The sequence below is a fragment of the Miscanthus floridulus genome, chromosome 8 (assembly GCF_019320115.1).
Source record: "Miscanthus floridulus cultivar M001 chromosome 8, ASM1932011v1, whole genome shotgun sequence".
NCBI lineage: Eukaryota > Viridiplantae > Streptophyta > Magnoliopsida > Poales > Poaceae > Miscanthus > Miscanthus floridulus.
Window position 1 is genome coordinate 99639481 of NC_089587.1, and position 72089 is coordinate 99711569.

Below are 72089 nucleotides of genomic sequence, written 5' to 3' on the forward strand. Positions count from 1 at the left end.
ACATCCTAAACCCTCACCCTTGTAAAAGCTAGCCCCTTCCTCTATAAAAGGGGATGCGCTTCCTCCATCAAGGAGGATAGACTTTGAACCGAACAGGAAGACACACATACACACAATCAAGTTGCTACGAAGCTCTTGACCTCCTTTCAACCCTTCCATCAGAGACTTGGGACCAGTCCCTCTCTCGATCATTTGTACCCCTTACTATAGACCATTCCCGGTGCTAATAATACTAGCAGCAACAAACTGGACGTAGGGACATTTGGCCCGAACTAGTATAAATCTTGTGTCCTTTAGCGCATCATCTGAGCCTAACACGCATTACTATAAATTTACTTGCCGGTGCTCGTATGAAACACCGATACAAAGGAATCTGACGATGAGGAGGGTGCAGAAGATGACGCATCGGAGGGCTCACTGGCCCTAGGAAGGGGACGAAGTCTATCATTCACAACAAACCTATAGGCGAGTCAGAACATTTTGTCATCATAAATAGGAAATGTCAACCTCACCTCATGCGTCAAATACGCTGGTTCATCGACATGTTCTCCTCTAGGATCTTCTCCATCGCATGCTTGCCTCGATTGTCCTCGCTGACCATGAAGGATGATTGTATCTATAGAAGGGAGAAAGAAAACCGCTACAGGGTTTCAGCAGGCGGAGGAGAGTAAAGGAATAGTTGTGAATGGAGATGTGTTTGAGGCCGAAGCCCTTGGCTGGTATTTGAAGACATGAAGCGAAGAGGTGGACACCTCGGGATGCACAAAAGGCAACCACAATTAATAGAAGGTGAAGCGCCACTTCACTAATGCCGATGAGAATACGGCGTTGGGCAGCTGAAGGTAGAAAATCAAAGGGTTCTCTTAATAAAAGCCATGTTTTCAGACTTAATTGGATTAAGATTGGGAGGATGGAATCGACTATTTTCAAATCGGCACTTTAGCCGAAACAAAAAAAATACAAAGTGGCAATGAAAATATGGTTATCACTGATTCCATACAAGATGCATGTCAACATATAGATTACAAGTCTAGAACATCCTAGATGGTTTTCGATACTTCTAGCTAGGAAGTATCAGCCTCTGCAATCTATTGCTTATCTTCTTCGGCTGTTCTAGGAATATTCTCAAGGCTACTTTGGATGTCTCTGCCCTCTCTAACTTTGGCCAGCAATTCCTGCTTCTTCTGTTTGATGACATCAGATATTTAGGCCAGAGTGGACTTGCGATGACCAATGGTAGCCTTCACATTTTCTAGCTCCTTCTCAAGCTTTGCACGCTAGATTTCTAGTTGAGACAACTCTAGATTAGGCCTGAGGGAGTTCTTCAAGTTATCAATTAGCTATGTCAGCTCTTTAGCCTCTTGCCTATTGGAATTCCCCTTGGCTGGTAAGGTTTCATGATTGGACAAGTTCCTCTGGGTATTCTTCACCTTTAGGGCCTGATCTTCAAAAATGGACAAAGATGACAAGACTCTAGAGAGAACTAGGGATGGATTACCCTTAATGGCCAGGTTGACTCTCTGCGTTAAGTCAGTATCTTGGACCAAATTGGTTATATTCATCTCAAACATTAGCAGTATATCTCTAGCTGATTTCTAGTCTCTTCTAACAAAGCTTCCTTAGAGGAAGTGGCTGACAAGCTGACCTCATCCTCATCAATATTTTCCCCAAGGTCAAAAGAATAGCTCAGAGCTAGAAGATTGGGTGCCTACATATGTGAGGAAATCTTGATTAGAAGCATCAGATCAATTTATTATAGAATGAACAAGTAAAATGAGATATAATACCTTTTCTGTGGTAGCTTCTATCTGAAGGGAAGGAACAACTGACGATACACCAGTAATATCTGGTTGAATCAGCTCGAAAATCTCAACATCAGCATTTATAAACATCGGAAGATTTTTAGTTCATGTTTGCTGTAGAGAGATAAATTGAGCAAATAACTCCCTTACAATCAGTTGTTTGTCGGACTGGGGAATCAATAGTCTAAGTGTTGACAACAACAAGACCACCTTCAATGTCGACAGGATCGTTAAGTGGACTTTCAGGCTCCTGATCTTGCACAGGTGTTTCCTTAGGAAGGCACAGCAAGAAGTCAGATGAAGGGTAAAAGACTGAATGAAAGAAGTTAAAGAAAATACCCCAATAAGCATCAAAGATAAAAACTCACATTTTCTGCTGTTGTGGAAGTATTGGTTATTTCAACTGAAATTGGCTCCTTTCATGGATCTGTCGATGGAGGTTCAGTTGATGCTGAGTCAAACACCTAGGATAGCAGTTCCGCACCCAGGGCAGGTTGGGACACAATGCTTGATAACTGTGAAGGAACAAAATCAGCATTGGGATATCATTTTGAGAAGAAGATGAATTGTTTACCTAAGCAGCTGATGGCCTTGTTCTATGGAGTCTCTTCTCAGTAGTGGTTTTCTAGGTTGTCCCTTGAGCTGCCTTGCGCTTTGAAGATTGATACGTCTTGATAGTAGAGGTAGCCTGAGTTTTCATCAATATTTTCAGGGAAGGCACAGCCGATCCCATTCTTGAAACCGGGCATGGTGGCTGGTAATCTATAGGACGCCCCTTCCTATCCAAGCTCGGAGGATCAAATTCAACACCCTAAAAAGGTCAATTAGGACGGTTGGTAGAGCAATTCATCAAGCATTTTTCTTGAAAAGAAATAGCAAATTACTGTTTCGTCAGAAGCAAATTCTCCATCCAGGGATATACACAAAAGGGTGGACCGATCCATAGAAAAGATGGGAACACCATTCTTGCCACTAGGAGTCGAAGAGAGTAGAAGAGAGACTGACTCTAATCCAATCATGCAAACAGAGGGAAGGAAGATCTGATCCTAGCTAAAAAACTCTTCTGGCTTCTAGTACTTCATTGATATCTTCCCGTGGCTTCAGTATGTTCTTGAAGAATAGCTGAGGAGACAATTGGCCAAAACCAAACTGACGAGCTATAAAGGATGGGTTGTAAAATTCATATGTTGGGAGGTTGCCTGGAATGAAAGAGCCTGTAGCCATTTTTCCACGGCCATGATGAAACTTAGTTGGAAGAACACAGGTCTTGATGAAAGAATTGAAGATTGCAGCCGCCACGTCGTCCGAACAACCTAACTCAAATCAAAACTTGAATGGGAAGGCTAGCTCATCATTCTCACCATCATATGGTAGCTAAGTCAGGATGTCTACACCAAACCCTCCATAGAACTTCTTGAAGAGATGGCCAATATCGAAATCAATTCTTATGGCCGATGCAGCCCCACCATTGCTCATGCACTGCCGAGTTCTTCCTTCTTCACCTCTATATTCCTCATCAAAATTGGAAGAAGGGAAACTCGGACTTTTGAGATCATGCCTCACAAACTTGTGCATATACAGGTTAAGCCACAATTGTATTAACCACGAAGGGACACTGACAGTATGCACTAGTTCATTCTTTAGTAATTGGGCAGCCACCTAGTACATCAGATGATAAGCAGCTCCTAGCAGATACTTTCCGAGAGGGATATCCTTGCCTAATGCTAGGTACTCCACGATGAGCTTGTGATTGTAGGTTGGACCACAAGATGACCCATAGAAAATGAATCTTTCTAGCCACATGTTCAGAAAGGCCATGTATTCTCTTTCATTGACAGCTGATCCATCTTCAACGTGGTTCAGAATATAACTGGCCCATCCCATATAGTCTGCTATTTTGGCTAATTTCTTGGAGCCAGCACTCAAGTACTCGTAAGACTGCATTGATCTAGTAATCCTGAGGCCGATCAACATGTAAACATCGGCCAGAGTGATGGTCATTGGACCATGTCCAAATACAAAGGCATTCAGGGTATTGGACAAGAAATAAGATATAGAAATTAGGAGTGAATCATTCCTCTCCATCCCAGACAATGAGAGGGTCAGGCATTGATTCGGATCATAAAGCTCCCAATCTCCACCCTTTTTCTCAGACACCCTATGGAACCAATTTCTCCAACACTTAGGCATCTTTGGCCAATTTCTGAAGAGAGTTTTGGTATTCCAAGAGGACAAATCATTGTAGATTGTTTGAAAGGGATTTGGTTGATTTCTTGGCAAATGAAATCAGATGGAATCAAGATAGCGGCCGATAATTGGACAAATCACAGCTGATGGAATCAAGATTTCGTTTCTCGTTTCCTAAGAAATCGGACGAAATAAGTTTGAGAAGAAAAGAAATACAAGGTAGCGGCTGATAATTGGAGAGTGGAAACTTGGAAACATACCTCAGGGATGTGGTCGATGGTCGCCATTATAGCCGAAAATTTGGTTTGAATCTAGCGAGGATCGCTTGGATGACGGCTTGTTGGAACAGATGGTTTGCTAGGGTTTGGGGCCTTGGCGATGACGGCGTGAACTGTTAAAGTTGACTCAAGAAAGAAGGAGAAAGCAAATAGGCTGAGTGGGTTGGAAAAGATAGTGTTGGGATGTTATATAAAACTCGGACCGAGAAGTCAGGAGTCATGCGTATATCTCGGGATAGAATAGTTGCGGCGTGGTAAACCAATGAACTGGAATTTTGGGATAAAATCATTTTATCCCAAAATTAGGGGGCATGTGTTTACACCAAAATTTGGGAGAAGAGCGCGAGAACTCATAGGCTTCTAAGATTGTGCCAATCAAGGAGTCGATTGCGTAAAGATTGATATCTACTGGTTTGGATGCGACACTAGGATCGGTTCTCTTTAAATGACGTCAGCAGATAATGATGATGAGATATGATTGGCATCGAGAAGATACATATCGGACTCTACAAAAGGGGAAAGATTAGAGCCCAAGTTATCTTAAAATAGGAATGTTTTCTTCGTACCAAAGATTGTACTGAGTCGTACTCGAGTAGGATTCATTTTTAGGCTCTGGGTATAAATATCAAACCCCTTCTATTGTAAAACACACACAATCAATCAAATACAAGTTACTTACTTTTTTAGCTCTAGCCACCCTTTAGGAGTAGGAGTAGAGTAGATCTCGGTGAGTTCTTCAACAAGTATGGCTGCATCGACCTTGTCGACCTCCACTGCTTGTCTGTAAGTACCGTCATGGCTTATACCTCTGTTCGTACGGCTGCATCGATCTGGTCGACCTCCACTATGACTCTAGTATAAGTTAGTTATTGACTCTTGTCTAGTTCAAGTAAGGCTGCATTGATCCGGTCGACCTCCACTGCTCGAACTAGATTAAGGTCAAGTTATCGGCTCTCTCTAAGGGTGGCGTTCCTTCAGATAGATTCATTAAGTTACCAATATTGCTTATTGCTTCTATTATTTATTTAATTATAGCAATATCACTTCGCTCGATTGGGATTGATTTAGATCGGCCTTATATCTTATTTAACCCATCATTTGTTAATCTAAATTTGATCTAATCTGCACTTTAAACGATGAGTTATGTTTTATCGGCTATTTTATATCAATCTGAATCATGCATAGCGTGTGGTTAAGACATGTCTGCTCTTGAGTAGATCTATTAGCTAGCGAAAACCATTCTATGGCCTGTAATCATGACCTATGTGATTCTGCCTCACACCCCACTGTTAGCACCGTGGAGTGGGGATCGTTATTTGGTCGATCTATTTCTGAGATAACCCCATGATCTTATTATTGTATTACGACATGCATGATTGCTCACCGAAACCTACGTGATTACTCACCAAAACCTTCATGATTACTCTACAAAACACACGTTAGTCATAGTAACCTCGTGTCATCATTAATCATCGAAACCTACGTGATTACTGTGACTAACGTGTGTTTTGTAGAGGCAATTAAGTTAGGTCACTGTAATGGAGATTGATTGGGCTATCATGGTGGTCATGCCCCTATGATGGAATTCGTTTTGGTTTTCAAAGGATGGACGACAAGGTTAAGGATGGACTAGTTCTAAGTGTCGATTGGAGTTGAAAAGACACTAGAGTAGTTTAGGACTTTGTTTTTCCTTTGGCCGTATATTAAGGGGGGTATGGACGGGTAGCTTGATCTAGGTGAGTCTAGTGAGTTAGGTGTGGTGCACACTTACTAAATCTAGCACTAGGTAGCTCCTAAAAAGCCCTTAGATTCATTGGAGCAAACTTCATTCACGTATGATTGAGAGTTGAAAGTGAATGGAGGGTCAAATACTGACTGAACGCTGGTTCCGTTGTGACCAGACGCTAGCGCAGAGTCCGGTCAGTTCATTTGATCAAGGTGATTTCGTCTGGTGCAATTGGAAGCTGAGAAGTGAGCGAACGCTGGGTGCCAGTGTCCAATCGACTCCAGTAAGGTTCCAGAAAGAGAAAATCATGACTAGACACGTCCGGTCAGTGTTGATCGGACGTTGTCCAGCGTTCGGTCACAACTTAAACCTTGGAGTTCAGGGAGAACTAACCAGAGTGTCCGGTCAACATGACCGGAGCGTCCGGTCACCCCATAGAGGCACATAACGGTTCATTTTGAACACGGGTATATAAATACTTCCTCTATTCATGTGTGGGGGTACTTTTGCTCATTCCAACAGTTGAGAAACACCCTTGAGGGTGCTAAGAAGAGCAAGGTCCTAGTGAGGTGATTGAGATTTGAGAATCCCTAGGAGAGCCCTCATTAGTGAAAGCAAGAGTAGCAAAGTGGGCATCCACCCTTCTCATTAGGCTTGTCATGGTCAAGTGAGAGTTCGTGCTTCTTACTCTTGGTGATCGCCATCACGTAGATGGCTCGGTGGTGATTGGGAGTTTGGTGATCATCCAGCGGAGCTTGTGGATGACCCAACTTGAGTTGTGAGCGGTTGTGGGTGATTCACCACGATGGGGTGTCAAAGAATCAACCCATAGAGAGCACTTGATCCTTGTGTGGATCAAGGGGGAGCTACAGCCTTGTGCGGGTGCTCCAACAAGGACTAGTGGGGAGTGGCGACTCTCCGATACCTCGGCAAAACATCGCCATGTTCCTCCTTCTCTATTTACTTTGAGCAATTCAATTCTTGTCATTTACATTCATAGAATTGCCATGCTAGAGTAGGATTAGAACATAGGTTGCTAAACTTTTATGCAGTAGATCAATAGAAATACTTTCTAGGCACAAGGGGTTAATTGGGCTAACCATAGGGTTTAATTATTGCAAAGAATTTTAGAATTAGCCCAATTCACCCCCCCCCTCTTGGGCATCTTGATCCTTTCACCAACTTGGGGCCTAGATGCTTTCAATCTCCCCCTTTTTGGTGATTGATGATAGCACAACCTCGAGTATGTAGAAGAGATTAGTGAGGTTTTCAACATGCTTGGTTCATATAAGCTTTCGACAATAAGAACAAAGGGGTTAGACATGCTTATATGACCAAAGCCAACATGGTGTACTCAATAGATATGAATTTAGCATGAGTACATGAAGTAAAGCTCATTTGAATCAGAGTAAAACATGGAAGCAAAGCAAATGAGCATAACCAAGTGACATGACATATATAAAGATACCAATGTAGAGAGCACACATGTCACATAAGTCTCACCATCACAAGTATGTAATGCAATGCATGAAAGAAAACGTAAATGCACAAAGTATCACACATAAAGAACCAAAAGTAACAAATCACATGCTCCCCCTAGATCTAACATACTCGCTCCCTCTCCACCTTTGGCATCAAGCACCAAAACCTAAGGGTCAGGCGATGGGACAAGAGCAGGCGAGTCGAGCGCTAAGGTGCGGTGAGAGATCTAGAACTGAGCAGCAGCATCCTCTGACACTGAACTCTGAGCGGTCTAACCCTCTATCACTAGAAATGAAGATGAAGTGGTCTAGGTGTGCTTAGTGACTGGCATGGCCTATGACTCTGGAAGTATCATTGTAGGAAGTGGAGCCACATCTGCCGCTATCGCTGTGACTATCTGAGGTGGCTTGGATGATGCAATAGACGACGGAATCATCTTTGTAGTCTCGATAACTAGAGCAACTATGGTAGGGATAGGAACTCGTAACTCTAGAGGTGTAGGCTACCCTGTAAGCTCACTAAAAGTAGCATCGAGACTCCTAGAGACTACGGTGTCCATCACTAACTCTGAAGAAGTCAGAGTCAGAGTGAAACCCATAACAATAGGAGTAAAGTGCGGACCCTAAGCTATCCCTAGGGAAGCAAACCACTGGGACACCTGCTCTGTAGGTGAAGCAAACTGAGTAGCTAGTGGTCCCTGACTCTAAAGCCCACTAGGCTATATAGCTAGAGTACTAAAGTGGTGGTGGCAGGCTGGCCGATCTGAGGTGTAGACCGCTGAGGAGCAACCCAAATAGCAGTGAATACATGCTACATGAAGCCAAGTAACTATTGTTGGATCATAAGCTATTGTTGCTACATGGCCTACTGCTGCCTCTGAAACTCATCCTGTCGAGCCTGAAGCTGAGCAAGTGCAGCTGCTGTCTCCTATGCCTGGCATGCCTGATTCTACCTCATTCGCTCAAGTATAGCTAGTGGAGCTGGGTCTGTCTACGGTGGCTATGGTGGAGCAAAGCTGGAGACACTGAGCTCTCTATCATGTGGTTGAGGAGCCATCTAAGGAATTGACTGATAGTCATCATCAGAGCTATCACTCGGGACACTCTCGACCACATCCTCCTACTGAGCACCAAGCTGCTCCTCCTCTATCGCTATAATACCCCTAATGATCTCATCCAGCTGGGCGGCTATCTCTGGTACCTCTAGGCGATGGCTTGGCTAGCGAGGGGTCCTAGCTTGACTGTGACGTAGCATCTGGGTCATGTCATATGGTGGAAACTCAATAGTAGCGCCTGTGTACTCTGCCATTGTCTTATGAGACTTCTGTGTAACTGCCTTTCTAATTAGGAAAATGATCTAATGAGCATAAGGCAACTGACGGTGACCTCTGAAGCCCTCTGCTAGTGTATCCTACATCTCTAAAAGTATCACATCCCAAATATCAAAGACAAACTGAGATACCTGGTGATACACTAGCCACAACTAAATACGAGTGAGACCCTCGTGGTAGCCCATACTCTTAAGCAGAGTCCTCCTCAAATAGCACCAAGGAGTCGAGCTGTAGGTGTAAGACCATGTGGTGTCCTGTTCGACCCCTCACCAAATGGCTCTGTGAAGCATGGTCTAACAATATCTGTGGGTGGCACAAGTCCACCATGAGGTCATCTCGGAGGCTCTGTCTGTCCATAGCATACCTCATTAAGGTGAATGGGTGACTCTAGAATCCTTAGTATCTCTCATCCTCAAGCTCTGGAGCCTATAGTCACGACCTCTGAATGCAAAGTGAATGAATCTATGCCTCGGGTCAATCCAAAGTGAGGAGTAGAACTCATGGACCCATGATGGAACATAGCGGCCAGTCCATCCAAGAAGATCTATCAAGCCTAGCAGATAGGAAAGGTGAGGATGGATCTACTCGCCAACAGCTGTAACTAAAGACTCTATGGAACAGACGTGCTGAGATCTAAAGGCAACACCATTGTTAAGATATGCATTATAGAAATCCTCCTATAGTATGGTGTAGAAGTGCTCTGACGCACGCTCATCCCGCCTCGGTGGAAACCAATCCTCAAAATGAACAAACCGTAGTTGCTGCACCTGTCTAGCTGTGGTTGCCCTTAGGTCAAGGAGAACCACCAGAGGTAGACCCTATGGTCTGGGAGGTGGACGAGAACCCCACCTCTATGTCTTAGGCCTCTGTGACACCTGAGTACGTGTACGACTAGAGCATCAAAGCTGTGGCTATGCTGTCTGCTCTACCTGCTCACCTGCTCTCCTTGCTGAGCATCCTCTATCTACTCTACCATCTCTTTTTGCTGCTTAGTCTCCCGTTGAGTCCAACTCTCCTCTAAAGAGACATGTTGTCCTCCAAGCATGATAGTCCTAGGTGGACTGCCAAGACTGGCCTCAATCCTCTTGACGGTGGCCCTCTGAGTGAGTGAAAATGGTCACCTATGCGCACACCACTGCCAGCTCCACCTCTCTTTGCACACTCTACGGTGGCAGCCACTTCTGCTGCCCTCTCTATCTCCACATCAGTGAACTTGCGCTTCTTCTTTGTAATCATGTGTTTTGCCTTTCCTTTTTTCTAAGCAGATAGGCGAGGCAGAGGCCTTGGATCCTCATCACCAGGATCACCACCGGCATTCTTGCAACGTGCCATCACTGAAGCTAATGAGAATTGCTGCCACTGATAGGAAACAACTATCGACTGACACTCATGAGGCTTGGCCTCAATCCATACTCACGAGCTTGGCCCAAAGTTTACTGATAACTACCAAATCAACCACAAGTGCACTGACTCGCTGCACAATAGAATAGATAGGAAATACAAAAAGTGGCTATAATCATTTAGAGATGCAAAACCCTAAGAAGCAAGTGGTAGATAAGAAATTGAAAGTGATGGCTTGCTACCTAATGAAATCCGATGAACCGGCGACCGATGAGCAAAGGAGAGGATCATGGGGCACCACCGGAATCAACAAGATACACCTAGGGTTAGGGTTTGGTGTCATGAAGCGATGCGGCGGCCAAGAGGGCATGGCAGTGCAATGCAGGCATGGCTAGGGCAAGCAGCGGCATAGGCATGAGCTAGGTGCGGGCATGGCGGCGCTAGGCTATCATAGGTGCGAGTGTTGCTAGGTGGAGGCATAGGCATGGCACAGATAGGTGTGAGCGCGTGCGCGACAGTGACGCAGGTGGAGCAGGCGTGGCGGCGCGATGGTGAAGGTAGGTGGTGCGGTTAGGGCATGACGATGTGATGCGGGTAGAGTAGCACGGTGGCGTGATTAGGTTTGCCCTGGTTGTGTGGCGTACGGAGGAAGGGAAATATATGGTGGCCCACCATAGCAGACAATGAAAGAAAAGGAATATGAGATCTACTCGGATTCAACTGACCAGATGCACCAGTGGCAATGACCGGATGCTGGCACCTGGAGTCCGGTCAACAACAAAAAGGTCCAAAACCCCTCAAATTATGACCGGACACAGACCAGAGTCCGGTCGATTCTGACAGCTTCTTCTTCGTTTGACCGGACGTAGGGCCATCTTCACACCGAACACTAGAAAACACTGTGCAACGTTCGATCACTTCTGAGCTGCATCTGTTCACCTCCTATAAACTGACTAGACGCTGGAAGCAGAGCCTAGTGCAATGTCCGGTCACCATTTTTCAGTAAATCTTCAAAGTTCCTTCGCGCTTCCTTTTCCCAATCAAGTCCTAACTTTAATAAGACTCAAATACACCAATTGGGACTTATATGAGAGACCTTTCTCAAACCCTCAAGTTTTTCAAAGTATTTTGCCTCAGGCTATAATTCTTTTTAAGAAAATAGGTAATAAAAAGGGTGAGGAGCAACATGTGCTCAAAAGATAACAAAAAAGAAACAACAAAGCAACATATGTGCACATGCAATGCAATACTTGAAAGTAGTTCTAGTTGCTTGTCAAGTTTGATCCAAGGTTAAGCTTCTTCACACGCTTTTTCCTAGTTATCTTAACCATGTTAGACAAGTGCAAAGTGCCTTAATAAAAATTAAACATGTTTTATATTACAATGCAGTGCAAGGGACAACACAAGCTCATTATTTAGTGAAGTTACTAAAATCAAGCACATTGAGCTCATTCCTCAACCAACAAAAAGTAGCCCCATCTAGCAGTTTAGTGAAGATATCCACCAATTGATCCTCGGTCCTTACACCTTATAGTGATATATCATTTTTAGCAACATGATCTCTAAGAAAGTGATGGCGGATATCTATGTGCTTGGTGCAAGAATGTTGAATCAGATTATTAGCAAGTTTTACCGCACTCTCATTGTCACACAAAAGAGATACCTTTTCTAGAACTACATCATAGTCTAGCAAAGTTTGCTTTATGTAAATAATTTGTGCACAACAAGCACCCACGGCAATATATTCAGCTTCGGTGGTGGACAAAGCCACACTATTTTGCTTCTTGGAGGTCTAAGACACTAGTGATCTACCAAGCAAATGGCACCCTTCGTATGTGCTCGTTCTATCAATTTTGCAACCGGCATAATCCAAATTGGAATAGCCAACTAGTTGGAATCTAGCTCCTTTGGGATACCAAAGACCAATGCTTGGTGTGTGCTTAAGGTACCTAAGGATTATTTTAACGGCAACCATGTGAGCCTCCTTAGGACTAGCTTGAAATCTCGCACACATACATACACTAAACATGATGTTAGGCCTAGATGTGGTCAAATATAATAAACTACCAATCATAGAGCGGTAGAGAGTTTGATCAATCGTTTTACCTCTCTCATCTAGGTCGAGATGTCTATTTGATGGCATAGGTGTCTTGATTGGCTTATATTCATCCATGTTGAACCTCTTGAGAAGGTCCTTGGTATACTTTTCTTGAGAGATGAAAATCCCTTCTCTCAATTGCTTGACTTGAAAACCAAGAAAGAATGTAAACTCTCCAATCATTTACATCTCAAACTCCTTCGACATTAATTCACCAGACTCTTTGCAATAATCTAGATTTGATGAACCAAATATGATATCATCAACATATATTTGACAAATGAAGATCTCTTCATCAAGCTTCTTGGTGAATAGTGTGGTGTCGACCTTCCTAATGGTGAAGCCCTTCTCAATGAGGAAGTCCCGAAGGCGCTCATACCAAGCTCTTGGGGCTTGTTTAAGCCCATATAGCGCCTTGGACAACCTATAAACATGATTAGGATATCTAGGGTCTTCAAACCCGGGAGGTTGATTAACATAGACTAGTTCATTTATGAAGCCATTTAAAAATGCACTTTTAACATCCATTTGATATAATTTCATTTCATGATGCAATGCATATGTAAGGAGGATACGAATGGCTTCAAGTCTTACAACAAGTGTAAAGGTCTCTCCAAAATCCAACCCTTTAGCTTGAGATAACCCCTTTGCAACTAGCCTTGCCTTGTTCCTCACAACTATGCCTTGATCATCTTGCTTGTTGCGGAACACCCACTTTGTTCCAATGACTCTTGCACCTTATGGTCGCTCTTCAAGAGTCCAAACTTCATTGCAGGTGAAGTTGTTCAACTCTTCATGCATAGCATTTATCCAATCCGAATCTTGAAGAGCTTCTTCTATATTTGTAGGCTCAATGCAAGAAACAAACGAGTGATATTCAATAAATGAAGCAAGTTTTTGAGAACAAGTCATTACACCCTTTGAAGGACTCCCTATGATGAGATCTTATGAATGTGCTTGTAGTAGAGGTGAATTTCTTCTATCAACCACTTGAGGGGGGGGTTGTGGAGCATCAACATCATGTGCTTGTGCCACCATTTGATCATGAGAGACATATGTATCTTCATTTTCTACTCTCCTATCTTTATCATCATCTTGTGGCACATTTGATGAGGAAGGTGGATCAATCACTTGTACATCATCTTCATCATCTTTGGGCTTGATGTCTCCAACTAGAATGTTCTTCATGGTCTCCCTCAATGGTTCATCACCTACATCATCAAGATTCTCATGTGCTCCTTGGGAGCCGTTAGATTCATCGAATTCCACATCATATGTTTCTTCAACTAAGCCAGGGGCAAGATTAAATCCTCATTATGCTTTGGACTTTGATGATTAACCAACAAGAAAACCAATATCACAATATCTTTGGAACTTCCCTAGGTGTTGCTGCTTCTTATAGATGTAGCATTTGCAACCAAACACCCGGAAGAGTCTGGCTTCTTCCCATTGAGCAACTCATAAGGGGTCTTGCCAAGAAACTTTTGAAGAAATAGGCAGTTGGATGCATAACATGCGGTGTTGATAGCTTCCGCCCATAGAGCTTTGGGTGTGTTGTACTCATCAAGCATTGTTCTTGCAAGTGTGATAAGTGTCCGGTTCTTTGTCTCTACTACACCATTTTGTTGAGGAGTGTATGTTGCAGAGACCTCATGCTTGATCCCTACTTCATCACAATATGCTTCAATATTTATGTTGTTAAATTCTTTTCCATTGTCACTTCTTATCTTCTTGAGCTTCACTTCAAATTCAATTTGTGCTCTCTTGGTAAACTTCTTGAAACATGATGCCACTTTGGTCTTGTTATGAAGGAAGAACACCCAAGTATATCTAGAGTAGTCATCAACTATCACAAGACAATAGAGGTTTCCTCCCAAACTCTTGTAAGTTGTTGGTCCAAATAGATCCATGTGGAGAAGCTCTAGCACTCTTGTTGTTGACATATAAGCTTTTGTTGGATGAGTGTTTGCAACTTGCTTGTCGGCTTGACATGCACTACAAAGCTTATCCTTCTCAAATCTCACATCCTTCAAACCTCTCACTAATTCATTCTTTATTAGCTTCTTGAGTGAGCTCATCCCAACATGTGCAAGTCTTCTATGCCATAGCCACCCAAGTGATGTTTTGGTGAATAGGCATGTCTTCAAGTTTGCATCTTCAAAGGTGAAATCCACTAGATATAGGTTATTATATCTAAAGCCCTTGAATATAACTTGATCTTCATCTTTCTTTGATACAACCACTTCCTTCTCGGTAAACAAGCATTGAAAGCCAAGATCACACAATTGACCAACGGATAGCAAGTTAAAGCTCAAAGAAGTAACATATAACACATTTGATATTGAATGATCATTTGATATTGCAACTTTGCCCAATCCTCGAACTTTGCCCTTTGAATTGTCACCAAATGTAATCATTTCTTGACCATCTACTTCTTCATCTAGTGAGGTGAACATACGACGATCACCGGTCATATGTACCACTATCAATAACCCAATGACTTCCACTGGTCTTGTAGTTCACCACTGGGGCCCTTGACTTTCTCAACTAGTGACTTTGCAACCCAAATTTTCTTAGGTCTATTCTTGTTGGGTGGACCTAAGAACATAACTTTCATTTTTCCACTAGAATCCTTTCTAAGCATGTAATGAGCATTGAAGGCAAAGGGTCTAGCATGCTTGGGCAAGGGTTGTGGTGGTGGAGCTTGATATTCATGGGCAATGTGACCTTCTTTTTCACACTCAACACATCTCTTTGTCTTACGCTTTGACTTGTGTTGTTGTTGATGTTGAGCTTGAGCCTTCTTCTCTTGATTTGCCAAGTACCCAATACCACTTCTATCCATCTTCATCATGGTGTTGATGAGAAGCTCACTTTGGATATATTGGCCTCTTGTGAACTTGCTCAAACTAGTCTTGAGATATTCTTTTTCCATTGAGCTTCTTGTTGTATTCTTTAAGTTTATCATGATTTTTCTCAGTCCCTTGTTCTCTTCTTTAAGCTTCTCATTCTCAAGAGCTATATCACAATCATGGTCAAGGTTCTCTATCACAATTGTGTTGGTGGTTGATAGCTTTTCAAGATCTTTCTTGAGCTTTTTATTCTCATTCTTGAGCTTGACATACTCATCAAAGTTATCGGACTCAACCACTTTCTTGCCTTTGCTACTAGAACCTTGTTCAATGCACTCATCAATCAAGTCATCACATGATGTAGCTATATCAATCTTAACAACATCGTTAGTAGCATCATGTGGCTCATTGGATAATAACTCATGAGAAACAACAAGATTATCATGATTAACCTTGAGATTTGTGTACTCTTCTTTCAGCAAATTGTAGCTAGTGGTGAGCTCATTATGTATCCCCTAAAGTTTATCATGTTTTTCTTTAAGCTCCTTTTTAGAGGATTTGAGCTCCTTGAGTTTGGATGACATAGTTTTATTTTCTTCTCTAAGCTCGACACTAGCTTTTTCGGCTATGTCATATTTAGCTAAGAGTGAGTCATTCTCTAGTTCTAGCTTTTCATTTTTAGCTCTTGTCTTTCTAATGATCTTAGTGTATTGATTTAGCAACTTGACAAGATCATCATAAGAAGGTGATTCAAATTCTTTATCACTATCATTATCATCATTACTAGCATTATCATCACCACTACTATCACCATCATTTGGTACCTTTCGTTCACCCTTGGCCATAAGGCATAGGTGTGTAGAGGATGATGGCGACAGTGTCGGTGAAGATAGTGAAGAATCAATTACAATTGTGGTCACCTTCTCATTCTCATTCTCACTTTCATCATCGGATGAGCCACTTGATGAATCAATATCCGTGAGCCAATCACCAATAATGTATGCCTTGCCATTCTTCTTCTTCTTGTGGAATTCCTTCTTTTTGCCATCCTTCTTCTTGTATGACTTGTTCTTTTTCTTCTCATCATCATCTTCATCACTTGAGTCATCTTTCTTTCCCTTGTACTTCTTCTTGTACTTGTCTTTCTTGGGTTTGGAGCATTGATGAGCTAGATGACCAAGTTCTCCACAATTATAGCAATCCATCTCGGAGATGGGCTTCCTTCTATTGATAGTGAAGAATTTCTTCTTCTTGCCATCAAACATAACACCATTCTTGTTAAGCTTCTTAAGCATCTTGGCGGTTCTTCTCACCATGAGAGCAAGACTTGCATCATCAATTTCATCATCAGTTGAGCTCTTGCTTTGCCCTTCCTCTCTTGGCTAGCCTTGAATGCCAAGTCTTTCTTCTTGGTGGAAGAAGAGCCATCTTGTGGTGTGATGTGCATGTATATCTCATGTGCATTGATCTTTTCCAATATTTGAGTTGGTGTAGCGGTGGAAAGATCGCCTTGATGAAGCACTGTCACAACATGCTCATATTTGTTAACGGGGAGGACACTCAAGATCTTTCTTACAACGTCGAAGGGTTGCATTTGTGTGAGTCCAAGCCCATTGACTTCCTCTACAAGAACATTCAAGCATGAATGCATCTTATTAGCACTTTCTCTAGGAAGCATCTCAAATGAATTAAGTTTTTTCATAACAAGGTGGTAGCGTTCCTCATGCTCACTCTTAGTTCCCTCATGGAGCGCACAAATGTCCAACCATAGTGCATGGGCGTCCTTGTGGTTCCGCACACGGTTAAAAACATCTTTGCAAAGGCCTCTAAAGAGGGTGTTTCTAGCCTTTGCATTCCATTTCCCATAGTTAACCTCATCGCCTTGAAGGTTTATGGGATTCTTAGGTTTTGGAAAGCCTTGTGAAGTGGCTCTAAGTACTCCAACATCTAAAGCTTCTAGATAAGCCTCCATGCGAATTTTCTAATAAGGAAAATCATCTCCCACAAAGATAGGAGAAGGTCCATCCCCATGGGACATCTTGCTCTAGGCGGTTAAGCCTAATTTAGAAAGCACGAGGTTCTGATACCAATTGAAAGGATCAAGATGCCCAAGAGGAGGACTGAATTGGGCTAATGCTAAAATTCTTTGCAATAATTAAGCCCTACACTTAGCCCACTTCACCCCTTGTACCTAGAATGTGTTTCTATTATTTTATCACACAGAAGTTTTGCATCCTAGGTTCTAATCCTTCTCTAGCATGGTAATTCTAGGAATGTAAAGACATAAAATGAATTGCATAAATATAAATGCTCAAAGTAAAGAGAGTGAAAGAAACGCGGTGATGTTTTCCTGAGGTATCGGAGAGTCACCACTCCCCACTAGTCCTCGTGGGAGCACCCGCGCAAGGGTGTAGCTCTCTCTTGATCCACACAAGGATCAAGTGCTCTCTATGGGCTGATTCTTTGACACTCTATCACGGTGAATCAGCCACAATCACTCACAACTTGAGTTGGGTCATCCACAAGCTCTGTCGGATGATCACCAAACTCCCAATCACCACCGAGCTGTCTAGGTGATGGCGATCACCAAGAGTAACAAGCACAAACTCTCACTTGACCATGACAAACCTAATGAGAAGGGTGGATGCACACTTGCTCCTCTCCTTGCTCTAATGAGGACCTTAACCTTGGATTCTCAAATCTTAATCACCTCACTAGGCTCTTGCTCTCCCTTGCACTCTCAAGGTGTTTCTTAGCTAAACAAATGGGCAAGAGTACTCCCTTGGATGACTGGAGTAAGTATTCATACCCCCTCATTCAAAATATAATGTTTGGAGATTGAGTCAGCATTCTGTGGGGTGACCGGATACTCCAGTCAGGGTGACCAGAAGCTCTGGTCAGCTATACCCGCAAAGAGCCATTAAGCTTTGACTAAACTTTGACCTGCATCCGGTCAGCACTGACTGGACGCGTCCGGTCATGAAAATCGGTCTCTGGAACCTTACTGATGTTGACCGGACACTGGCACCCAGAGTCTGGTCAATTCACTGTTTAGTGTCTGGTCAGTTACCAGATCCTAACCAGCGTCCGATCAAGAAAATCCTTCTCTAGAACCTCTCTGGATTTGACCAGATGCAGGCACCCAGCATCTGGTCCGCTTTCACTCAGCGTCCGGTCTGTACCAGATGACTTTAGTTGATCAGATGAACTAACCAGACTCACCCTCCAGCGTCCGATCACAGCTAGACCAGTGTTCGATCAATCATTTGACCCTTCGTTCCCTTACAACTTGAAATCCTATGTGAATGAAGTTTGCTCCAATTAATCTTAGGGCTATTTCTAAGCTACCTAGTGGTAGGTTTGATAAGTGTGCACCACACCTAACCCACTAGACTTACCTAGGTCAAGCTACTAGTCCATACCCCCCTTAATAGTATGGCCAAAGGAAAAACAAAGTCCTAAACTTCTCTAGGCGTCTCTCCAACACCAAACGACACTTAGAACTAGTCCATCCTTAACCTTATCATCCATCCTTTGGAAACCAAAACGATTTGCATCGACAGGGACATGACAACCATGATTGCCCAATCAATTCCATTACCATGACCTAACTCAAATTGCCTCTACAAAACACATGTTAGTCATAGTAATCTCGTGTTGTTATTAATCACCGAAACCCAACTAGGGGCCTAGATGCTTTCAGGTATCCCAAAGGAGCTAGATTCCAACTAGTTGGCTATTCCGATTTGGATTGTGCCAGTTGCAAAATTGATAGAAAAAACACATCCGAAAGGTGCCATTTGCTTGGTAGATCACTAGTGTCTTGGACCTCTAAGAAGCAAAATAGTATGGCATTGTCCACCGCCGAGGTGGAGTACATTGCCATGGGTGCTTGTTGTGAACAAACTCTTTACATGAAGCAAACTATTCTAGACTATGGTATAGTTCTAGAAAAGGTACATCTCTTATGTGACAATGAGAGCACGGTAAAGCTTGCTAATAACCTGATTCAACACTCTCGCACCAAGCACATAGATATCTGTCACCACTTTCTTGGAGATCATGTTGCTAAAAATGATATATCACTAGAAGGTGTAATGACTGAGGATCATTTGGTGGATATCTTCACTAAACCGCTAGATGAGGCTATATTATGTCGGTTGAGGAATGATCTCACTATGCTTGACTTTAGTAACTTCACTAAAAAATGAGCTTGTGTTGTCCCTTGCATTGCATTGTAATATAAAACATGTTTAATTTTTAGTAATGCACTTAGGGCTTGTCTAACATGGTTAAGATAACCACCGAAAAGCATGTGAAGAATCTTAACCTTGGATCAAACTTGACAAGCAACTAGACTTACTTTCAAGTATTGCATTGCATGTGCATGTGTGTTGTTTGGTTGTTTCTTTTTGGTTATCTTTTGAGCACCTGCTATGTTTATCAACAAATAGGGAGAACATTTGAAGCTCATATTGGTCGTAAAACCCTTTTGTGTGGTTACATGGTGCTCCTCGCCCCTTTTGTTGCCTATTTTCTTAAAAAAATATAACCTAAGGCAAACCATTTAGAAAAACTTGAGGGTTTGAGAGAGGTCTATCATATCAGTCCTAATTGGTGTTTATTTGGATCTTATTGAAGTTTGGGACTTGATTGGGCGAAAGCGTCATGAAGAAAGGAGGAGTAACTGCAGCTGAACGGGGACTGGACTCACCTGTTGCAACATCTGGTCAGTACATCAGGAGGAGATATAGTTTCTGAAGAAAGACCAGAAGATGAACAGTATTTCACGCTCGTCAGGTGTGAAGTTGAATCTGCCTCCGGTTAGCGTAGGATGGATCTTAGGGAAGGACCGGACTCTGTGCTGCGTCCGGTCAAGAGTCATCAGACATGTCCGGTCATGATTTGAGGGTCTCTAGACCTCTCTGTTGTTGACCAAACTCTAGAGGTCTATGTCCGGTCATCTTTGATGGTGCGTCAGATCACTGAAGTGCAAGCAGAAAAGTTTTTTTTCTTTCCTTGTCTATCATGGGGGGCCACCATATATATCATTCTATCTTGTGTTCCTTGTTCTTCCTCCATACACCACGATGCTATAGCCCTAACCACTGCCGCCTCGCTCTCTTCTAGTTGCTGTGGTCTCGCCGTCGCATAGCCCGCGCACCCACACCGCCTGCATCGCGCCGCCACGTCCCGCCGTCGCGCAGCCCGCACACCTACACCGATTGCATCGCACTGCCATGCCACTGCATGTGTCCTACCATCGCACAGCCCATGCACCCGCGCCAAACACATCTCGCATGCATAGCCATCCATGCCCGCCACCACAAGCTCACGCTCCACTGCGCCACCGCTTGCTCGTGCACCACTGCACCGCCGTGTTGCCATCTTCTCATGCCAATAGTTTCCCAGCGCCATGCCTCCTCAGCCATCGTAAACCCTAACCCTATGGTGCTATTGTCATTCTCATATGGTGTCCCTATGATCAACAACTTATCCTTTCACACATCTTGGGATTGATCTAAGGTAGCAAGCCATATTCACTCATTACTTTCCTACTGCTTGCTTTCCATTAGGTCATTCACATCCCTAGTATATAAAGTAGCTTATGTATACCTCCTATTCTATCATGCAGTTAGTTCAAGTAGTGAGTCTGCTTGGCAGTTGGGCAGTTGATAAATTTACTTAGGGCCAAGCCTACGAGAACGGATTGAGGCCAAGCCTCATGAGTGTCAGTTGGTAGGTGTTCCTTATCAGTGGCAGTGATTCTTGTCAGCTTTAGAGATGTCACGTTGCAAGAATGCTGGAGGTGATCCCGGTGATGAGGATCCAAGGCGTCCACCTCTCCTGACTACTCAATAAAAAGGAAAGGCAAAAAAGACTACAAAGAAGAAGCGCAAGTTCAATGATGTTGAGGCAGAGAGAGCAGCAGCAGTGGCAGCTGCCGCAAAGCAAGCCGAGAGAGGTGGATCTAGGAGTGGCATTCGCATAGGCAATCGGTTGTCACCAACTCAGAGGGACATCATCGAGAGGATTAAGACTAGTCTTGGTAGTCCACCCAGGACTATCACGCTTGGAGGACGACGTGTCTCTTTAGAGGACACTCCAGAGGTCTCTTGTCTAGACAAGAGTCAGACTTAGAGGTTGACTAAGCAGTAGACATAGTCGACAGAGCAGACAGAGGATGCTCAGTAGGGACAGTAGGTTGAGGAGGCAGAGCAGGTAGCACAGCCATAGCTTCTACGCTCTAGTTGCACATGCACTCAGGTGTCACTGAGGCCTCCGACATAGAGGCGGGGCTCTCGTCCACCTCCTAGACCATAGGGTCTGCCTCCAGTGGTTCACCTTGACCTGAGGGCAGCCACAACTAGATAGGTGAAACAGCTATGGTTCGTATAGTTTGAGGATTGGTTTCCACCAAGGCAGGATGAGCGTGCCTCAGAGCACTTCTACACTATGTTGCAGGAGGACTTCTATAGTGCATACTCAACAGTAGTGTTTCCTTTAGATCTCAGCGGGTCTGCTCCTTAGAGTCTCTAGTTACAGCTATAGGTGAGCAGATCTGTCGTCACCTCACTTATCTACTAGGCTTGTCAGATCTTGGACGAACTTGTTAGTATGTTCCATCTTGGGTCCATGAGTTCTACTCCTCCTTATGGGTGGACCCAAGACACAGGTTTATTCATTTTGCTTTCTGAGGGCATGACTACAGGCTCTAGAGCTTGAGGGTCAGAGAGATACTGAGGATTCTAGAGTCACCTATTCATCTTCACGAGTATGCTATGTACAGATAGAGCCTCCAAGGTGCCCTCATGGTAGACTTGTGCCACCTACAGATCTTTGTCAGACCGTGCTTCATAGAGCCATTTGGCGAGGGGTTGAGCAGCACACCACATGACCTTACACCTATAGCTCGGCTCCTTGATGCTATTGTGAGGACTCTGCTTCCGAGGATGGGCTACCATGAGGGCCTAACTCAAATTCAGCTATGTCTATTGCATTACCTGGTGTCTTAGACTATCTTTGATATTTGGGATGTGATGCTTTTAGAGATGGTGGACTCACTAGCTGAGGGCTTTAGAGGTCACCATCAGTTGTCTTATGCTCATTGGATCACTTTCCTACTCCGAAAGGATGTTACACATAAGTCCCTAGAGACAATGGTAGAGTGGACAGGTGCTACTACTGAGTTTCCATAGTATGACATGAGCCAGATGCTACGTCATAGTCGTGCGAGGACACCTCGCTAGCCGAGCCATCACCCAGAGGTACCAGAGACAGTAGCTCAGTAGGATAAGATCATCAGGGGCATTGCAGAGATAGAGGAGGAGGAGCTTGATGCCCAACAGGAAGATGTGCTCGAGGATGACCCTACTAACAGCTTAGATGATGACTATCAATCGATTTCACAGATGGCACCTCGTCCACACAATAGAGAGGCTAGTGGCTCTAGCTTAGCTCCACCATAGCCACCGTAGACTGACCCAACACTTCTAGCTGTACTTGAGCGGATGAGGTAGGACTAGGCACGCCAGGCATAGGACACCACAGCTGATGAGTTTCAGTGGCAGCAATAGGCCATGCAGCTACAACAGCAACTTATGATTCAGCAGTAGTTACTCAGCTTCATGCAGCATGTATTCACTACTATTAGGGTTGCTCCTCAGCAATTTACATTTTCGATAGGCTAGTCTGTCACCACCACTCCAATGACTCTAGCTGTACAGCCTAGTGGGCTTCTGAGTTAGAGACAGCTAGCTCCTTAGTTTGCCTCACCCACCGAGTAGGTGTCTCAGTGGTTTGCTTCACCAGGGACAGCTCAGGGTCCTCACTTTACTCCAATTATTATTGGCTTCACTCCATCTCAGAGTTCTTTAGTGTTAGTGATAGACACCCCAGTCTCCAAGAGTCTTGGCGCAACCTTCAATGAGCTTATAGGGTAGCCTACACCTCTAGAGTTCTGAGTCCCTATCCTTACCATAGCTACTCCAATTACTAGGACTACCGAGACAATTCCATCATCTGTTGCATCGTTTGAGCCACCTCAGACAGTCACTCCTACACTTGAGGCTTAAGCGACAACAATAGCAATAGATGTGGCTCCACTTTCTACAGTGACACCTCCAGAGTCATAGGTCGCGGCAGTTACTGAATAGACCTAGACCGCTTAACCTTCACTTCCAGCTATAGAGGGTCAGACCACTTAGAGTTTAGGGTTAGAGGATGATGCAGCTCAGTTCTAGGTCTCTCACCGCACCTCAGTGCCCGACTCGACTGCTCCTGTCTCACCATCTGACCCTTTGGTTTTGGTGCTTGATGTCAAAGGGGAGAGGAAGCGAGTATGTTAGATCTAGGGGGAGCGTGTGAGATGGTCTCGATTCATTTCTTTTGGTCTTTTCTGTGTGATACTTCGTGCATTCACGTTTATTTTCATGCATTGAATTATATACATGTGATGGTGAGACTTATGTGACATGGTGAGACTTATGTGACATGTGTGCTCTCTGCATTCACTTGGTTATGCTCATTTGCTTTGCTTCTGTAGTTTACTCTGATTCAAATGAGTTTTACTTCATGTACTCATGCATAATTCATATCTTTTTTGTACACCATGTTGGCTTGGGTTATATAAGCATGCCTAACCCCTTTGTTCTTATTGTCAAAAGCTTATATGAACCAAGCATGATGAAAACCTCACTCATCTCTTTTACATACTGGAGGTTAGTTGTCATCAATCACCAAAAATGAGGAGATTAAAAGCATCTAAGCCTTTAGTTGGGTTTCGAAGATTAATGATGGCACAAGATTACTATGACTAATGTGTGTTTTGTGGAGGCAATTTGAGTTAGGTCATGGTAATAGAAATTGATTGGACAATCATGGTTGTCATGCCCCTCTCGATGGAAATTGTTTTGGTTTTCAAAGGATGTATGACAAGGTTAAGGACGGACTAGTTCTAAGTGTTGTTTGGTGTTAGAGAGACACTTAGAGTAGTTTAGGACTTTGTTTTTCCTTTGGTCGTACTATTAAGGGGGGTATGGACTAGTAGCTTGACCAAAGTGAGTCTAATGGATTAGGTGTGGTGCACACTTATCAAACTTAGCACTAGGTAGCTTAGGAACAACCCTAAGATCGATATAAGTCAACTTCATTCACAAAGAATTTTAAATTGAAAGTGAATGGAGGGTCAAATGATTGATTGGATGTTGGTTTGGTTGTGACTGGACGTAGCTTGGAGAGTCCGGTAGTTAACTTGATCGGCAGCAGCAGTCAGAGTGTGACCGGACGTTGGACATCAGTGCTCATTGGATGCGACGCTTGCTGTATCCGTAGCAGCGTGGATAGGCTGTTGATCATGGATCGGACGCTAAATAGAGAAATGACCGGACTCTAGGTGCCAGCGTCTGGTCAACTTCAATAAGGTTCCAGAGAGGGTTTTTGATGACCAGACGCGTTCGGTGGGTGCTGACCGGGCGTAGGCCAGAGTCTAGTCAGAGCAAATGGCTCTTTCTGACACGCTGACGTATTACACTAACTGATGCTTCCGGTCACCTTGACCGGAGCGTCCGGTCATCCCGATACTTGCTGAGTTGGACCTCAACCGTTATGTTTTGAAAGGGGGGGGGTATAAATCAGCCCATAGAGAGCACTTGATCCTTGCGTGGATCAAGAGGGAGCTACACCCTTGTATGGGTACTCCAATGAGGACTAGTGGGGAGCGGCGACTCTCCGATACCTCAAAAAAACATCACCGTATTTCTTTCCCTTTCTTTACTTTGAGCATTTACATTTGAGCAATTCTTTTCATGTCTTTATATTCATAGAATTGCCATGCTAGAGTAGGATTAGAACCTAGGGTGTAAAACTTTTGTGGGGGAGAACAATAGAAACATATTCTAGGCACAAGGGGTAAAATGGGCTAAGTGTAGGGCTTAATTATTACAAAAATTTAGAATTAGCCTAATTCACCACCCTCTCTTGGCATCTTGATCCTTTCAAGCTAAACTTAAAATTCAGTTACAAGAACTGTTGGACAAAGGTGTCATTCGACCTAGTTCATCTCCATGGGGATGTCCATCTTTATTTGTAAAGAAGAAGGACAAATACTTGAGAATGTGTGTGGATTATAAGTCGCTTAATGCTGTGACCATTAAGAATAAGTATCCTTTGTCTCGCATCAATATCATGTTCGATCAACTGGCAAAAGCAAAGGTATTCTCTAAGATTGACTTGAGGTCAGGTTATCATCAGATTAAGATCAGGCTAGAGGATGTACCTAAAACATCTTTCTTCACTAGGTACGACTTGTACGAGTATTTGGTCATGTCTTTTGGACTTACAAATGCTCCTGCCTACTTCATGTACTTGATGAATTTGGTATTTATGCCCGAGCTCGACAAGTTTGTGGTTGTGTTTATCGATGATATCTTAATTTACTCGGAGAATGAGGCAGATCAAGCAGAGCATCTGAGGATTGTCTTATCTAGATTGAGGGAGCATAAATTATATGCCAAATTTAGCAAATGTGAATTCTGGTCGAAGAAAGTACCTACTTGGGTCACATCTTATCAGAAGATGGAATTTCTGTATACCCATCAAATGTACAAGAGGTCATAGATTGGAAGGCTCTGACTTCGGTTTATGAAGTTCAAAGTTTTCTAGGGTTAGCAGGCTACTATCGTCGTTTCATTCCGGATTTTTCCAAGATAGCTAAGCCCATGACCAGACTACTCTAGAAGAATGAAAAGTTCAATAGACGTCAGAGTGTGAAGCTGCTTTTCACACCTTAAGAATATTGCTAACTACAGCTCCTGTTTTAGCACAACCTGACTTGAAAAGCCTTTCGATGTGTTTTGTGATGCATCGGGTACATGTTTGGGGGTGTGTGCTCATGCAAGAAGGCCAAGTTATTGCCTATGCACCTCGGCAATTGAGAAACCATGAAGTCATTTATCCTACACATGATTTAGAGCTCGCAGCAGTTGTTCATGCCTTGAAGATATGGAGACATTACTTGTTAGAAAACGTATGTCACATATACATTGACCACAAAAATCTCAAATACATCTTCACTCAACCTTAGTTGAGGCACGATCTTTTGGCACGACATGAAACACGGCACGGCATGAAATATTTTGGGCCGTGCCAGCACCGCACGAACACGAGGGCCGTGACGTGCCCAGGGTCTTGGCACGGCGGCTATATGGCCCGGCCCGCATTTTGGGCTATGCTTGGGACGGCACGACACGAAAATGGCACGTAGACACTTTTACAACTCTGTAATGCAAATTTCTAGCATTTACTGTACTACCTCTCATCTAATTCTTGATTAGATTATGAAAATCATTAAAACTTTTATTAAAATAGTACACACAAGATATATATATATATATATATATATATTTCATTTCACGAGCAAAAAAACAAAATTAGCAGAGATATTTTGAGGGTCGTGCTTGGGTCGGCATGACACGAAGACGTGCCGGCGTGTCACAGGCCATGCTTGTGCTGAAGAAAAGATGTACCGTGCCATATCGGCGCTGCGCGACATGCCTTTTGTGATTAGAGGGCACGACCCGAACAGGCACGAAGCACGAGAGGGTCATGCCATGCCAGCCCTGCCCGGGCCAAGTCCCACCTCTACTTATAAGTATGACATATGGGGTCTAGTATATGTCATTTTTTCTTCATAAAATATAGTCACGTGGGATCTTATTTTGTAGATAAAATCACAAAAAATACTATAGAGAAAATAAATTACAAATCAGATATATGGTTAAATAGATATTAGCATCATTTGTAGCTTGACTATTCAAAAATTTCAAACTAGTTCATGAAAGGACGGACCAACACTCTTTGTGGTTTTAGTACAAATAAAGTGATCCACGTAAACTAGAAAATATTGATATTACTATTCACACAATCCAAACTATCACTACATGTGGTTTGTAAGGAATTTTTTTCCTTTAATCATGCCTTACCTTTATTTTTTTCCCTCTTATTTTTTAACATGGATCGTCTTCTCTCTCCCTAAGTATATATAGTTTTTGTAAATTACTATAACAAGTATAGAGCACGTATTTTTCTTATGAGTTAAATGCATCATTGATCCGTTAACTTCTGTCCATGTTTCACTTAGGTCCATCAACTGTGAAAGTGGTTTTTCGGGTCCATAAACTTTTGAAGTGATGTATCTCTAGTCCATACCCCTTCGTTTCTTTTTTAATCCGACGTGGCGGTCCGTAGTGGCGCTGACATGGCCTCGAAGGCAGTTGTGGCTCACGTGAGCAGTAGACGAGGCTGGTTGCCTAGCACTGGTGGCGCTCGCCTGCACCGTCCACGGTAGGCTGCCACGCTGACGCCCGACAGTGGCGTGCGGCAACAGCTCCACGACGGGGCCGCGCTGGAACACGCGCTCGTCGACGCGCCCGCCCGTCCAGCACCTCCACGACGGGGCCCGGGCGCACGCACCGGGGCGCCTTGTACTGGTTGATGGACGCGCCGCGGGCGAGCGCATAGTCCATGAGCTTGTCGAACGTGCCGTCCGACACCACCCGGATCTCCAGCGGCCCGATGGAGCGGTTGGCGGCGTGGCCCTGGCGGTACACGCTGTTGAGCGCCTCCTCCACTGCCAGGCAGCAGTCCTCGAACACCAACGCCGGCACGGGCGTCGTCGTCGCGGCCCCACCCGCGGCGGCGGCGCGGAGGCGGAGCTCCCAGAAGAGCACGTAGTGGCCCGGGATAGTAATGGCCGTACGTGGCATGCTGGCAGCTCCGGCACGTCGGGAGGGGAGCGCAAACTGATGCCGGCGATCGCCGACGAGATGGACCGGCGGTCGCTGCTGTACAGCCTGCTGATGCCTGTGATGAGCCACGCCGTGCCTGGGCTGGACAAGGGCAAGTGCATGTACCTCTACTTCGTCAAGGCGGAGTCGCGCATGCCGAGGGGGCACCGGGCGCGCCCGGTCCTGACCAGCTTCTACCGGAGCCGCCACTTCCTGGAGCGCCCCCACGACCCCTACACCGTGTACACCAACCCCGACGAGGCCATCCTCTGCGTGGACGCGTACTAGAGCATGTACGCGCAGCTGCTGTGCGGGCTCGTGCACCGCGCCGACGTGCTCCGCGTGGGCGCCGTCTTCGCCTCGGGCTTCCTCCGCGCCATCCGCTTCCTGGAGCAGCCCAGGCAGCGCCTGTGCCGGGACATCCGCAGCGGCACGCTGGACGCCGAGGCGGTCACGGACCGCGCCGTGCGCGCCGCCGTGGAGCAGCGGGTGCTCCTCCACGCCGACGCCGTCGAGGCCGAGTGCGCCAGGCCGTCGTGGCAGGGGATCATCCGAAGGGTGTGGCCCAACACCAAGTACATCGACGTCATCGTCACCGGCGCCATGGCGCAGTACATCCCGCAGCTGGAGTTCTACGACGGCGGGCTGCCGCTCACGTGCACCATGTACGCGTCCTCCGAGAGCTACTTCGGCATCAACCTCAACCCCATGTGCAAGCCCAGCGAGGTCGCCTACACCCTCATCCCCACAATGTGCTACTTCGAGTTCCTCCCCATGCCACACCCCGACGCCGCCGCCGGCGAGCCCGACCAGTGCGACCTCGTGGACCTCGTCGATGTCAAGCTCGGGCACGAGTACGAGCTCGTGGTCAACACCTAATCAGGTTGTACGCACTGTGTGCCTACTGATAGATGACAAGTTCAGTGCTGTGCAGTGACACTAACAACGCTAGCTGTGCAACCGTGTGACCCTCAGGGCTGTATCGCTATCGCGTGGGCGACGTGCTGCGCGTGGCCGGGTTCAAGAACCAGGCGCCCATGTTCAACTTCCTGCGCCGCAAGAATGTGGTGCTGAGCATCGACTCCAACAAGACCGACGAGGCGGAGATGCACGCGGCGGTGAGCGGCGCGGTGCAGCACCTGGCCCCGTTCGGCGCGTCGCTGGTGGAGTACACGAGCTACGCGGACGCCGGGACCATCCCGGGCCACTACGTGCTCTTCTGGGAGCTCTGCTTCCGCGCCGCGGGCGGGGCCGCGACGACGACGCCCGTGCCGGCGTCGGTGTTCGAGGACTGTTGCCTGGCAGTGGAGGAGGCGCTCAACAGCGTGTACCGCTAGGGCCGCGCCGCCGACTGCAGGAGATCCGGGTGGTGTCGGACGGCACGTTCGACAAGCTCATGGACTACGCGCTCGCCCGCGGCGCGTCCATCAACCAGTACAAGGTGCCCCGGTGCGTGCGCCCGGGCCCCGTCGTGGAGCTGCTGGACGGGCGGGCTCGTCGACGAGCGCATGTTCCAGCGCGGCCCCGTCGTGGAGCTGTTGCCGCACGCCACTGCCGGGCACCGGCGTGGCAGCCTGCCGTGGTCGAGCGCCACCAGTGCCAGGAGGTCATCAACCAGCCCTCGTCTACCGCTCACGTGAGCCACAACTACCTCCAAGGCCATGTCAGCGCCACTATGGACCGCCACGTCGGATTAAAAAAAAGAAACGAAGGGATATGGACTAGAGATACATCACTTCAAAAGTTTATGGACCCGAAAAACCACTTTCACAGTTGATGGACCCAAATGAAACATGGACAAAAGTTAACGAATCAATAATGCATTTAACTCTTTTCTTATCTACTAGTAAAAAGTTAGCTTTCGAAAAGACCCGAAATAAAAGAGATGAAAGGACAAGTTGTCAGTCAAACCAAACAAAAAAACACGTCATTTATTATAATCAATCACCAGGACTTTTCCTGCTTTCCTTTTTACCCCCACCCTTTCTAGGTTATTCTCTCTCCTATTCTTTTTCATTTTTCTTCTAATAAGCCCCAGAGTCATTTCGCTTGTTTGTATTTGACTTATAAATCATGGCTTATTAATCAATGAATAATATTTTTTCTCACATTAAATCAGTCAACAATACTTTCAACCATCATTTATAAGCCAAAGCAGCCCAAATAAACAGGGCAATTAGCAGACGGCATGACAAAAAGGAATCACACGATTGCGCCGTTGAGGACAAGAAAAGCGATGGTGGATGTCGGCAAAAAGAAGTGCAAACTTATGTCGATACATATCACGAATGATTCAATAAAGCTTTTTAAAAGTAGTATTTAAAATCATTTATTTTTCTGGAGGTGAAAGAACTTTTACGGTCGTCGCTGATCTAATCTAATCAAAGCAAGCCACGAAACGAAGAGAGAAAAACCTGCAAAGATCATTGGCAGCTTAAAAGAGTCAACTGATCATGAAAACCACATTAATCTAGACTGCAAGTATACTAATAGGCTGGGCTTATTGCCTCGTAAACGATCGTAAATTTTCAACCGAAATAGTATTTTTCTCTCACACCAAACTAACCAGCAATATTTCTTTACGATCCAGCAACGAACAAGCCCAGCCAAACGAACAGGTTGTAAATACCTGAAGCTAGAAGAAGACAGAGTAGAAGAAACGGAAGAGGGCACTAATCAACTCCATTTCTGGTATGAACAGCGGAGAAAGCTAGGGGCCCGTTTGGCTGGCCTCCCGCTGGCTCTGTCTCCTATACTGTAGTGCACTATAGCGTGAGAGAAAAATGGATTCGATGATCAATTCCGCTACATGCCCCTAAAGGAGAAGAAGACATAGCGCACTGTAGCGTACAGGAGCTGGAGCCGTGGGAGAAAAAAATACTAGCTTCTGGCTCTGCTTAGTGAGAGGGAAATAAAGGTGAGAGAAAAACGGATTCGATATACAGTTCTGCTACACGCCCCTAAAGGAGAAGAAGACATTGGAATCGAAAAGCAATAATACTCGAAAAGAAGTGGATAGCAAGCTTTTCAATCACCAAATCCAATCAACAAGCATGGAAAAGAAAGGTTTGCACCAGCACCACCGCCACAACAACCAGTCACCCGTGGTCACCAGAGCAAGAGGCCAGGGTTCCGTAGTACAGTGGCATTGCCCCACCATTAGCCGCGGCAGCCGCCACATCTATGGTGGTGGAGGCGGACGAGAAGCTGAGCATCTGCTCCCCGCCGTGGCCGGGGCTGCACCAGCCCAGCAGGAACGGCGCCGCCGCCTTGGCCGCCTCCACCACATCCCCGGCGATGATGGACGTTGTAGTCCTTGCCTGCATGGCCCTGCCGCCCCACCCGTGGTCCTCTCCCCCCGCCGCATTGCCCCGCCCGTGCTTGAGCAGCCAGCTAGATCTGCCGCCGAGCAGGCCAACCTCTGTGGCGCCGCCGCCGCCCGTGTCCATCACCACCCTGCCCATCAGGTCCATGGCACGCCGCACGCTCGTCGTGCTCGCTACTCCGCGCTAGTGCTGCTCACGTCCATGGGGCGCGGGATGGGAAGCGATGGAGTGGAGCGGAGACGGCATTGCTTGAGACCTTGAGTTGAGCTGGTAGCTGGCTAGCTAGCTGCTGGTGAGTATGTGTGCACGGTGCTCGGTTGGTGCTTGGACTCGCCTGCATTGGCTTGGGAGGGGTGGTTGCGGCCTGCGCTCGGGAAGGCTTGATTTTCTCTGGGATATTGTCGGTTGTTAAAGTGATGTTTTTTTTTTTTTTTCTGACCGACACCTATTTTTAAGCATTTTGTCACAAAATACTCTGGTTCGGTGAAATTAAGCCACACGACACCGCGGATCGGTTACAGCCGGTTGAGGAGAGAGAACAGTGGTGAAATGACATTCTTGCTCCAACCGCTTTCTTCTTCCTCTCCCTTTCTCCGATCGGCGCTGCTGCTACGTGTGCGCCGCTGTAGCCCGCTACCACACGCCGCCGCTGCCCTCGCTTGATTGCTCGTGCCACCGCCGCTGCTGCTTTCCTGCTGAGAGCGATCACCTGGAACAGACAGCAGAGGCATGGAGCATCTCTCTCGTGACGCCCGGAGCAGATAGCAGAGGCATGGACACCGTGGTGGAGCTGGAGCAGAAGCCGGCTGTGGCGTACTGGAGCGTGATGGGCGCGCGCCCCTACGCTGCGGAGCTGGCACAGCTGCACTGCCACGAGGACGACGTGTTCCTATGCCCCGGTTGCGACGCCCGGGCGCACGGCGTCAGGTTGCGCCATGCGCTCGTCTGGCTATGCGAGGTCTACGAGCATGCCCCTGCCACCGTCACCTGCCGCGCTGATGCCGCCGCACTCTGCTCCGCCTGCGACGCTGACATCCACTTGGCCAACCTGCTCGCGCGCCGCCACGAGAGCCTACCCATCGCGCCCTTCTTTGGCGCGCTCGTTGATGCGCCGTAGCCCTTCCCGTCCTCGGCCATCGCCGCCGTGGCCGTAGCGGGGGCTAAGGCTCAGGGGGACCCCGCGGCGGTGGATGACGACGACGAGAGCAATGAGGCTGAGGCGGCAGCGTGGCTGCTCGTCGAGCCCAACAACAGCCATGAGGACAGTGCCGTCATCACCGCCGCTGCTGTGCGCCTGCATGGCCAGGGCTGATCGACGACGGTGGCTGCTGCTTAGCAATGGACGAAGAGATGAGGAGATGAGGAGGAGGAAGAAGATGACAGGTGAGGCCTGCACGTCAGTGGGAGGGTGAGGGGTGGACCCAACTATGGCTTAGGGGCATCGGATGTCCAAAACAAAATTTTCTCTCTCCTCGACCGGCTATAACCAGTCCATGGTCCGCGCCTGAATAGAAACACGTGAGAGAGTATCAGCCGGCACACATGCAAATGGAAAAAAATATGAATATGGATGGAAAAGTAGAGAAAGCAATCATAACTAATAAAGTTTGTCACAATAAGATAACGGAAAGAAATTTCAAGTTCTACCAGTAAATATGAACACATGAGATAGAGTTTCCAATATAGATATATCTAACACACATGCAGGTGCAATGCAAAAATCAAAACGTATACAGCATCTGGTATCTTAAGTTTTATTGCAACTGGACAATAAAAATATAAAATGTCGAAATTAAAGTTCTATGTGTAAAAATATTGCATATTGTTAGAATATGAGCAAATAAGAGAAACTGAAGATTTGCCGCCTCCAATCAAAGGTCATGGTTAATCCGTAACCTATGGAGGCGATTGCTTTGCCCGCAGCCATAAATCAAACACGAAAACCAAAAAAACATGGATAGGCCTGCGCGTCGTCGTCCCTAGATCCGGTCGCGCCCACCCTCGATCCACTGCCAGGGATGCCACCACCCAAGATCCACCGCTGGAGGCCGAGAATGCCCTAGATCCGCCGCTAGGGGATGCCACCACCCTTGATCCGCCGCCGGAGGACGAGCATGCCCTGCATCTGCCACCAGTGAGCGCGCCCACCCTGGATCCACCACCGGGGAGCGCCACACACCTCCTCACGCGTGGATCTCGTCGTCCTCCGCCTCCTCGCACCAGATCTCACGAAGCCACCGGATCTGGATCTCGTCAGGGCTGCGAGCTCGGTGGATGCGCCGCCTGCTCCTGGCCGCACCATCGCCCCTCAAGAACCGTGTGTCACTCCTCCTCGAGGATCATGCGCCACCGCTCTAGCGCCATGTGTCGTCGCCGCCAAGGAAGAGAAGGGAGCCGAGCAGACTAGAGGAGGGAGAGGGAGGGATGGAGGCGAGAGCAAGAGGCCAGGGTTCCATAGTACAGCGGCATCGCCCCACCATTAGCTACGGCAGCCGCCGCATCTACAGTGGTGGAGGCGGATGAGAAGCTGAACATCTGCTCCCCGTCGTGGCCGGGGCTGCACCAACCCAGCAGGAACGGTGCCGCCGCCTTGGCCACCTCCACCACATCCTCGGCGATGACGGACGCTGTAGTCCTAGCCTGCATGGCCCTACCGCCCCACCCGTGGTCCTCTCCCCCTGCCACATTGCCCCAGCCGTGCTTGAGCAGCCAGCTAGCTCCGCCGCCGAGCAGGCCGACCTCCGTGGCGCCGCCACCGCCCATGTCCATCACCACCCCACCCATCAGGTCCATGGCACGCCACCCACTCACCGTGCTCGCTACTCTACGCTAGTGTTGCTCACGTCCATGGGGCGTGGGATGGGAAGCGATGGAGTGGAGCGGAGGCGGCATTGCTTGAGACCTTGAGTTGAGCTGGTAGCTAGCTAGCTAGCTACTGGCGAGTGTGTGTGCACGGTGCTCGGTTGGTGCTTGGACTCGCCTATGTTGGCTTGGGAGGGGTGTTTGCGGCCTGCGCTCAGGAAGGCTGGATTTTCTTTGGGATAATTGTCGGTTGTTAAAGTGATGTTTTTTTTTCTGGCGGACACCTATTTTTAAGTATTTTATCATAAAATACTCTGGTTTGGTGAAATTAGGCCATAGGACACCATGGATCTATTGCAACCGGTTAAGGAGAGAGAATAGTGGTGAAATGACATTCTTGCTCCTACCGCTTTCTTCTTCCTCTCTCCCTTTCTCCGACCGGCGCTGCTGCTACGCGTGCGCCGCTGTATCCCGCTGCCACATGCCACCATTGCCCTCGCTTGGTTGCTCATGCCACCGCCACTGCTGCTTTCCTGCCGAGAGTGATCACATGGAGCAGACAGCAGAGGCATGGAGCATCTCTCTCATGACGCCCGAAGCAGACAGCAGAGGCATGGACACCATGGTGGAGCTGGAGCAGAAGCCGACCGTGGGGTACTAGAGCATGATGGGCGTGTGCCCCTGCGCAGCAGAGCCGGCGCAGCTGCACTACCACGAGGACGGCGCATTCCTATGCCCCAGTTGCGATGCCTGGGCGCACGACGCTGGGTCGCGCCACGCGCGTGTCTGGCTGTGCGAGGTCTACGAGCATGCCCCCGCCACCGTCACCTGCCACACCGATGCCACCGCGCTCTGCTCCACCTACAACGTTGACATTCACTCGGCCAACCTGCTCGCGTGCCGCAACGAGCACCTCCCGGTCGCGCCCTTCTTCGGCACGCTCGCCGACGCACCGTAGCCCTTCCCGTCCCGGGCCTTCGCCGCCACGGTCGTAGCGGGGGCCAAGGCTCAAGGGGAAGCCACGGCGGTGGGTGACGATGACGAGAGCAATGAGGCCGAGGCGGCAGCGTGGCTGCTCGTCGAGCCCGGCAACAACCACGAGGATAGTGCCGCCATCACCACCGCTGTTGTGCGCCTACATGGCCGGGGCTAGTCGACGACGGTGGCTGTTGCTCAGCAATGGAAGAAGAGATGAGGAGGAAGAAGATGACAGGTGGAGCCCGCATGTCAGTGAGAGGGTGAGGGGTGGACCCAACTGTGGCTCAGGGGCATCGGATGTCCAAAACAAAATTTTCTCTCTCCTTGACCAGCTGCAACCAGTCCGTGGTCTGCGCCTAAATAAAAACACGTGAGAGAGTATCAGCCGGCACATAGGCAAATGGAAAAAATATGAATATGGACGGAAAAGTAGAGAAAGCAATCATAACTAATAAAGTCTGTCACAATAAGATAACGGAAAGAAATTTCAAGTTCTACCAGTAAATATGAACACATGAGATAGAGTTGCAAATATAGATATATCTAACACACATGCAGGTGTAATGAAATAATCAAAATGTATACAACGTCTGGTATCTTAAGTTTTATTGCAACTAGATAATAAAAATATAAAACATCAAAATTAATGTTCTATGAGTAAAAATATTGCATATTGTTAGAATATGGACAAATAAGAGAAACTAAAGATTTGTCGCCTCCAATCAAAGGTCACGGTTAATCCGTCACCTATGGAGGCGGTTGCTTTGCCCGCCTCCGTAAATCAAACACGAAAACAAAAAAACGTGGATAGGCCTGCCGAGTCCATCCATGGCCCACCGAGCCCATCCACGCGCCATCGGTGGCGGCTAGATCTATGCATCATCATCCCTAGATCCGGTCGCACCCGCCCTCGATCCACCACCGGGGACGCCACCACCCTAGATCTGCCGCCGGAGGCCGAGAACACCCTAGATCTGCCGCTAGGGGATGCCACCACCCTTGATCTGTCGCTAGAGGACGGGCATGCCCTACATCCACCACCAGTGAGCGCGCCCACCCGGGATCTACCACTGGGGAGCGCCACACGGCTCCTCATGTGTGGATCTCATCGTTCTCTGCCTCCTCACGCTAGATCTCGTGAAGCCACCGGATCCAGATCTTGTCGGGGCTGCGGGCTCGGTGGATGTGCTGCATGCTCCTGGCCGCACCACTGCCCCTCGAGAACCATGCGTCACTGCTCCTCGAGGATCGTGCGCCGCCGCTCTAGGGCCATGTGTCATCACCGCCATGGAAGAGAAGGGAGTCGAGCGGACCAGAGGAGGGAGAGGGAGAGATGGAGGCGAGCGCACTAGAGAAGGGAGTGGGAGGGAGAGGGAAGGAGGGAGGGAGGCCAGCACACGGAGGGAGAGGGAGCATGGTGCCATGCAGGTGAGAGAGGTAGAGGAACCGTGTCACTATGCGGTGAGCAAGGTAGAGGGAGTGCGGCTCGTCTTGCCGAGGGAGGGAGTAGGATGAGGCTGAAAACCCTAAAGTGGGGTATATATGCATGTTCTTGGAACTGGGCGTCTTGGGCTTTACCTGGGCTCGGATTTTAGGAGGCGGGCCATATATTGTGCCCACCTCCAAAAATTGATTTATGGAGGCGGTTGTCTTAAAACGACTGCCTCTGGAAATAGAATATTTTTGGAGGCGGTTGTTTTAAAATGAACGCCTCCGTAAATCGATTTTACGAGTCGGGCAAATGTGACCACCTCGGTAAATGAAAATAACCGCCTCTGTTAATAGCCTAGCATTTTAGGAGGTCATTGGATTTTGTGCCCACCTCCGTTAATGTTTTGGCACCGCCTTCTAAATAATTTCTGTAGCAGTGCCAGTACAGTGATGATGATCTTTTTTCTGTAGGTTCTCACTAGCTATATATAGGCTGCGACTAACATGGCACACAATACAGAGTTTTGGTTAATACCACTCGAGAGTGATTATAGAAAAACATATGCATATATATTTGGAGCAAATCATTCAAATAATACAACCGTGTCCGGATCAAGCACTACTACAAAAAATCGTTTGTAGCAACAGGACAATTTTTTGTGGGGGCGGCTGGTATCGTGGGTCCTGAGCACACCCACTGTAGGGGCGGCTCCATCACTAGCCACCCCCTACAAATGGCACAGTAGGGGCGGCTGGTGAAAGAAGCCGCCCCTACAAATAGGTCGATTTGTAGGGGCGGCTCACTCACTAGCCGCTCCCGATGTTGCGCTTTGTAGGGGCGGTGCAATCATCAGCCACCCCTACAAATGCCCCATGTATAAAAATTTGTAGCCCCTTCTTCCTCCTCAGGTCACTCACTCCAACCCGTGAAGAAAAGATAGGGAGGCTTTGGGCACCTTCCAAAAATTGCTCTACTAAGGGGAGAAGGATTTGGTCTCAAATCCTTTGGTGGAGAGGTTATAGAAGGTAAGAAAATACTATTCCACACTTTTTTTTAAGTTTCAATGGTTGGTGTCGGGTTCATAAACCCAGGGTCCCTCGTGGACTGGTTTCCTCGCAAAGGCTCGGCCCAAGCAGACAGCGTGCAACTCATGGGCCGGCCCAAGTATCTAAACAACAGGCCAGAAAGGAGATCCAATCACCGACCAGAAGGTCTGGCCGAGGAGGAGCAGCGCCCGTTTTCTGACTCTAGCCCACCTCTCCGACCGGAGCGCTCACTTTGGTCTCCAACCGCCTCTGGATAGCCTCTTCAACCAGAAGGCCTAGCCAAAGCACCACTTTTGACTCCAACCCCACGTCTCCGACCGGGGTACGCAAAAACCCCGCTCATTGTTCTTCTCCGACTAGCGCAATCAGAGTCGACTAGGACCAACCGACCGGGGACGCCCGCTCAAAAAGGACTAGGAAACGAACAGAGAAAGCATGGCAGGGCGCACAAGTCAAACTAGGATACTAGGGACCATACCCTGTATGCCTATAGAAATAGTACTCTACAATCTCTGTGACACACAGTGTTGTAGGCGCTGACATTTTCCCTAAATTATTGTGGGCGCCATTAAACTCCCATATGGTAAGGCTCCCCCACATGCCTCTAGGCATCAATAGTATTGTGGGCACTGGCATTTACCATACTGAGTGAATATGGTGAAACTCCTCACATGCCTCTAGGCATCAATAGTATTGCAGGTACCGACATCTGCCATACTCGAACAAAACGACAGAACCTCCCACATGCAACTGACATCCAACAGTGTTGTGGGTGCCTACCATCATCCTATACCTACCGATATGGGCAACAAGACTTAGAAGCATATGCACTCTCTCCCTCTCACTTGTAAGGCCATCCGCTTCATCTATAAAAGGGGATGTGCTCTCTTCCAACATTCAAGTGATTCCAGATTCATTAGATCGATCAAGTTCACTAGTTCACACGCTTGAACGCTTAGCTCATAGCGGAGCTCCTGTCGCTCTCGACCCTTCTGACCAGAGTCTGACCGGACCTCTTGTACCCCCATTTTTCTCCTTCTCATTTATAACCCCACTGCAAACTTCGAGCACCTAGGCTCAATAATAAAGTCACCGACTGACTCAAACTGGACATAGGGCACATTGCCTGAACCCATATAAACCCTATGTCATTGAGTGCTAGGCCACCTCCGATCACAACGTACGACAAAACTACAAATATTTACTTGTTGGTCACTTTCTGCACCGATAGTTGGCGCCGTCCGTGGGGAAGACGTTGTACGTTCAACACTTTTTGGTCATCGGATGGCCCACTTTTCCGTCACCTTCGCCATGGCGGGCTTAGGTGATACGACTCGCTTTGGCTCACTGGATTTTCCCGCACTCCCACCGGTTGGGATCTGGGTTCCACCAGTTTTTGAGCCATCCTAGGCCTTCCTCTTTGGAAGCCTAGACTTCATCGCCGACCGGCTCGGTGTACTACACCTCCGCGAGGAGGCACTCATTCCGGCACCCATCGGAGGGGCACCCCCCATTGACTATGAGATGCACGACTTCGACGACGTGGAATCTATGCTTCATTCCGAGCAAACTCTCTGCTCAAACCTCGCTGTGAGTAATATCCATGCTGTTGTTTACTCTCTATTTACTATCTCCCGCTGATTATCTAGAGGGACCGTATTTACCACACCACGAACACCATACGATCGGCTCCCCTATGGCCTCATGTCCCCCATAGATGCATGCACTCGAGGGCTCTAAGGGATGCTGCCGCCTTTCCCCCTCACATCCGAATTCATGGGAATGGCGAGCTATGCTCCTACCACTTTCCACGAGCTCCTGGATGACGAGGGTGAGAGCGATGGCTCCAGCATCGGTGATGGGGCACCTAGCCACTGCCTATCTTGGGAGTGTGCTATGGCGGATGTTTTGGGATAGCCACCAGTCATTGCGGAGTCTACGCAAACTCACACCCCTCTGGACCCATATACGGGGGCCCTCGCGTTCACGCAAGGGCACGCCGAGGAACTACAACAATGGTGGCAGAACCTACCGCCGCCTATGCCAACGAGCTCGATGCAGCACGTTGCACCCCATGCGCATGACCCGACGGGCAGTGCCCAGGGCTGCGCCCGTTAGGTCCAACATAACATCATGAATGAGGGGAATGATCTCCCATAGTTCGCTCAGGCTGGCTAGAACATCGCTGTTGTAGCAATGCTTCTGCGTGGTATTCCCAAGCCCGTCGACCCCCAGGAGCGGGCAGTCTACCGGAACCTTTGGGTTCTAGTAGAAGTCGCCACCGTTCAACAAGCAGAAAGCTCCACATCGCAACTCTAACACATGCCCTCTCTCCCCACTGGGGGAGCGGGGATGCGCCAGACAAATTGCTCCAAGGCAGCAGCCACACCTACTCCACGCCGACTACTGGTACATGAGTGGCCTGGTCTGCACCAGGATGCTCACATCGTCGTCAGCAACCAGCATCGCACCCGGCATGGTGATGACGTCCACCGGGTGGTGGTGAGAGCAGGCAACACAGATCCTAGCCGAACCATTGAGGGGAGCAGTGAAACGCGCCCCAAACATGGTCGCTAGCCAAACGACCGGAGTCCCAGCCCCGAGGGCCCGGGACCATGGGCCTTTGACCGATGTATCTGGAGAGCACCGTTCCTGCAGTGCTTCCAACCACCCACCAACATCACCAAGTACACCAGGGAATCAAACCCTGGTATTTGGCTCAAAGATTTCTGGTTCGCCTACCGAGCTGGAGGGGTGGATGATCACTATTTCATCATTTAGTATCTTCCCATCTACGTGGGGGGACATATTCGGGCATGGCTTGAATTCCTCCCGCACGACTACATCTATGACTGGGCAGACCTCAAGAGGGTCTTTGTTGGAAACTTCCAGAGGACATATGTCCGCCCTAGAAACTCCTAGGACCTCAAGAGTTGCCAGCAGGAGCCCAGTGAGTCCCTGCTGGATTAAATCCATAGGTTCTCTCAATGATGCAACTCCCTCCCTAATGTCATTGACATGGACGTCATTAGCGTATTCCTCTTCAGGACAACCTAGGAGTCCCTCATCCACAAGCTTGGATGCCTAAAGCCCTGTACCACCCGCGACCTGCTCGACATTGCCACTAACCATGCCTTCAACGAGGAAGTGGTCAGAGCGGTCTTCAACAGGGGCTAGGACAAAGGCAAGGCCAAGCGCATGGACCAACAAGAGGGCCCCTCTACACAGAGGGGCAAGAAGAACAAAAAGGATCGGCACCGATCGGATAGCACCGCGTGGGTCGTCGTGGCTGATCGTGCGGGCAAGCAGCCCCAACAGGGACTGCCTGACCATTTCAACAAGCTCATGGACAGTCCGTGCACCAACCACGCCTACCCCATCAAACACCTCTACAAGGACTACAAGCTCCTCAAACGTTTCCTATGATAGGCCGGTAGGCCGAAAGAAGGGGACGGCAAGGAGGTGGCAGCCAAAAAAGGAGTCGCGGCGGGCAAGGACGGGGATGGTTTCCCCGACATTGACGAATGCATCATGATCTTTGGCGGGTTTGATGCCCTTCGGTCCAAGCACTAGCATAAGGTCTGCTATAGGGAGGCATGCGCCGCCGAGACGGCCGTCCCCTCCTTCCTCAGCTAGTCAGAATCTCTGATCACCTTCGATCAGAGGGACCATCCCTCCCACGTCATGAGATTGGGATGCTACCCACTCATCGTCGACCCCATCATCAGCAAGAAGCACCTCACCAAGGTGCTAATGGATGGAGGCAGTGACCTCAACATCCTTTATGTCGACACCCTCGACGCCATGCACATCCCCTGGTCAGAGCTCCACCTGGCGGGCTCTCCCTTCCACGGGTGATCCCGGGAGCATAGGCATACCCGCTTGGGTAGATCAACTTGTCCGTCATGTTTGACAACCGAACCAACTTCCGCTCAGAGGTCCTCACCTTCGAAGTGGTGGACTTTTTAGGGTCCTACCACACCATCTAGGGGCAGCCATGCTATGTCAAATTCATGGCAATACCCAATTATGCCTACCTCAAGCTAAAGATGCTAGGACCGAATGGCGTCATCTCCATGAGCAGCACCTTCTCGCATGCCTTCACATGTGACCGCGAGCACTACAAGCTCACCACTATAGTCATCAACTCGATCGAGCTCCCGTGGCTTGGGGAATCATCGATCCCAGTAGTCCCAAACTACAACAAACCAACCTCCTTGACGGCCTTCCATCCACTCGAGGAGACCAAGGTGGTGGAGGTCAACCCCACCGACCCGCCCAAGACAGTGTAGATCAGGACCTAGCTCCTAGCCAAATAGGAATGTGAGCTCGTTGACTTCCTGCACGCCAATCATGATGTCTTCGCATGGCAGCCCTCTGACATGCTAGGCATACCACGAGAGGTATTCCACTATGCCTCATCCTGGGCTTGAAGCCTGCCAAGCAATGCCTATGCCATTTCGATGATGAAAGGCGTAGGGCCATAGGCGAAGAGAACGCCAAACTCCTAGCAGCCAGATTTATTAGAGAGGTATTCCACTATGACTGGCTTGCCAATCCCGTTCTTGTTAAAAAGAAGATTGGGAAATGGAGAATGTGCATTGATTATACTGGCCTTAACAAAGCATGCCTAGAGGATCACTTCCCTTTGCCATGCATAGACCAGATAGTTGAGTCCACCTCGGGTTGTGAGATCCTCTCCTTTCTGGATGCCTACTCGGGCTATCACCAGATCGCTATGAAAGAGTTTGATCAGCTTGCAACCTCATTCATCACCCTGTTTGGTTCATACTGCTACATAACCATGCCATTCGGCTTGAAGAACGTTGATGCTACCTACCAAAGGTGCATGTAGCAATGCTTCGCCAACCAAATTGACCCACTCGATTAGCCTAATCAAGCCGAGCGGCCAAGACCAATGATCGCCATCTATGTTGATGACATAGTGGTCAAAACAACTCAAGCTTGTGACCTGATCGCAAACTTGGCCACAACGTTTGTGAACCTCTGAAGGTCAATATTAGGCTGAATCTCGAAAAATGTGTTTTCAGTGTTCCAAAGAGGAAGCTGCAAGGATACATTGTGTCCGAGCATGACATCGAGGCCAACCCTAAAAAATCATGGCCATCTCCAACATGGGTCCCATACGCAATGTCAAGGGCGTACAAAGGCTCACTAGCAGCCTGGCTGCTCTAAGTCGATTCATCTCCTGGCTCGACGAACAGGGGATGCCACTTTACAAGCTCCTCAAAAAGACAGACACTTTCGTTTGGACTGAAGAAGCTCAGCAGGCCCTAGGGAGCCTCAAAATGTCTCTAACGCCAGCCTCGATCCTCATCGCTCCCGAACAGGGAGAACCCCTTCTCCTCTACATTGTGGCCAGCAACCATGTGGTAAGCGCTGCGCTGGTCATCAAAAGGGAGGAGCCAGGACACCAACTTAAGGTCCAACGGCCCGTATACTTCGTCAGCGAAGTACTCACTAACCCCAAGGTCCAGTACCCCTAGGTGTAGAAACTCCTATACGTCATGCTGATGGCGACCTAGAAGCTCCTGCACTACTTTACCAACAATGAGGTCACGGTCATCACTGCATACCCGCTCGGGGACATCATCCACAACCACGATGCCGTGGGATAGATCTCTAAGTGGGCACTCGAACTCATGGGCCATGACATGAGGTGCATCCCCCGTACCGCCATTAAATCTCAGGCTCTCATGGATTTTGTCGCCAAATGGATAGAGGTGCAGCTACCGACCCTGAATGTCACCCACGAGTACTGGACAATGTACTTCGATGGGTCCGTAATGGTGCCTGGCTTAGGGGCTAGAGTAGTTTTGATCTCCCTAAACGGGAGTTGGCTCCGCTATGCCATCCGCCTCCACTTTTTAGCCTCAAACAATGCCATGGAGTACGAGGCCCTCATTAATGGATTACGCATCGCCATCAAGCTGGGTGCTATGCGACTCTACATTTGCGGTGACTCAGAGCTAGTTGTTGATCTGATCATGAAGGAGTCCCCTATCAAAAGCCCCCTTATGATAGCATACTGCCAAGAGGTGCGCAAGCTCGAGGATAAATTCTAGGGGATTGAGCTGCATCACATCCCCCAAAAGGACAATGATGCTGCCGATTTTCTTGCAAAATTGGCCGCTAGGCGCGATCCATCCCCAAGCGGGGTCTTCATCAACGACATCCATGAGCCATCCGCTCGCATCTTAGAAGGTCTAGTCTAGACACACCCTGACTCCCGGCCGGCGCTCAAGGGCTCCGATGCCAAAGCTAAGCCATCACTCAAGGGCTTCAATCCCAGTACCTCCATGACGACATCACCCGCCAACGTCACCGTATTGACACTCGATCAAACCGACTAGCGAGCGCCACTACTCGCGTACCTAACCAAGGAGGTTGTCCCACCCGAAAGGACTGAAGCCTGATGGATCGCTCGATGTGCCAAGACCTTCATCGCACTCGATGATGAGCTCTACAAACAGAGTCCCTCAGGGGTGCTCATGAAGTGCATCCCCACCAACCAGGGGAAGCAGCTCCTCCTCAAGGTCCGCAGGTGTGAAGGATGCCAGTTCTACCCTCGATAAACCCATTTGCCGGCACAAGAGCTCCAAACCATCCCCATCACCTAGCCATTCATGCTCTAGGGCCTCGACATGGTGGGACCCCTCAAAAAGGGCCCAGGCAGCTTCACTCACCTACTCGTAGCAGTCCATAAGTTCACCAAGTGGATTGAGGCCAAGCCGATCACCAACATCTGCTCGGAAGAGGCAGTCAAATTCTTCCTCGACATCATCTACTGGTTTGGCATTCCTAATTGTATCATCACTAACCATGGGACTAACTTCACCAGAAAGAAGTTTCTAGACTTCAGTGATGGATACGGCATCAGGATCGACTAGGCCTTGGTCGAACATCCATGAACTAATGGTCAGGTCGAGCACGCTAATGGCATGGTCCTGCAAGGACTTAAGTCACGCATCCTCGACCGACTCAACAAGTACACCTGGTGATGGGTTGCAGAGGTCCCAGCGATCCTCTAGAGCCTAAGAACAACCCCAAACCAATCCATAGGGTTCACACCCTTCTTCCTAGCTTATGGAGCTGAGGTAGTGCTACCCTCTGACCTCAACTACGGCGCCCCAAGAGTGAAGGCTTTCGACCACGACCAAGCCATGGAGGCTTAGCGAGACGTGGTCGACCTGCTCGAAGAGACCCATGAGATGACTATCATCTGTTCCGCTTGCTACCAACAAACCCTGCGTAGGTACCACGAAAGGAATATCAGGGGGAGGATACTCGAAGTCGGCGATCTCGTACTCCGGGGGACCCAATCAATGAAGGACCCTATACGGTGACTGAAGTAATCCAACCAGGCACCTACCGACTAGAGGACAACAATGGCAATGTTCTCACCAACACTTGGAACATTGAACAGCTATATCGTTTTTCCCCTAAATTTGGTCTTACCGATTTTTAGTCAACACTTGCTCCTATAAAAGCACCCCAGCCCGAACATTTTTAGCTCAGGTCTCTTGGGGGCTCCATGAGGGTACAATACTAAATATCACCTCTCTTTTTTACTATCACATGGTAAACAACTTTGTCCCCAAACAGAAGCACATTCCATTACTTTGATTGCCCTACATAACTCTATTCTTACTCCCAACCAAACGCACCCCGCCATGACCTACGGTTACAAGCAGCCAAGCCCCGTGGGCCATGCCTAGGCTCTTAATAGCTACAGCCTATGGAACTAACGGTAGGTGTGAAAAAGAAAAGGATAAAAATGAAAGTTATGCCATGATAAAAAAAACAACGAACGGATAGTGTGGTTGTTTCACAAAAACAGAACTAATGCATTCATTGATACAAAAATTGTTCACACGGGGGCTCACCCACAACTATTACATTTTTTCTAAACTACTTCTAATCCAAATACTATTGCGGCCCCTCAACGACATTGCCTAAGGCCAAAGGAGAGACCATCAGGCTAACTAAGTCGATCGAACGGCTTAGAAAAACACACCGAGAGACAAGTAGGGAGCAAAGGGATGCCTCATGTAGGCCATGCCGACTCCATCATGAACAACAAGCACGGGTCCCGGTTGGACATTTCTGACTAGAGCTCCTCAAACCCCGTCACTCGAGTCACCAAGGTAACACTACTGACCCCCTCTATTTCTTTATAATCATTTCATACATCCATATGTGCATTCATTCCATACGCCCATGCCTCCCGGATGATTCGGGCCCTGAACCGCCCGGGGGCTCGGGAACTAAGCGTCGCACATGCAGCAAAATGCATAACAACGCTCCATGTTGTGTCACGAAGCGGCAGTTGCCTCATTCGACATGAGCAACAATAGAGCAAGGGGAGAAAAACATAAATGAGCCCTGTGCAGCCCTCGCCCAGTCTAGCAGACAGGGTCATCTCAACCTTCTTGTTTGATTCTAAGCCTCTACCACGCCCATAGAATCTCCATCGAGGGGAGGCCATTAGGCCACCCGGGTCGGTCTCTAGAACGACCTAGTCATCTACCGGGTTGCAGGTAAAGGAGTAGTGGAATGTCACAAGAGGGCTATGCCAACCTCGTCATGAATGATAGACCTAGATTCCACTCGATCATACCCGTTAGCAAACTCACCGAGCACGTCACTCAAGCCCGAGCGATCGGGACAAACGACAAAACTTAGCCCCTTCAGTTGTGAGGAACCAAGGATGGCGTAACGCACACAACTCAAACCGACCCCTACTAAAGCCCAACGGGGCTCGGGGGCTCAAAACACAAAAATGTCTAGGTCTATGACCCTAAACTCGCCCCATCCAGCTATGCTTCGACTGCACTCCAAAACTACCTGGATCTGCGACCCCGAACTCGCCCCATCCGGCTACGCTTTGACTACACTCCAAAACTACCTGGGTCTATGACCCTGAACTCACCTCATCCGGCTATGCTTCGACTGTACTCCAAAACTATCTAGGTCTACGACCCTGAACTCGCCCCATCCGGCTACGCTTCAACTACACACCAAAAATGCCTAGGTCTATGACCCCAAACTCGCCCCATTAGGATCCACGACTCTGACTCGCCCGATCCCACGGCGCGCACCGATGCTAGGATTAGCGAGCTCCATCTCAACCAATACCTAAACTAACTAACTAACCACCTTGGCTACACAAGCAGCACCAAGGCCAGGATCCACGACTTCAACTTGCCTGATCCCATGGCGCACACCGACGCCAGGACCCGTAAGCTCTGTCTCGTCTGATCCCTTGATTATTACCTTGCCCGATCCCACGGCACGCATCGACGCTAGGATCCGCGAGCTCCCTCTCACCTGATCCCTAAAAAACTAAAATGCCATGGCTGCATAAGGATGCCTTGGTTGATAATTCTGTCTCGACTAAAAAACATGCACGCACGCTCACTGACAAACACCCCCAGCTGATTCTACCCAAATCACCCAGGGGCTCGGGGGCTACACCGGCAGGTGCGCTCGTGCGCAACCGCTGACAAAATAAAAACCTCCCCCACTGGCAACGCAAAAAAAACCCCAAACGGTTCTGCCTGAACCGCCCGGGGGCTCAGGGGCTACACCCACGGGTGCGCTCGCGCGCACCCGCCGTCAAGACAAAAATCCCCCAGATAATTCTGCCCAAATCGCCCGGGGGCTCGGGGGCTCCTATCGGGTTCATAAACCTAGGGTCCCTCGTGGACTGGTTTCCTCGCAAAAGCTTGGCCCAAGTAGACAGCGCGCAACTCATGGGTCACCGACTGGAAGGTCTGGCCAAGGAGGAGCAGCGCTCATTTTCCAACTCCGGCCCACCTCTCCAACCGGAGCGCTCACTTCAGTCTCTAGCTGCCTCTAGATGGCCTCTTCGATCAGATGGCCTGGCCAAAGAACCACTTCCGACTCTGACCCCACATCTCCAATCGGGATACGCAAAAACCCTGCTCATTGTTCTTCTCCGACTAGCGCAATTAGAGCCAACTAGGACCAACCGACTAGGGACGCCCGCTCAGAAAGGACTAGGGAATGAATGGAGAAAGCAAGGCAGGGCTCACAAGTCAAACCACGATACCATGGACCATACCTTGTACGCCTGCAGAAACAGTACTCTGTAACCTCCCTAACACACAGTGTTGTAGGCGCCAACATTTTCCCTACATATTGTGGGTGCCATTAAACTCCCATACGGTAAGGCTCCCCCCACATGCCTTTAGGCATCAATAGTATTGTGGGCGCCAGCATTTACCATACCGAGTGAACATGGTGAAACTCCTCACATGCCTCTGGGCATCAACAGTATTGTAGGTACCAACATCTGCCAAACCCGAACAAAACGATGGAACCTCTCGCATGCAACCGACATCCAACAGTGTTGTGGGCGCCTACCATCATTCTGTACCTACCGGTGTGGGCAACAAGACTTAGAAGCATATGCACTCTCTCCCTCTAACTTGTAAGGCCATCCCCTTCATCTATAAAAGGGGATGCACTCTCTCCCAACATTCAAGTGATTCCAGATTCATTAGATTGATCAAGTTCATTAGTTCACAACCATAGAACCGCCAGGTTCGAACCTCAAGTGCACACTTGAACGCTTAGCTCATAGCGGAGCTCCTGTCGCTCTCGGCCCTTCTGACCGGAGTATGACCAGACCTCTTGTACCCCTATTTTTCTCCTTCTTGTTTGTAACCCCACTGCAAACTTCGAGCACCTAGGCTCAGGAATAAAGTCACCGATTGACTCAAACTAGACATAGGGCACGTTGCCTGAACTAGTATAAACCCTATGTCATTGAGTGTTAGGCCATCTCCAATCACAACGTACGGCAAAACTACAAATATTTACTTGTTAGTCACTTTCTGCACCGACAGTTGGTTAGTGAGTAATTAGAGTTTTGCTTTTCTCTCTTCTATGGTGCTTGAGCTACTTATGAAGCAAATTAGACCCAAGTTTTGAATGTACTAGGGTAAATTAGGTAGGGGAACAAGTCCATACCCTTATTTGGTCCATGTTTCTTGATTTTAGTGAACAATTAGTTAGTTTTATGGATGTTTCATGTGTATGTAGATCTAGATCTAGGGTTTGGTTTTTTTTATTAATTTCATTTTTGTAAATTTATGTTTGATGAAATTGGACTTGGGTTTGCATGAAAGATATTGGGTAAAATATTAATTGTTGCTAATTATTGTCTTTGAAATTGTTTATTGTAATCAACAAATATAAATTTTAATTATTTATGGATAAATAGGCCATTAATTATTTTACCTCTACCATGGTATTTTTGTATGCTACATGTAATTTTATTTGATTTATATTCATATATATCTGAAGTATATACAATTATTCTCAAGTAATTATTAATTTGATTCATTTTTATATATATCTGAATAAGTAGTCCTTTAATGTTTGTTTTGTTGTTGTTGTAAAAGATAGAGTACAGGAACTCTTGGATGTATGGTTCGTTAAGGTTCAAGGCAGGTTTTTGTGAAGAGGTGCATAAATTTATTGAAGCCGTAGAGAAGCATGCAATGACATTGACAGAGAATAAGTATATAATTATTTGTCCCTATAAAGATTGCAAGAATCGTATGGTATGGATAGATATGACTATCATCAGATCACATTTGATTATGCGAGGATTTGTTAAGGACTACACAGTGTGGATTCATCATGGTGAAACAATTATTGTTAATGATGGGGATGAGGAGGAATACGACTATGAAACCCTAGAATCCTTGTCCCAATATTCAGTAGAGCTTGATGCACAAATGGATCTCGAGTTTGGCAATAAACAAGGTGGTGATGCTGGTGGTTGGGATGGTAACGATGAAGGTCGTGCCAATAATGATGGTGGAGCACGTGTCGGGAATGAAGATGATTTGGAGAATATGATTCGAGCCCTTGGACCAGAGATTTTACTAAAGAGCCCAAAAGGTCTAGAAAATTTGAAAAGGGTGACAAAAGCAATGAAGGAGACTATGTATAGTGTTGAAAAGGGTTGTCCGACACATTGGACATTGCTACGTTTTGTGCTTGAGCTACTCATCCTGAAGGCTAAGTACGGCTGGTCAGACTGTAGATTTAATTATCTATTACGTCTCCTATCATGGGTGCTGCCACAACCAAACTCAGTTCTCGCCAACACATACCAAGCAAATAAGGTCATAAGTCCATTGACAATGCGGGTTGAAAAATCCATGCATGCCCCAACCATTGTATCCTTTTTTATGGCAAAACATTCCAGTCACCGGATAAATGTCCCTGGTGTGGGGCCAGCCGGTACAAGAACAATGACCTTTATGGTGGGGATGAAGCCTCCATGGGAAAAAGAGGAATAAGAAGGGTACAAAAAATATGGTACAAGAATCTCACCCCCTATAGGACACTCCATTAGGCAATGATGCAAAGCGGAGATGAATTCCTACCTTGGTAATGTGGTACCTGCCAGTGACCGACCGCTTAAGATATATCTTCCTAAACCCTAAAGAACACTCATGATATGGTGGGATGATGAGCGCAAGGTGGATGATGATAAGATTGCACACCTGGTTGATTGTAGTCAGTGGCAAAGGATGGATGGGAAGTATAAAGAATTCAGCCATGACCCAGGAAATGTACGGTTTGGCTTGAGAACCGATGGAATGAATCCCTTCAATGAGAGGATGAGCGACCACAGCACTTGGCCAGTGATCTTGACCATGTACAATATCCCAACGTGGTTGTGTTAGAAGAGAAAGTACCTTCTCCTCACTATTCCTATTTCTAGCCCTAAACAACTAGGCATTGATATAGACATGTTCCTTGAGCCTTTGATGCAAGAAATTGAGAGGCTATGGAGGCATGGGGAGCCAATGTACGATGTGTTCTGAAAGGAGGACTTCATATGTAGAGCAATAATATTTGTTACTACCAATGATTACCCCACGCTATTTACTTTGTCTAGACAGATCAAAGGGAAGATGGAATGCTTAGTTTGCTTAGATGGTACTACATGGGTGTTCCTGGATGCATCCAAGAAGATAGTTTACCTAAGGAACCGGTGCTTCTTAAAGACTTAATTTATGCATGTGTATGAGACTATATATTTTTGTATGTGTGTGAGACTATATATTTATGTATGTGTGTGAGACTACATTTATGCAAGTGTGTGAGACTACCCTTTGCAACATCTAGATGAACCAATTGCCATATCCACTCTATTACTACTAAAACAGGTGTAACACGCAGACACTTGAAACAGACACTTATTACTACTGCAACATGTTTGGACTACTATTGAAACACTTAAAACAAGCACTTAACACTTTATGAAATGAAGAAATGACCAAAATAAAAGTTAGAGATCTTAACAAGTTATACAACTTTTATATCCAGCACCTTTACAGCTGAAATCATTTAGTGATTGAAAATCAGGTTTGAAGTTATCTTTTTCTAAAATTCAAAGTTTGAATTATCCAAAATTACTGACAAAGATAGATGACCAGACTAAAATGATAGGTCATGATTTTAGAAAATTTTAGGAAAAAACCATCCCATTTGGAGTTCGTATGAGGGAGAAAAACTAGTTACAAGTTTCAGCCATAGATTAAAAAGAGAAATCACACTTGTTCATCATTAATCATCATGAACAGTTGTGATTTTTCTTTTTAATCTCTGGGTAAAATTTGTAACTAGTCTTTCTCCCTCATACTAACTCCAAACATGATGATTTTTCCCTAAAATTTTCTAAAATCATGCCCTTTCAAGTTACTGAGTTGATTTGGACATTCTTTTCATTTGACAAAGTTTGAGCAATTCAAATTTTCAAATTTTAAAAAATGATAAGTTCTAACAAGATTTTGAAACACCAAATGATTTCAGCTGAAAAAGTGATGAATACCAAAGTTATATAACTCATCAAGATCTACAACTTTTATTTTGGTCATTTCTTTATCTGATAAAGTGATAGTAAACATTGTTCACAAATTAACATGTCTCTCGTATAGTTCATGAAACTATGAGTGATATGTGAATTTATGAACAATATTTACTAATACTTTGTCAAATGAAGAAGCGACCAAAATAAAATTTGTAGATAGTGATGAGTTCAATAACTTTTATGTTCATGACTTTCTTATTTGAAACCATTTAAGGTTTCAAAATCTTATTTGAAGTTGATATTTATTGAAATTCAAAATTTAAACTGTTTAAATTTGGTCAAATGAAAAGATGACCAAAATATAAGTTGTACATCTTGATGAGTTCTACAACTTTGGTATTCATGAGTTTTTCACCTGAAATCATTTAGTGTTTCAAAATCTTATTTCAAGTTGTTATTTTTGGAAATTCAAATTTTGAATCATTCAAAGTTCATCACATGACAAGATGACCAAAATAAAAGTTGTACATCTATCGGTGCGGGACCCATGGGATACCCCAGAAGGAAGGGAGAAAATCTAGTCTAACTAGTATTCTTCTCATGTAATCTTAGTAGTAGTAGTAGTATTCTGTAATCCTACTAGGAACTCGGAAGAGAGGAGATCTAGTTTGATTAGGATTCCTCCCATGTAATCCTAGTAGTAACACTACCCTGTAATCTGTGGTAGAACCTCCTAAATTATAGGGCCCACATGCATCTGTCACTGTCCAATGACCTTTGATGTCCATGCATATGTTCTCGGTAACTTAAGAAGACTGTTGGGTGTCCTCAGGGAACCCCAAATCATCCACAATTTCCGATCAGGATCCCATTACAGAGTCATTGCAGTATTACAACATTTATTCAAATATCTACATCAGAGTAAAATAGCAGAAGTCTTATAATAACTTAGTTTACAAAACAGTAGTTTCAAATCTTACAAACTAAGTTCGATAATTATTATAAACCATAGTAGTAGTGGAGTGTCATTAGTAACATAATACAAACACACAATATAAATACCCTACCCAGGGGTCACACATTTACTCGGCGTCATCGATCTAAACAACAGTCATGCAGCACGGTCCAAAACAGACCTGCTCATGAGGCTCACCTGCAACAAGGGTCAATGAACCCTAAGTACAAAAGTACTTAACAAGACTTAACCAAAATAAAAATTGAAAAGGCTCAGGAATGCAGGCTTAGGGATTCAAGGTATGGGTTTAGCAATAATCAAAGTTCTTTTGCGTAAAAGCTCTCTAACAAGATTCTTTATATCAACATTTTTATCATCAAAAAGATCATATACAAAGCTGACATGATCCGTATTGAGATCATGAAACTTCGTATCCAACACTTTCTCAAACCTTACTCAAGTTCCAGTTATTAAACTACGATGATGAACAGTGAGTTGAGTCACCATAACCAAGGAGCAACGACAATTCAAACCGATTAAAAACCTAGCTGGGGATTCCAGACCACACGACATATGCAGGTCCCTAACCTACATATACCAACCTACCCTCAGGTCCTCTAAAACAAGAACAGGTCCGCGCCACCCGAGAATACAGTACTCCACCAATCCAGCCCATTGCCACGTGGGTACACGCTATTCCTGCCATCTCTCCACTCCCAGTGCGCGAGTAGCCATTCTTGTAATAGAATCACCAAGTTAAGGCTTACCAGAGTATGTGGTTAGTACTACAAAGTCTCACCTCATACAGTTCAACAACGGACAGGCCTCAATCGACATAGGCGGAAAGAACCCGCTCACAAGACATCCATGTCTTGTGGCTCTCATACACCGAGTCCGCCCGGTCTAGATTTATTATTCCACATGCTCATATCTCATGATAACATAAGTGACCAAATGTAACCAAGGATCCATTTAAAACTCGCAGGTGACAGGTAATCACCCGACTTTTATCTATCTAAGCATGGCTAAGCATAACTAGGTATTTATGAAGTAAAACTAGTTTCAAGGTAGATATGGAAAAACAAGGTTGGTAATGCACCAATTAGGTTTTCACTCACTCTTAATCACTTAATGCAGTATTGAAAAGCAAAATCAATATAAATTTATAAAACACAAGGTAGGTTTAAATGCATCCAGGGCTTGCCTTGATTGGCGGAAAAGTCAGGTTCCAGAGTCATTCCACTGGTATCAAATCCAACTTCAACAGATGGATTAACCTCCTTCTCAACTTGATTAACTACCACGTGCTCACTTTCATTCACTACACATAGTAACAATGCCATGTTTAACATGATGCGAGATACAAAACATGATGCTTGATAATTGATGCAAAAGTTAAAAACTTGAATACAACTTTCCTTCGCGGTACAGTTACAAGTCAAAACTAACTAAACCTTTTTCATAACACTCATTTCAATTGCCAAGGATCATTACCAACTAATGACCCAAGGTCATCACTCAATCCAAAAATTCAAACAAAACCTAAATCATTAAAGGTTACTATTTGCTTTTATTAATTATTTAATTTAAAATTATGAAATAAATCAACTTGTTCCAATTGAGCTCAAAATTTTTGTAACGGTTCATTACACGATAGCTAAGTGGCAAAACAATTTTCAGAATTTTTGGATAGTTATTTAAACCTAGAAAAATCATGGAAACTCATTTATTAATTAATTAAGCAATTTTTATCACATTCAATAAGTACTGAAAATCAATAGTTCATATTTTTCTTAAATAGTATACATCACAGAGAGGTCACACAAAAATTTTCATACTTTTTCAAGCTCTAAATAATTCTACACAAAAATAACAAAAACCCCATACTATTCATTCATCACTGAAAAATAGAAAATTCATTTTCAAACACCGAGTCACTGACAACGCGACCCCACCTGTCATCCCAACCTCCCGCGCTGACCACGGCAACTACACGCGTTGATCGGCAATTTCTCGCCGACGGCGAGATCACCGGCGACGGCCAAGGTACCACCACGTCCCATACATCCCTACGCGTCGATTGGTGGCACAAGCGAGACCTAAAATGGCCTAGACCAAGCTTGACACCAGCCATGGCGGCCACGATGGCGCGGTTGTGCAACGCCGGTGAAACAAATCGATAGCACTTAAACAAACTGCATAGGAAGGTTCAGTAGCTCACCCCGAACACGATTGAGCAAAGAGCAGGGACAGAAGAGCAACGGAGAGGTGGGTCAACATGCACAGCAGCCATGGCGGAGCAACGGTCGTCGATGGCGGCGTTTCAATGACTGCTATGGACAAAATGGTCAATCAACCGGGCACAAAGCACCACAGCATCGTGACGAAGCTGAAACAAGACTTCGCAAGGTCAGAGGCTCACCGTAGAGCTACGGCCACGGTGAAGCACATGTGACGGCGACGCTGTCGGCTGTGAGGAAGAAAAGCGATGAACGGCGGTTCCTGGCGAAGTCAAGCGACCAGACCTAGTTGGATGGGTGCGCAAGGAACAAGCGGAGATACGAAGGGCTTTGCTATGACTAGAACGGCACTACGGCATCGGTGCGAGCTCGTTGGAGTTGGGCGGTGGCGACGGAAAAACAGAGGAAGGAGAAAGAACGGCGATGATGGCGTTCTGGCCTTTATAGTGCGGCAAAGAAGCAAGGAGACGACATGCAGCAGCCTGCTCATGCCAGCGCGAAGTTGGAGAAGGCCACGGGTGCACCTGGAAGCCAGAGGAAGCTCGCCGGCGGTGACAGCTGCCCGAAGGTACTGTTCCAACTAATTATAGAATTGCCCCTCGTCTAATTTCCCAAATTACTCCCAAATTTATATAGTAACTCAAAAATCTCCAAAAATAAAAGTAGTTCCAAATTGAAAGTTCTACAACTTTGCTTTTATAACCATACCCAAATTTGGTCTACATTTTGAAATGCAAGTTTAAATTCAAAAAGGGGACATTTTAAGAATTTACGCCTTTTCAAATTACTTCAAATTTTATAAAAACAACTTTGAAAACTCCAAAAACAAACTTTGTATAACTTGACAAGCTCTACACTTTTGCTTTTAGGCTCAACCCCAAAATGTGCTTAGATTTTGAAATGGGTTTTCAGGGTAGAATTAAATACTGAAAATCAGGGTTTTCGGAACTTCAATTCAATACAAAGAATTTTAACTCAATTCAAGCCCTACAAGTCAACACATATAACCTAAAGGTAAACTTGTTTTAGTGTATGCATATCAAAATTTTCACTAACACATGAATGGTGTGCTATGCATATGATGACATGGCATGTTTTAGTATTTAAACACCCGAGGTGTTACATAATCCTACTAGGACTCTACATTATAAACCGACTAGGACTCTGGCCTCCTGACTATATAAAGGAGGGTAGGGCTCCTTAGAGCAGTAGGGGGTGAGAGATAATGCAACACTTGACAATCAATCCAACGCGAGAGCTAACGCCAACTGGACGTAGGGCTATTACTCGATCTACGATCGAGGGTCCGAATCAGGATAAATCGACTGTCTCTTGCGTTTAAGTGCTACATGGTTTCACTCAAGAAAGCACTCGGGCGACGCTTGTTCCTGCTCGGCAAGACCTGGAGGAACAAGACAAGGCTTCTAGAGTTCAACCATGAAGTGCTCGGGGGCTTTGTCGATGCGGGACCCATGGGATACCCCACAAGGAAGGGAGAAGATCTAGTCTAACTAGAATTCTTCCCATGTAATCTTAGTAGTAGTATTATTCTGTAATCCTACTAGGAACTCTCATTATAAACTAACTAGGATTTTGACCTCTTAACTATATAAAGGAGGGTAGGGTTCCTAGAGACACGACTTGGATGACAACAGAACACTTCACAATCAATCCAACACAAAGGCTAACGCCGACTGGACGTAGGGCTATTACTCGATCTACGATCGAATGTCCAAACCAGGATAAATCAACTGTCTCTTGCGTTTACCGTCGAGTTCCGCATACGTTGAAGCCTGAACATACTACCCTGGGTATCCCCATGGTAGGCTATCGGTGGTAAAACATTGACAACTAGCGTGCTAGGTAGGGGATTTTAGCGACTTTGCATCCGAGAGCTCGACGGACCTCAACAACATGATCTTCTTGATGGGATCAACTTTCATCTTCGGCTCGTGGATCTACAAGGTAGGTGATAATGGCAAGCACCAAAGCTGTCTCCTTGAAAATTCAGATCACCATGAAGACCATTCTATTTTGGTGACTACGACAGATCAACTTGCTGGAAGATTCGCGCAGCTCACGATGTCTGATCTAACTCAGATTTTGCAACTTTGCGCATCTGACTCAAACTCAGGTTTCGCATCCGAAAAGGAGTCTTACCCGAGTTCTTCTGAGAAACTGAGTTCTTTTCTGATGGGTCTTAAGAACGCGGCCTTGGCCTATCAAGAATACAACTCGGAGTACACTCAGAGTCTTCTCAAGAAGTCGGGTCCTTTTCCGTTCAGACTCCACAACATGGCAACGTCTTATCAAACATGGCCTAGAGGATTCCTAGATCCGATGCTTAGAATGCCACTGAAAGGAGCCCAGGAAGGTCTCATGTTAACTATAACATCTCAAGATTGCCTAGTCCACTAGCCAGGTTCCATTCCTAAGGATAGCGGCACCCAACTAGTCGACAATACGACAACAACAATTCTACCTTACCAAGAAGGAGACTCAATCTATGACCTTGAAGCCTCTACTAAAGTTGTCAACTACTCCAACAGTGTGGAAACCGACGTCGATAGCGGAGCAATTCATGCACAAGAAGTATTCATGGTTCGCCGTCCTCAATCACCATTGGTCCCCCTAGAAGTGCCCGATGTCAGGTCATCAGATGAATTTGAGTCCAACATATCACCCTTTACCCAGGGGCACGATGGTGAGACCGAGAGTCAGAGGCAAGCCAGAGAGAGAAAGAACAAATTGAAACAAGGACATCAATGTCATGCTAGGCAATGCAAGGAAGCTTGGATCAGATATGAGTCAGATCTAGCTGAGTACAATAGAAGAAAATCAGAGCGAGAGGTCAAAGAAGGATGAGCGGCGAATACACCCTATGATAAGATCTAAGAAGCACTAGAAGAACTCAAGGCAACTTCACATCCTAGTGAAAAACAAGAACAGCTCCGGGACTTTCTCCGATCAACAGTCCTAAGGATGTACGATGGAAGGACCCGCTCAAGACTACCTGCCAGGTCAACATCTCATGAGTAGGAAGATAAAAATCAAAGGAAGTCCGCTTTCAAGAGACTTAGACCAAGTGGAAGTCACAACAGAGAAAGTAGAAGAAACCATAGTCAAAACAACCGAGTCGAACAACCAAGAAAGGTCAGAAGCAAAGCACCTACTCGGACAGCCACATGAAACTACTCACACCAAGACAACAGTTGGCAAAAAGGGGGTGCTGAATCAGAATACATAGAAGCCAGAACGCATGATAGATTCCCCTATTTTGCAAACAGACTTGCTTCAATATGACTGCCTCACAAGTTCAAGCCATCCAACCACTCCAAGTATGATGGCAAGACCGAACCAAGGCAGTGGCTTAGGATTTACTCACAATTGATTGAATTGGTCGGAGGAGACGATGATATCAAGACCTTGTTCTTTCCCATGGCCCTAGAAACCATGCCCCTTCAATGGTTTGACAAATTGAATCCAAGATCAATCAGAAATTGGGAAGACTTGCAAAGAGCTTTCTGTGAAAATTTTGCGGGTATCATTACACACCCAATCACCCACGTAGAGTTAAAAGGACTCAAGCAGAAAGGAGGTGAAAGTCTCAGAAATTACTATCGACGATTTGGCGAACAACGAGCTCAAGTACATGACATCACCGAACGAGAAGTAATCGAAGCTTTCTCTCATGGAATCATGGCTAGGTGGCAATTTCAAGACTTTTGCAAAGAAAGCCTGAGAAACAATGAAGAATTCAGACAAACAGTAGAAAAGATGATTACTGTGGAGGAGAAGAAGCGAGAAAGGTTCCTGGATAGAAACAACCGAGACAACTCGGACAAGCAAAATCATCAAAACAACATACATCAAGAGAGAAAACATGGACCAGACAACACCGTAGCGGTAACTGACAAATCAAGGAAGTTTTCCAAGCCCAAAAGGTATGACGATATTGAAAACATGCGTTGCATCTTGCACCCCAAAGGAAATCACACCATCGGAGATTGCTACACCTTCAAAGATCGATACACAAGAAAAGATAGTAAGGAGAATACCAAAGAAGGCAATTAGAAAAAAGAAGAAGACAACCACGAAGACAAGGGATTCCAAAAATCTAGGGGGACGGTAGCAGTAATCTTTGCTGGGGTTCCAGATTCTAGAAGCAAACATCAAGTAAAGCTAGCACTACGAACCATCATGGCAGTAGAACCGGCTACACCAAGATATCTCAATTGGTCACAGTATCCAATCCAATTTTCAAGAGAAGACCAATGGACTAGCATAGGAAATGTAGGCCATTACCCACTGGTTCTAGATCCAACTATTGCCAGTATGACTGTCACAAAAGTACTAATCGATGGGGGAGCCGAACTCAACATCATTTTTTTATAAACTCTAAGGAAGATGGGACTACAACTCGCCAAGATGATTACACCAACGAGCGCCCCTTTTTATGGCATAGTACCCGGCAAGGCAGCAATGCCACTTGGACAAATCACTCTACTGGTTACTTTTGGGACTCCCTCGAACTACCGTATAGAGTTCATCAAGTTTGAAGTTGCAGACTTCGATTCATCATATCACGCAATCCTCGGGCGCCCAGCACTAACAAAATTCATGGCGATACCACATTATCCATACCTATTGCTTAAGATGCCAGGGCCTAACGGTGTCCTTTCTCTTCAGAGTGATTTGAAGTGCGCTTTTGACTATGATGTTTAGGCAATCCAAATTGTAGCAAAAGCACAAGCCACCGATGGAAGAAAAGAAATAGCCATTGTCATAGCAGAAATGAGCCCATAAGAGTTAGAGATACCAGCTAAAAAACTCAGCATCCTCGCACCACCAAAAGAAGCCGACGTCAAGCAAATCGACCTAGGCACCGGTGATCCCTCCAAAATGGCAACCATCAGCGCCCACCTCTCGGCAAAATAGGAACTCACGCTCACCAACTTTCTTCAGGACAACAAAGATATCCTCACTTGGAAGTCGGCCGACATGCCAGGTGTCCCAAGAGAGTTGGCTGAGCACAGAATTGATATCAATAAAGGCTCCAAGCCTGTGAAGCGATTCTCACCCAACAAGAAGGCAGCAATTAAAAAAGAAATCACAAAGCTAATGGCAGCCGAATTCATCAGAGAAATCCTCCATCCAGACTGGCTAGCAAACCCAGTTCTAGTACAGAAAAAGAATACGGATGAGTGGCGCATATGTGTCGACTACATAGATCTCAACAAACAATGCCCGAAACATCCATTCGGGCTACCACACATTGATCAGATAGTTGATTCAACAGCAGGATCTGCCCTATTATCCTTCCTTGATTGCTATTTAGGATATCACCAGATCGCATTAAAGGAACAAGACCAGAGCAAGACACCTTTCATCACTCCATTCGGTGCCTACTGCTACAAAACCATGTCATTTGGACTCAAGAATGCTAGTGCCACTTACCAAAGAGCTATCCAAATGTGCCTTGGTGGTCAGATCGGTGAAAACATAGAGGCATATGTGGATGACATAGTAGTAAAGACAAAGAACCTGGATACACTAATTGAAGACTTAAAGCAAACCTTCGAAAACCTAAAAAGATGGAGGTGGAAATTGAACCCAAACAAGTGTGTATTCGGAGTTCCTTCGGGACAACTACTCAGATTCTTAGTCAGTCATCGTGGAATCGAAGCCAGCGCAAAGCAAATTTGAGCCATCCTAGAGATGGGCCCTCCTCGAAGTGTCAAAGATGTGTAGAAACTAATAGGCTGCATGGCGGCCCTCAATCATTTCATATCAAGACTGGGCAAAAAAGGGTTACCTTTCTTTAAACTGCTAAAGAAGACAGACAAGTTCGAGTGGACAGAAGAAGCCAATGAAGCTTTCAAGAAGCTCAAGGCATACCTCACCTCCTCGCCCATTCTCACACCTCCAAAGAAATACGAAGACATGATGTTGTACATTGTGGCAACTTCTATTGTGATCAGCACAGCGATTGTCATAGAAAGAGAAGAAGAAGGGCATGTATATAAAGTACAACGCTTCGTATACTACATCAACGAAGTACTGTCAGAATCAAAAATCTAGTACCCGCATGTGCAAAAACTACTCTACGCCCTCCTGATCACTTTATGCAAGCTTCGCCACTATTTTGAAAGCCACAAGGTTACCGTGGTGACAGATTTCCCACTCGGAGACATCCTACACAACAGAGACGCAACAGGGCGCATATCTAAGTGGGAAGTTGAACTTGGTGCTCTCAATATCGATTTCACCCCATGGAAGGCAATTAAATCTCAAGCCCTAGCTGATTTTGTTGCCGAGTGGATAGAAATTCAACAACCTATGTCAAATACCATCCTTGATCATTGGAAGATGTACTTTGATGGATCACTCAAGCTAGGCGGAGCCAGTGCAGGCGTTTTCCTCATTTCTCCAGATGGAAAACAACTCAAGTATGTCCTTTAGATATTATGGCAAGCTACAAACAATGAAGCAGAATACAAAGCCCTCATCCACGGGCTACAAGTGGCAATTACCCTCGAAATCAAGTGTTTACTCGTATACAGGGATTTGGTAGTAGTCATCAATCAAGTCAACAAAGATTGGGACTGCACCAAAGAAAACATGGGCGCTTACTGTGCTAAAATACGAAAGCTCGAAAAACATTTTCAAGGATTAGAAATTCTACATGTCCTACGCGATTCTAATATTGCGGTAGACGTCCTCGCCAAGCTCAGATCAGACAGGGCAAAGGTTCCACCCGGTGTATTCATAGAAGAGTTATCAGCTCCCTCTATCAAACAGCCCAGTGAGATAACCCCTGAAATCTCAGCTGAAGGCACCCAGATTTTGGTAATCACTACCTCATGGACCCAAGTTTTTATTGATTATATCAAAGAGAATAAGTTGCGAGCACATAAAGAGAAAGCTACCCAAATTGTTCACAGAAGCAAGAACTACGTCCTAGTAGGGGACAAGCTCTACAGAAGAGCCACGTCATCAGGAGTATCCTAAAATGTGTCTCATTTGAAGAGGGCAAAGAGATCCTAGATGAAATACACTCAGGTTGCTGTGGAAATTATTGCCGCCTCAAGAACACTGGTCGGCAAGGCATTCTGCACCGGGTTCTACTGGCCAACCGCTTTGAAAGATGCAGAAGAACTTGTCAAAAAATGCAAAGGTTGTCAAATGTTCGCAAGACAAGCTCATGTGCCAGCACACAATCTCATCTGCATCCCACCTGCTTGGCCCTTCTCTTGCTAGGGGCTGGATCATATAGGACCTCTCAAGAAAGCAAAAGGCAGTTTCGAGTACATCTTCATAGCAATTGACAAGTTCACCAAGTGGATTGAATACAAACCACTCGCAAAATACAACACAGCCAAAGCAGTCAAGTTCATCCAAGACATTATGCACCACTTTGGCATGCCCAATCGAATCATCACAGATTTGGGTTCTCCCTTCATAGCCACAGAATTCCAAAGTTGGGCATAGGACTATGGCTTCAGCATAGATTATGCGTCAGTCGCACATCCAGAGGCCAACAGATAGGTAGAAAGGGCTAATGGACTCATACTAGCTGGATTAAAACCAAGATTGTATGAAGAACTAGTGGACTATGGATCAAAATGGATTGAAGAATTACCCAAGGTCATATGGGGGCTACGAACTCAAATAAGCAGAGCCACCGGATACTTACCTTTCTTCCTAGTTTATGGATCAAAAGCCGTATTACCTGCCGACTTGATTTGGATGTCACCAAGGATAGAACAATATGACGAAGGAGAAGCAGAACACACCCGAAGATTAGAAATCGACAGTACAGAAGAGGTCAGAGTAAATGCTACCCTTCAATCAGCAAGATACCTCCAAGGATTAAGATGCCACTACAACAAGAATACCTAGCCTCGATCACTACAAGTCAGAGACCCAGTACTAAGAAGAATACAAAAAACTGACGGACACCATAAACTACTCAGTCCATAGGAAGGTCCTTTTATCGTCACAAAAGTCACCAAACCAGGCACATACAAGTTGATAACTAAAGACAGAAAAGAAGTCAACAATACATGGCACATCAGCCAGCTAAGAAGATTCTACGCATGAAAACAACTCAAGGAAGAATATATATACAAGCCAAAAGAGATCAATGTTCATGATCAATAAAGATGGTGCTCCTCGACAACATATGTACTATTATGACTTATCAATGTTCATGATCAATAAAGATGCTTCTTTCTCGACAACATATGTCTTATTATGGCTTTCCCCGAGTTGTTTCCAATGAGCATACCGGCCGAGAGCAAAAGACCTGAAAAGATGCTTGAGCCCGCCGCTAAGGGTAGCTAATAAGCTAACACCCAAACCAAAAAGCAAAATGGCTGAAAATACGCCTGAGCATACCAACCAAGAGCAAAAGAGCTGAAAAGATGCTTGAGCCCACTGATGAGGGTAGCTAATAAGCTAACACCCAAACCAAAAAGCAAAATGGCTAAAAATATGCCTGAGCATACCGGCCAAGAGCAAAAGAGCTGAAAAGATGCTTAAGCCCGCCGATGAGGGTAGCAACAAGCTAACACCCAAACCAAAAAGCAAAATGGTTGAAAATATACCTGAGCATACCGGCTAAGAGCAAAAGAGCTGAAAAGATGCTTGAGCCCGCCGATGAGGGTAGCTAACAAGCTAACACCCAAAACAAAACGCAAAATGGCTAAAAATACGCCTAAGCATACCGGCCGAGAGCAAAAGAGCTGAAAAGATGCTTGAGCCCGCCGATGAGGGTAGCTAACAAGCTAACACCTGAACCAAAAAGCAAAATGGCTAAAAAGACGCCTGAGCATACCGGTCAAGAGCAAAAGAGCTAAAAAGATGCTTGAGCCCGTCGATGAGGGTAGCTAATAAGCTAACACCCGAACCAAAAAGCAAAATGGCTAAAAATACGCCTGAGCATACTGGCCGAGAGCAAAAGAGCTAAAAAGATGCTTAAGCCTATCGATGAGGGTAGCTAACAAGCTAACACCCAAACCAAAAAGCAAAATGGTTGAAAAGACGCCTGAGCATACCGGCCGAGAGCAAAAAAGCTGAAAAGATGCTTGAGCCCGCCGATGAGGGTAGCTAATAAGCTAACACCCGAACCAAAAAGCAAAATGGCTGAAAACATGCCTGACCATACCGGCCAAGAGCAAAAGAGCTGAAAAGATGCTTGAGCCCGCCGATGAGGGTAGCTAATAAGCTAACACCACCAAAAAGCAAAATGACTGAAACTAAGCCTGAGCATAAATCAAAGCAATTTCAAGACAAGACCCTCCAGCTCCTTGTTCCAAATAGCAAGAGGCTCGGGGGCTACACTCAGAAGATCCCAAGAAGCGCTACATGGTTTCACTCAGGAAAGCACTTAGACGAACAAGATGAGGCTTCCAGAACTCAACCATGAAGTGCTCGGGGGCTTGTCGATCCTAGGATGTTTTTACAACCAGGGAAAGGACCAGATGCTGACCACATCCCGAGTTAAGCCAAAAACAAGAAGCTAAAGATGTCCTAAGTCTTTTCAGTACTAACAAGAACACAAAGTTTGTCAAGACAACGACATATACCGAGTTGTTTACACAGCACAAATGAAAGCCAGAAAAGCACTCGACAGATCAAGAAAGTTTGTCAAGATAATGATCTACCTAAATCGGGTTGTTTACAAGATGAAGAAATACAAGAAAAGAAGACATCAACAAAAAATAAAGAATCTTCATTCAATCTTCATTCAAAAAGAAGTTTAGTGTTCTATTACAGAAGCTAGAGTACAAAGGTCAATTATATCAAGCATTGTCATCAGGAGAAGAAATATCAATGTTAAGATTATCAACAATCCTCCTGGCTAAATCTTCGACCTCAGGCTCCACCTTCTCAATATCATCCAGATATTCTTGACTCTCGGCTTCATCAGCAACCTTAGACAAAGGAAACTCTGGAGAAAGAACCCAGACCTAGGCAAGAACACTTCTGGTACACAATTAGGCGCACCTCTTCATGAACTCCTGGAAACGGGTCGGCACTTGGGGAATAAACTGAGCCCAAGATTGACCATCATCCGCTGAAGTCTAGAGAAGACCGACTACTGACCGAAAGGATTTCCACAAAGCATTCTAGTTCTCAGTAGCCGTCGCCAACTTGCCAGTCAAGACTTCGACAGTTCTTTGGGCCTACACAAGATCCCTATCAGCTCCATGCCTAATCAACTTAGCAAGCACGAGTTCTTCTTTAGCTCGAGTAATTACCTCCTCAGCCCTATTGTGGTTAGTATGAAAAAGTGTCTTCATCTCCTCGATACCTTCCGAGAGCTTCTACTTTTCAACTCAGAGAGCTAGACTAGGCAACAAAAAACAAGTCAGCAGAAAGAGAAATTTGAATACAAAAGGAAACGAAAAAGAACTCGCAACACCAGTGCACTCTTTCTTCACGGCCTCCACATTTTTCAAGGCCACATGGGCAGCTGCATCCCTCTGCTTTTCTACCTCAACCACCTGAGCATGGAGAGCCTTCTCCTCCTTCTGATGCATCTGACGCTTAGTCTCCAACTTAGCCCGACAGAGGTCAAGCTCTGCCTTTAGGGTACTCACCTTAGAAGACAACTTTTTCTCGGTTTCAGACAAGAAAAAGAAGCCGGTATGATCACGAGAAAAAGACTGAGCAAAGAGAGAGAGAGAGAAACAAGACATAAGGATAGAAGAAAGACCAACATCCAAAGAAAGAACTTCAGAAAAACTTACCTAGAGCTTTTCCCCAAAAGAAGTCGCAAAGGTCGCCAAGTTTCCCCAAGTAGCAGTCAGCTCTGACAACCGATGAGTAGCATCAAATTGATGCAACACATCATCATCCAAACGCGGAGCACCGGTACCAAGACAGGCAGAAGGAGAAGCCGGCGCAAGCAAAGAAGGCAAAACTAGGGCCATATCCTGGGAAGCCCCGGCTACCTCCTCAGATGGATCCACCCCCATGGCCATGGTCACCCCCAGAGTTAGTAGATCCGAAGTAGCATGATCACCAGGGGGGCCCATCTCCCTCACAGCCACCTCACCGACCATACTTTCTGAGTCCTTTGACTCAGTATGTAGGGGCACACTAGAGGACTGACAAGAGGGCGGCTGAGGAGTAAGAGAAGGCGAGGGTCTGCAAGATGATAAGAAAACTCAACGATAAGAATATGAGTCAGGAAAAAGAAGACAGAAGCAAAGAAGCATAACAAGGAATCACTCACTCAGCTACCCTCTTCTTTAGAAAACCAACAGAGGACCTAAGAGGGGAACTATAGCGGCAAAAACATCACTGCCACCCTGTGACAGGAGCGGCGTGGCCGGTACTAGAGCCCTAGAAGAACTTGAACCCGATGACCGCTTACTACAAGAGAACAAAACCAAAGTCAAAACAAAAAGAGGGGTTCAACAACAGGAAAACAAGAAAACAACTCATCGACGAGTAATAAGGGTGGCATCATCATCCTCTTCTTCCTAACTCTCGACCAAGGCCACCATAGCACCAGCTGAAAAAGGATAAAAGTACTCGGCCAAAGATAAAAACAAACAACAAAAGGACAGAGCGTATTAATATGCTCACCTAAGAGCATGCTAGCTACAACTGGAGTACCTGGACGAGTACTCAACTAACGAGACTTCTTGGCAGTAGATAGAGCAGAAAAAGAACTATTCGCTCGCCCCCTCTTTCCGACAGTACAAGGAGCTTGAGGAACTGGATGAGGAACATACTCTACATATACATCAAGGTTTGCGGAAGAAACGCCAGGAAATATTGTGGTGGTTTGAAACTTACTGGTCAAGGATGCCCCAGCAAGACTATCCCCAGCCTCCACATTTGCAGGGCAATCATCAAGGGGAATCAGATCAGCAAAATTACACCCCAATTCCTATAAAAGAGTAAAACAACAAGACAAGAAAGACTAAGAAAAAAGTGGAGACAACAAAAGAAATATAAAAAGTACCCGCATAAGAAAAAACAACTCACAGCAAGAGGCGGGTTGTTAGCACTATACTCAAGAATAGCAAGTGGGACAACGCTTACTCCTTTTAGCATCTTCTAAAGACACTCGAGCACCTCCTCATCGGTCAACTCAAGGGCAGGGACCATATGAGAATGGTCCTCCACCCTAGAGTACTCAAACCCAAAATTCTCCTGCTCCTTCAAAGGCTGAACACGGTGGTGAAGAAAACTAGAGACGATACCGAAGCCGGTCAAGCCCTACTACTTCAGAGTACATATCCTCTCAAGAAACGGCTTGATCACTTGGCTCTCATCTATCGTTAGGGGGTTCTTTTCCCATCGGTCATTAACCAAGGGACCAGATCTAGAATGAACGGAAAGAGGAGGAATCAAATTGGCGGCATAAAACCAGTCGGCATGCCAATCCCTCATAGAATCAACCAGGTCATAGTCAAAGAATTTGCTCTTAAGACCCTGGCGAAACTGAATCTCGTAGCCACCAAGAACATTGGTGTCATCATGGTGGGGTTATGGCTTCAGACAAAAGAAGTAATGAAAGAGAGAAAGAGAAGGAGGAATTCCAAGGAAAGTTTCACAAAGATGAACAAAAACAGAAAGATGAAGGACAGCATTGGGAGCAAGATGGTTCAGGCTAATCCCAAAATAGTTGAGAAATCGGTGAATAAAAGTAGAAGCAGGAAGGCAGAGTCCGGCATGGATAAAGGAGACGAAAAGAATAATCTCACTAGGACCTGGAGTAGGGACCCGATGCTCGCCTAGAGCTCTCCAATTAGCAATGTCCTTGCTCTGAATCAGACCATCGCTAACAAGCTCATGAAGCTAATCTTTAGTCGTTGTCAGAGCCGGCCAAATCTTCTGAGCAGCCCTCATGGCCATAAACTCTTGATTCTCAATCACGGAAAGTGATGCCTCCTCGTCTACAAAGGCTGCTTGGGACTTGCTCGCTGATTTCTTCCTACCCATATACTAGTGGGAGTGATAAAGAACTAGGAGGCAATGATGATTCAGACGGCGGCACTCAGATGACGGGAACAATGGCGGTGGCAGAAGTTTGAAGACTAGGGGGTTCAAGGGAAAATCAGGGCAGTAAAGAAAAAGAAGAGGAAAGGCCCTTAAATAGATTTTCCACCAGTAAAAATGTGGCCCACCAGGCCTGTTTTAACACGGCATGAGGATGCAACGGTCTATTTACTAACATAGCTAAAATGATGGACGGCACAAATCCACACAACGGTACAGTTCAATGGGCAGATTTCAGACTTATCCATCCAGCACCACGGCGGAGTTATCATATTGCTACAAAAAGAACTCATCAACCATGAAGCAAAGAAGGGTTACCTCACAAGGAACGCAACAACCCGGTCCTTATAGAAAGAACTCAGGAATCTCATAAACAACTGGGATATTAGGAGAATAAAGAATGACAACTCAGAAGACAAGATTCTTTCTATTATAAATAGTTTCAAAAAATAGAAGATTACACATCTTACAAGACCCAACGAACTCGGTACTATGACAAGCAAGGTAGCAAAGAGGAACCCAGACACAGCTAGGCTCTAGAACGACTGCGTGTTCCAAATTGCTACTCAGTAGAATAAACCGCACTCGGCTACACTGTTTTCTTCAAAGGACGAACGCAGTGCATCCAAGGCGGAAATCAGTAGCACGGTGGGACAATATGGAGCAGAGAAGGCCGGTAGGCATCAGTCTACCCAAGTTCGATGTGATGCTGGATATGGTGTTGATCTGCACTGGACAGCCTCAGGGCAGGCGACGAGGACCAACCTAGAACTGCTAGATGAAGGAACGTATCCCACATCACAAGACTCCCTCCGACTACCGCCACGTTCTTCCAAGTACAATGCTGCTGCGGGATTACTGTACCTCTAATCCCTATCACAAGACTCCCTCCAGCTATGGCAAGATACACAAGAACTACAAAATACGCCCGAAGGCTGCTCTACTTCACAAACTACCATATTCATGACTATGGAGATTTCAGACCACGCAACAAAATGCTCAATGCATCAAAACAGCACACAAGGAGGATATTTATAGGCCAAAGAAGCGGTGCACATGGATCGGGAGCACCAACGGAACAAACCTAACAAAGGACACAGTGAAAAGATAGAATTCAATGAAAGAGGACTCAAGCGTGAAGGAGCAGTACTCAAGAACGAGTATATTCGGAAGAATATACCAACACTGTGCAACTTGTAAACAAACAGCATTTACTATCAACCACCACCATACAACTATATCTGACAACAGCAAACTACCAGAGAACATGCCAAGAACCTGTATCTAAGTTCTTTTCGGATAAAAGAACCCAGGTATACACTCGAGGGATGCAATAGGAAAGGCTTTCAGTCATTTGAACAACTCAGATTCAAGACCCTCCAACTTTTTGTTCCAAATAGCAAGAGGCTCGGTGCCTACACTCAGTGAGTGCACTTTTTCCTTCAAAAAAGTGCACACCACTCAGAAGACTTCCTCAAGACAGCAATTTTTCAAACAACTTAAGATTCAAGACCCTCCAACTTTTTGTTCCAAATAGCAAGAGGCTCGGGGGCTACACTCAGTGAGTGCACTTTTTTCTTCAAAAAAAGCACACATTACTTAGAAGACTTCTTTAAGACAGACCACTTCAAAGCCACATGACAAAAAGAACCCGAACATAGCTATGTCCGAGCTCTTTTTGACAACGAACCCCGGTATATGCTCAGGAGCCCTTCGACAAAGAATCAGAGCAATTTCAAGAGAAGACCCTCTAGCTCCTTGTGCCAAACAGCAAGAGGCTCGGGGGCTACACCCAAATGGAAGTACTTTTTTTCTTCAAAAAGGTACACACCACGCGAAGATCTCACGAAGTGCTACATGGTTTCGCTCAAGAAAGCACTCGGACGACGCTTGTTCCTGCTCGACAAGACCTGAAGGAACAAGACGAGGCTTCCAGAGCTCAACCATGAAGTGCTTGTGGGCTTATCGGTGCGGGACCCATAGGATACCCCGCAAGGAAGGGAGAAGATCTAGTCTAACTAGGATTCTTCTCATGTAATCTTAGTAGTAGTATTATTCTGTAATCCTACTAGGAACTCTCATTGTAAACCGACTAGGATTCTGACCTCCTGACTATATAAAGGAGGGTAGGGTTCCTAGAGACACGACTTGGACGACAACAGAACACTTCACAATCAATCTAACGCAAAGGCTAACGCCGACTGGACGTAGGGCTATTACTCGATCTACGATCTGAGGGTCCGAACCAGGATAAATCGACTGTCTCTTGCGTTTACCGTCGAGTTCCGCATACGCTGAAGCCCAAACATACTGTCCCGGGTGTCCCCTTGGTAGGCTATCGGTGGTAAAACATCGACAACATCTTGATGAGTTGTACAACTTTTATATTTACAGCATTTTCGTTTTAGGTCATTTAATGTTCTAAAATTATAGTTGAAGTTTTAAAATTCAAATTTTTAATTTTTAATTTTTTATTTTCTATATTGTTTTGAATATCAACAAATTGTTTATATATATATTTGTGCATATATAGAATAATACAAAAATATTATATACATTTACTTTATGTTTTTGTGATATAAAAAATACAGAATTAATAATTTAATAAAATGGAAAATATTTGTAGGGGCAGCTAGATTAGGAATTGCCCCTACAAATGCATTTGTAGGGGCGGCTAGATCAAGAACCGCTCCTACAAATTGTCCTGGGTATATAAGCACGGGCGCTCGGGTGAACAAGTGTTGGGCGCTCTCTTCTTCCTCCCGACGCCGTCAGGCTGCCCAACTTTTTCCCCGGTGCTCTGCCGCCGCCGCCTCCTGGACCACTCCCGACGCCGGCGCCCCCTCTCCGCACCCCTGGGCCACATCTCGACATCCCTAGGCCACCACGACACTGCGCGCCCCATCTCCACGGCGGCTAGGGTTTTAGAGCCCCTGGCCGGCTGACCCACCGCCTCCTCCCCATCTTCGACCTCGACTTGCTTCTGCCAGATCTGGTTTGCATCTAAGGTAGGATTGAGTACCTTCTTATTGTCTCTCTCTCTACGCACCGTCCACACATTTGGTCATTTGCAAATTTTACTTGAGCAAGGTATGCATGCACAAACCCTTTTCTTTCTACTAGCTAACTGGCATGAGCTCTAATGCTATCTCTGAGGATATATAAAGTTTTGAGGTTCAATATAAATTAGTAGATTGTAGCTTGTTACGGTGGTTGCATGTGTTTACTGAATTTTTTAAGATCTATAAGTCTTATCAATTACAGTTTTAAGATCTTCTCCAAAATTCTCGCGTTTAGGCTTAGTAGGATAGCACAAAGATTAGTGAATGCTAATCAGAGTGCCTTTATAAAGGGAAGATATATTTTAGAAAGCATAGTTGTTGCTCATGAGATAGTTCATAGTTTACACAAGAAAAAGGATGTGGGTGTTATTTTGAAATTGGACTATAAAAAAGCCTATGATAAGGTAAGTTGGGATTTTTTGTTTGAAGTATTAGATTCTAGGAGTTTTTCTAGTACTTGGATTGCTTGATTAAACAACTAGTCATTAGTGGGTCTATTGGTGTGATGGTCAATGGAGAAGACAGCTCCTATTTGAAGCCTCTGAAAGGGCTTAGACAAGGAGATCCTATCTCTCCTCTCTTGTTTAATTTAGTAGGTGATGCCTTTACTAGAATGTTGGACAAGGCTGCTAGTGCTGGGTTGATTAAAGGTGTGCTTCAAAATTTTAGAATGGGAGGAATAGTTTCATTGCAGTATGCAGACGACACTATACTGTTCTCCAGTGCTGAAACTAATCATTTAGTTAGTCTAAAACATGTTATTATGTGGTTTGAACAGATTTCAGGGATGAGAGTCAATTTCCATAAAAGTGAGTTGATCCCCATGAACTTAGATGCTGAGTGGCTCATACTGCTTCTCACATCTTTAGTTGCCCAATGGGTAACTTCCCTATATTAAGTATTTAGGAGTCCCTCTACACTTTTCAAAACTCAATAGAGAGGATATACAACCTTTGGTGGATAAGATTTTGAAGAGAATAGCAGGGTAGAGGGGGAAGCTTCTATCCTTTGCTGCTAGAGCTTTATTAATTAAGTCTTTTTAGCTAGTACACTAGTCTATCTTCTTTCCTTTATTAAGTTTCCTAAGTGGGCCATTAAAGTTCTTAACACACAAATGGGTAACTGTTTATGGAATGACATGGAGGATGCACATAAATACCATTTGGCCAACTAGAAAACTGTTTCTATGCCAAAGAGTTTGTGGGTTTAGGAATCCCAAATCTCAGAGATCTCAACATTTGTCCGTTAGCCTCTTGGTTAAAAAGGTATAGTAATGATAGTCATAAGCTTGTTACAGTGGTTGCATATGTTTACTGAATTGTTATAGACCCTTTTCTTTCTACTAGCTAACTGGCATGAGCTCTAATGCTATCTCTGAGGATATATAAAGTTCTATGGTTCAATATAAATTAGTAGATTGTAGCTTGTTACAGTGGTTGCATGTGTTTACTAAAAATTTTTT

General features: G+C 46.0%; 1 protein-coding gene and 2 pseudogenes across 1 annotated transcript; 2 read left to right on the top strand and 1 right to left on the bottom strand.

The window, feature by feature from the left end:
* Window positions 1–27404: 27404 nt before the first annotated feature.
* On the bottom strand, window positions 27405–27860 carry LOC136469631 (probable indole-3-acetic acid-amido synthetase GH3.4). The gene has a single exon (XM_066467747.1). It carries the CDS (start codon window positions 27858–27860, stop codon window positions 27405–27407), a length of 456 nt encoding a protein of 151 aa, XP_066323844.1.
* On the top strand, window positions 27861–29658 carry LOC136469632 (probable indole-3-acetic acid-amido synthetase GH3.4; annotated as a pseudogene).
* Window positions 29659–31979: 2321 nt separating this feature from the next.
* Window positions 31980–32519, top strand: LOC136469633 (zinc finger protein CONSTANS-LIKE 4-like; annotated as a pseudogene).
* Window positions 32520–72089: the final 39570 nt, after the last annotated feature.

What these genes read in the sequence shown, in the direction of transcription:
- LOC136469631 (XM_066467747.1), bottom strand. Translation starts at nt 27,860, where the DNA reads ATGCCACGTACGGCCATTACTATCCCGGGCCACTACGTGCTCTTCTGG.